This window comes from Mus musculus, chromosome 9, assembly GCF_000001635.26.
Source record: "Mus musculus strain C57BL/6J chromosome 9, GRCm38.p6 C57BL/6J".
Taxonomy (NCBI): domain Eukaryota; kingdom Metazoa; phylum Chordata; class Mammalia; order Rodentia; family Muridae; genus Mus; species Mus musculus.
In genome coordinates, this window is record NC_000075.6 from 26625075 (window position 1) to 26697163 (window position 72089).

A 72089-nucleotide genomic window follows, 5' to 3' on the forward strand; every position below is an offset into this window, starting at 1 on the left:
GGACACTTGCCTTCTCTGAAAGCATAAAGCTTACAGTACAGACACAACACAGGCATCCATCTATCCCAAAAGTAAAGAAGTGCTTGCAAATATTAACTCTATTATTTAGTCTTCTACCGCATCTCCAAAGTTGATCTTTCTCTTAAAAAGAAAAGAGTATTATTTTGTGTATATGAGTATTTGGCTCATCTTTGTGACTGTGCATCATGTGATTGCCTGGTGTCCACAAAGGCCAGAGGAGGGCATCAGATTCCCTGAAACTGGAGTTGCAGATGGTTGTGAGCCACCCATGTGAGTTCTGGGAATGGAGCCCAGGCCCTGTAGGAAAACAACTAAGGCTCTTCCCTGTTGGGCCATCTCTCTCTGGTTCAAGAAAAGAAAAAAAACCCTTAACATACAATTTTTAGCTATGAGTCTATCTCCTCCATTTTATCATACCCCTGTTCCAAGAAAAGGTCACAAAGTAAAGAAGGAGAATCAAGTACAAATGAGGTCAAGAGGACCAAGATAGAAGGGGCTCTACATAGTAAACCCAAGAACACTCTTCTTGAGTGGCAAGTGCTGGCACTAAAGTACACTGTCCAACCAGGGGCTGGCTGGCCAGTGATCCTGGCCAAATCCCCCATGCTGAGTCAGGAATCTGCATCTGCTGCTCAATGTCTGCTGACGCTGAAAATGCTATGCAATAATTACCCACCAAGTGCCAGGTTATTTCTGTCTCCAGCAGGAGGACAGAACAGGAGAGGCAGAGTCCAGAAATAGCAAAAGCAATTAGCTGGCTGGCTTCAGAGGGCATAATTACTGTGTAGAAATTGGACCTGGCCAGGGGAATCTCAGCCTAGTTACTTGGCCCATGAGAAAAGGGCATCAGCAGGCCCTTCCTGACCCTAACACCCAAAGTATAGGCCAGACATTAGCAGTTGAGGTATCTCCTTTATACAGGAACTTTGTAGACCCAGAGCCCAAACAACTGAGGAATATAGAATATATCCCATGACCCCTGTGATGGACTTGGAAGGCCTCAGAGATGTATGTCAAGTTTTCTATTGTCATCACAAAGAACTCATTTAAACCAGAAAAACACAAGTCCATATGGCCACTGCCTTCTTCTTTGTGGTGAGTTCCTGTTTGCAGTCCCTGAATAAATTCAGCTTCCTAGGTGTCAAGCATAAGTGTCAATGAGGTGATAAATTGGCTGCCAGCATTTATGCAGAAGCTCCCGTGGACAGAGGTGTGAATGAGAAGCTGGAGGTAAGAAAGCTCAGCGCTCCCTCGTCTCTACACTGGAGCAATAACTTTCCTGCTGAGGAGAGGCATTATAGAAGGTTCAAGTCAGGCTTACACAGCAGCCATGGACTATGAAGTCTGAAGGGGAGGAGCTTCCTAGGAACATCAGTCTGCAGAGCAAACCTGAAGTTCCCAGTCTATGTGGCTTACTTGCTCTCAGCCTGATTCTACTCGCGCTTCTGCATCTTGGCTGTATATAGAACACCAGTCTGCCCAGCTCTCTAGATCCTTCCATGAGGACTCCAAGGAGAGAGTCAAATAACTAGTCCAGGCTGTCTCATAGCCTCCCTTCTAGCTCCCTCTGCATTGTTGAACATAGTGGTTGGGGAATGGGAGATGACAGTGTAGATATGGAATTAAGCCCAAATTCATCTGTGGACTGCTGTCTGGACTCATGCCTGAGGCTCGGCTTAGTCTCTGGACAGGTGGAATGTTACCAGGATAAAGGCAGACAATTGATTGTCTCAGCAACCTGATGGAGGCTGTCCATCCATTCCATTCAAGGATCCCCTGCTGATGTAGAACCATTGAGGTACCTTCCTCAGTGGAAGTCCAAACGCACCTCACTAGAGACTTGTGTCCATGTAGTCACTGTCTCTAGATACCCAGGAATCTTCAGCCATTCTAGGCCAGAAGACTCCAAATCCCTTCCTGGAGCTCACATGCTTCTCAATTGGATCCCTATTCCAAGGAGTGAACGAGGGTCAATGTACTGGCATCGTAAGGAACCAGAGGCTATATGCTATGAGAGGCAGATTTGGAGAAGGATGAAATTTAGAGTTCTGGAATTCTAGTACTGATTCTGCTAGCTTTGTGAAATCCCAGGTACAACATTTCTCATCTTGGAAGTTAGTATTCTATGTCTTAAATGGGACAGGACAGGTTGCTACAAAGAAAGTGCTCTCTGCCCAGATCCCACCCTAAGCATTATCCCTAAGCCCTTAGCCATAAATAAGACCAGGCACTCATAAAGGTTGTAAGACCAACCTGCCAAAAAACACAAGGAACTGTGGCTTGTGAGACTTTCTGGGCTCTTTCCTTCTTACTGACAAGCTAGTCTCAGAAAGGCTGTGTTCACTCCTTTGCCCCCCAGCTGAGCCCGACTCTCCAGCCTGAAGCAGAACATCCCATATTGTGCCTGCCTGCTGTAGACACTGTGAATAATGGAGTGCCATGTTTGTCTAATGGATTTATCACTACTTACGAATGCAGCTTCATCAACAATAGCAGGTGGAAATCGATGTCAAGGCAGCTAAGTGAGCTGCATACTCCCACTCAGCTTGGCATATATTGATGGTCTTTTGTCCACTTGGTATTTTGAACCCAATGTGGATCTGAAAATAGAAATAAAAATTCCCCTGGTTCTTCTAGTAGACAATCCTTTGGCTCCTTCTCAGGGCAGGGTATGGGAGCTAAGTGCACGTCATCAGCACTTGTCTCTTGCCCTGGAACTCTAAGAAAATTCCTCTTAAGAACAAAGGGAAAAGGATTCTCTGGGGGACCCTGATTGGTTCATACAAACACAATCAAAACCATCCTAAGCAGATTCGGGAGACCACTCACCCTGTACAGAACCAGTGCCTTCCTTAGCATGTTGGAGTGTGTGTGTGTGTGTGTGTGTGTGTGTGTGTGTGTGTGTGTGTGTGTGTGTGTAATTGGGGCTACTAAAGTTTGAGTTGATGTATTATTCATAGTCCCTTAAAGGATCAGAACTGATAGAATGAATCTATATGTTAAATGGAGATTTATTAGATTGACCTACATGATATGGTCTGGGTAGTTGGGCAGTTCAACAATTATTGACTCACATGGAGAGCTTCTCGGTTCATGCCCCTCGGTTCTAGCTATCAGGTCAAATCAGGTGCTGAAGGCCTGGGAGACCCCAGGAGAGCTTCTGTTCTTCAGGAAGCCTGAAGAAGTTAGTTCTAATAGCAGTAACAGGAGAGATGAATTTCACAGCAAAGGTGAAGGAAGCAGGCACAAAGCAGTTTCCTTCTTCCATGTCTTTTCATCTGTGCTGTCACCAGAAGACGCTACCCACATTTGGGATGAGTCTTCCCACTTCCAATAATCTGATCAAGAAAATCTCTCATTGGAGGGCATAGTGGCTAGTACTATGAACGATTACAGATCTACTCAAGTTGGCAATCAAGATTAGCCTTTACAAGTTTACCCCTTTTCAAATAGACACCAATCACATTTCCTTATGGCACATTTAATTTCCAAATGAACATAGTAACAAGGTCAACATTCTTTCAATATGATGCAACTATCCCTTCTTTTTTTAAAGAATATGTGTCAAAGTCCATTGATGAATTATGACCCTTATAGGGTCTCATAATTTAAATATGATAATACAAATTTAGAAAGCTTAACAACTGATACTATCCCAATCAGTGTTATATTACATAGTAAAATGGATGGAAGAGCACACAAATATCTGCCTAACATATGTGTATGTATGCACAAACATGAGACTAACAATAAAAGAGACAAAAACATTTATGTCAATTTCAGTTCTTATTTCCGCAACTAGTCATGTGGACTTATCTGATAAAAATTTATAACTACCCTTTCTCCTGCATATTCTGTATTTCTTCCACCCTCTGAAATTACCACAATGAGCCTTTGTTCTTTCCTACATAGGTGGCATATTATTACCACTGAAGGGTCTGGGCTCTTTTCCACCTTGCCTGGATTAGTTTGTTGTAGATTCCCACTGACGTTACAAGCTATGTGTAGTGGTAAAAATAAGAATGGCCACAGAGGTTCATGTCTTAGAATGCTTAGTCCCCGGGTAATGGCACTGTTTGAAAGGATTAGAAGGGTTAGATGGTGTAGTCTTCTTGGAGTATCACTAGGGGTGGGCTTTGAGGTTTCAAAAACCTATGCCAAACCCAGTCTCTCTCTCCTCTCTCTCTCTCTCTCTCTCTCTCTCTCTCTCTCTCTCTCTCTCTCTCTCTCTCTCTCTCTCTCTCCCTTCCCTCCCTCCCTCCCTCCCTCCTTACTTCCCTCCTTCCCTCCCTCCCTCCTTCCATCTGTGTCTGTGACTATGTGTGTATGTGTCTATGTATGTGTTGCTCTCTTTCTGTCTTCCTGTGGATCAGAGTGTAGCTTTCAGCTACCGTTCCAGTGTCATGCAAGCTATCATACTCCCTGCCATGATGATAATGCTGAAAGCATGACCCCCAAATGGTTTCCTTTATAAGAGTTGCCTTGATTATGATGTCTTTTCAAAGCAATAGAACAGTGATTAAGACAACATAGTAACACCAAGAAAACTCCCTAAAGGATCTCCTGAACTCCAGACATAATCTTCTTACCTCTATTGTAGAGAAGTTTAATGTCCTTATGGCAGTCTGAATCAAAGCAACTCCCCACTCCCTGTGAAACTAGAATATTGAGACCAGCACAACATAAAGTCAGAGAATAGGAAGCAAAAACTTACCAACTGGATCATTAGGGGTGATGGTGATTGCGCATAATTCCTGGATTAGTGTGTATGATTTTAGGAGAAATAATAACATATATTAGACAATGATTCAAAGCACATACTGCCATCTGACGAGCCCTGCCCTAGCCCTCTGTACTGGTATCACCTAATTGGCTCTGTGCATGTGTCTTTACAAAGTCATTCCATCATTTTATCAATCCAGATGCTCAGGACAATGGAGGACATAACAATACCAGTGAATTCCATGAACATAAGCCCATTGCTTTTTGATTGTGAAGTGAATTTCTTGGTCAGAAGCAATGCTGTGTAATATACCATGGTGGTTGATAAGGCATTCTGTAAGCCAATGGGTGTTAGTTTTGCCAGAAACATTATAAGCAAGAAAAGCAAATCCAGAAATAGCAAAAGTATTGATTCTGGAAATAATCAAAGCACTGAGATTCCCATGATGAATGTAATACAATGTAATAAACCTACTACTAGGTCACTAACTAGTAGATGGTGCCACACTGGGGGCTCAATGTTGGTTTCCACTGTTAGCAAAACGTTCACTCAACAGCTATAACCACATCAGCTTCGGTAATACAAGTCCATGTTGTTAATCCCATGCATATTCTCCATTTCAGCCACCATGGCTACTTTGTGAGCCCGCTGAGAAATGACAGAAATGGCCAGAGAAAGAGACCAACTGTCCACTGAATGGATCATCCTATATACTTGATTATTGAACTCCTTCTTCAGTGAAGTCACATTTTGATGAGTATTTACATTGGACATAATTGTATTCTTACCCTATTTCCATTTGGGGAGATTTAGCTACATATATGTTACCCAAATATATCTCCTACCAATTTTCTAGTCATGTTTCCCAAGTGTTTGACCATCTAACCAAACCATTGTACATAGCCCATGAATCAGTATATAATCACATCTGGCAACTTCTCCTTCCAAGAAAACTGTATGACCATGCAAAGTGATTCCCACTGTGAAGTTTCCTTCATCACTGTCCTTCAGGATTGTTACAGAAATTGCCTGTAATGCTGCAGCTATCTACTTCTGAATGGTTCCTGCATATGCACAGAACAAACCATCTGTATGCCTGCTCCTAGTCTTCTTTTCCTCCATTAACTGATCATAGAAAACACACCCTAAGGCCATAGATGAAACCTGGGAGCAGAAAACATTGCAACTGGAGTAGGAACCATAGGCATTTTGGGAAATTCTCAATGTAACTTGTTTGTACCTATTTGACCTGCTTGGGCCTAATCATGTATATATACTTCTGTTTGATGATTGATCACTTCTGTGTCGAATCCACTTTATATCTTGGTAAGTTAGATAACAGCCAGCTGATGGGTGGGCAGCTCAGCTCACATGGTAACTTTTTGACCCATTGTCAAAAATGTAGTATTGTATTAATCAAGGTCATGAAGTAGGTCAAGCAATATCTTTCAAAGGAAGACTTGTCTGAGAGAGCCTTGCTCCAAAATTCTGAGAGTCCCTGCTGTGATGCACCAATAAGGTCTTGCCAGAGAGCATCCTTAACTGGTGTTGAAGGCCTGGAGAATTCCTGGATGGCTGGTGTCTTCTGTCTATGTTAGAAACCTGAAATAAACTGGCTTTAGTAACATCAAGTGAATGCCAGAGCAATGGGATAGATCAACTCACCAGTGACAGTGAAAGCAAGCAAACAAAAAGTAAAATTCCCATCCTTAACGTCTTTTTATCTGAGTTACTACCAGAAACTTCCATCCACATATAGGGTGGGCTTCCCATTTCAAATAATCTGAACAAGAATGTCCCTCCCGGGTGTGCTCAGCAGCTTGAAATGCTATAGATTCTAGATCCAGTCTTATTGACAGTCAAGATTACATGTCTGAGTTGGAAGGTTTTAGTTTAGTTTTAAATACACTATTTTTGTTTATTCTTTGAGAATTTCATGCATGCATACAATGTATCTTGACCATATTCAGGCCTATTGCTCTCCCTAACTCCTACAGATATTAACCACAAACCCCTCCCAACAAACTCTATTTTTTAAGACTTATCCACAAGTCCACAGCTTTAAATGACATATTTGTGGATGTGACTGTGTCTGCTGGAGCACTATGAAATTATCAAGGCCTACAACCTTAAGGAAAACTGACTTTCTTTTCTCTGGAAGTCATGTTATTTCTCACTCTCTCCATCAGGCCAGTTTGTGTGTGTGTGTGTGTGTGTGTGTGTGTGTGTGTGTGTGTGTGTGTTTGTGTGTGTTTCTGTGTATCTGACTATATCTGTGAGATGTGTGTTTGTCTGTCTGCCTATCTGTGTGTGTGTTTCTCTTTCTGTGTCTCTCTGACTCTGTCTCTGTGTGTGTGTTTGTGTGTGTATGTGTGTATCTCTCTGTCTTTCTGTCTCTCTAGTGTGTGTGTGTGTATCTGACTATATTTGTGAGATGTGTGTTTATCTGTCTGCCTGTCTGTGTGTGTGTGTGTCTCTCTCTGTGTCTCTCTGACTCTGTCTCTGTGTGTGTGTGTGTGTGTGTGTGTGTGTGTGTGTGTGTGTGTGTGTGTGTGTGTGTGTATGTGTGTGTTTAAGTGCTTATGCCATGGCATGGTCAGATAACTTTCAGGAGTCAGGAGTCAAGAGTCAGTCTTTTCCTTCTGTGTGATTTCCAGTGAAGTGAAAAGTTCCCAGGCTTGTACAGTAAGTGCCCTTTTTACTCACTGAACCGTCTCACCACCCTGGGTTGGATGTTGCTTAGAAAATATGCATTACTATATAGAAAGGCAAACAGGGGAAGAAAAGCTGTGAAGCCTTACAAGTCATTCATTTCTGATTGTTCAAGTATGTTCTCCACACCCACTGCAGCTCTTCAATGTGCTCAGTGTCTGTTGGGAAACATAAGAAAGACAATGAATGATCCCTTTGGAATCCGCTGCAGATGGCAAGCCCTGAGGATGCTTCAGATAAATTTTATTTATGAAAATCATCTATTATAGGCAAGTTATTATGAGAATTTCTGGAGGGTGGGGTGGGAAAGGAGGTAGGGATGATAGAGGGCTTTCTCGTTTGCTCTCTTGTCTTGTAATAGGAACCTTTATCATAGATGTTACTTCAGACTCTAACAATGACCCCCAGGGTTGGTGTTATTACCTAGATTTAGAAATGAGAAAACACGAAAGCAACTTTCCCTAAACTCTGCAAGCAGCGAAGAGCTAAGTTGGAATTTAAATTTAGGCTTGTCTAGCACCCACGCTCAAGCTCTTTGCACGCTGAGAAGCAGCAAGGCAGATGTTAGTACTGCTCCACCTGACAACTTGGAAGATGTCCACAACCATTTCTTGCAATAATCAAAAGGTTCTCAAACGCCGGTATGCTTGATGACCTCTTGAAATCTATAAGGCACAGAATTCTAACCCCACCTAATGTGTGTCTTCTCCAGGACATCTGTAACAGCTCTCAGAGATACACATTATTTTTATAAGTACCCAGGTGGTGTTGATGTTCTTGGTCCAGGAGCCCTGTTTTGAAAGTCATCACTGCAAATGCCACATCGCCGTACTAAAGAGCTCAAGACACACCACAAAACTTCAGTGAAGTTGCCACAGAAAGTTTCAGGGCATTACCAGAGGGTTGGTCCTATCTCCCTGGAGCCCCCACTGCCATCTGGTGGGAAAACAGGCTCTGTGCCCCAGTGCTCTCAAAATTCATGAGCCCCACAGGCTCCCTCCATGTGGACCTAGCTAAGTTCTCTCTGCCACCCTCCCTTTCTTGTTCTTAATTAAGATTCCTTCCTTCCAGATGGCAATGTGCCTTACTCTTCTGTCTTCTTTGCTTCTCTGATGGAGGCAGAGTGATGATTCTGTCTTATTTTAAAAGGTGTAGGAGGGCAGAGTGTATATCTGTGGGAATATCTTATTGCTGAAATCACATTTCCCCCAAAGTATTCATGTATACTAGATAGATGTACAAGGAAGAAATGGAAGGCACTAGTCCTACTTTACAGATGGGGATTTGAAGTCAATTCAACCCAGGTTTCACACCTATAGTAATACTACTATTGGCAGCTTTTCTGCAAATGAATGCTTATTGCACTATCATAATAAGCACAGGTATGTTTCATGTGGCCCCCATGTAATCCTTCGAGGTATTAGTCATTATTGAGAGTTATCACAAATACATCATAGCTTCATACTTTCCAAGTCCTGTCCCTATCTCATTTAATCCTCCAAACTATCCCATGGTTATCACAATATCAGGTGTAAACTCAAATCCATGACTAGTGCCACACTTGCTGTGAGTTTTGACATCATAGATTTCTAAGATGATGATTTCACCCACTCCAATCTCTGACCACCTAATGGTCCAGCATGCTCATGAGACATGCAAAGCATTCTGTTGTTTCTGCAGTTAAATGCTACAACCTTCGGGGCTTGAATGTTCCCATTTCTGAGGTCCATGTCATGAAAACATAGTCGTCAAATTAATATGTTCATGGAAGCTGGAGCTGTGCCCTTTGGGTGCAATTAGGGCTAGATGAAAATATAACAATAACACTGCCATGAACGTTAAATGGATTTATCTGAAAAGGAAGGGTGATTTGTGCTATCATGCTTTCCCTGTTTCACCATGTGTTGCCCTCCACCATGTTATGATATGACACACAGGATGGTCTTATCTTCATATTAATCATAATATTAATGGGTTTATCAGAAAAGGAAGGTTGACTTGTGCTATCATACTTTCTTGGTCTCAGCATGCAATGTCCTCCACCATGTTATAAAGGAGCAAAAAAAAAAAGCCCTTAAGAGATGTTGACATCTTCATCTTAGATTTTGAGCACCCAATATTGTGAGAAATAAACTCCTTTGTAATTCACCCTGCCTATAGTTTTCTGTTAGTGACTAAAAAACAAAATTAGGTAATCTCCTGCTTTCCCATGAGCTCTCGGGACTGATGACTTTTTTTTCAAGATTGCACAGTCTAATTCGAATTTGAGAAGAATCCAAAACCACAAGTTGTAGTTCTCTGTTAGTCATTGCCTTCAGATGGGCCAAAGTAGGATGCCATAGAACAGATCTCTAGGAGCCCTCTGGGTCTCTGTGGGTCTGTCTCCTAGGCCCTTTGAACACTCTCAGAGGTAAGGGTGCTTCTCAGAGCACCTGCCACAGATGTCTTCTTTTTGCCTTTGAATTGTTTTGCAACAGGAATATGTATCCAGACAGTTCTGGGCTAACATCGTCTTTCTGGAGAACAGGGAGTGATGGTGTAAAGGAACTCAGCAAGGGCATTGGCTAACAGCTAAGAGGAACAGTTAGGGTATGTAGGGAAAAGACAACAAATCCTGGCAGAAGTACATGCTTCCTGCCTATTTTCCCAGGCTCAAGTGAGAAGAGCCACGATGAAAAGGGAAGGTCAGGGAAGATCTGTCCATGATCCTTAGGAATGCCCTTAAGACTCTGGGCTTGTTTCTCAACCTGTGGGCACTGTGACCATTTTAAGACAGAGGTGGGTGAGCTGCAGATGACAAAACTAAGTGCCAATCTCCTTCCAGCCACCCAAAGAGCCTGATGCCAGAAGGAATGGAGGAGGCACCATATGCTTGGTGCAAGCTCTTCAGCTTGCTTCATTCTCCACAAGCTGCTTTCTTGACAATGTGTGTCTGCCTGTCTCTTTAGGAGACTTGAAGAATGAGATACATATTCATTCATCACCCAGATGGGAAAGCAAGCCAAAAACTTCCCTACAGTGGCTCACCAGCTCCAGAGAACCAGTCCTTCTGGCTACTAGAAAACATTGCTTCTCCAGAAGCTGGCTACTTCTGAAGGAAAGAATGAAAAAGGTGCTTGATATGACCCCACTAGTAAATAATGAAAAAGTGACATCCAGGTAGGATGGAGTCACAATAGACAGCAGGTGGAAATGATAGTCATGCCTTGTTGTCATGTTCCATGGATTTCTCACTGGGTGTGTGAAGACTGTATAAGCAGGACTCACAGTTTTCTGCTAGTTTCCAGACCACAAAGCAGCCAACTGATAAAAGATTAAAGAATGTAACTATTGACTCAGTAAAAAAAAAATCACAATTATACTCTGAAGAGGTGAGAAATTTTCCACTCAGAAGTTTAAGCAGCGATGTGGATTGTCAGACAGGAAGTGATGAGTGAAACAGGTGATGAGTGAAGAGGTAGACTGATCAAGATGAGTGTCTCTCCTTGCTGAAACTGAACTTCAGGCTCCAGTCCCTAGGATTTGACTCAGTTGAGCTGGTCCCACTGCTTACCCATTAACTAGCTCAGAAGCTACTGCAGAGAGCCAACATATACCCTGATAATGCCTCATCCAAGCCGCTGGCTGCAAAGAGCACACAATGAAGCCAGGAGATATGACAAACTCATAAATGATTAGAGGCCAACAATTGATCCATCAACATGGCCAATATGTCTGATACAACACACCCAACAAAGGGCATGATACTGGGGTTGTGAACAAATGGAGAGGTGGGCAAGAGGAATCTTCATAACCAACCCAAGAGAAACGTGCATCCTATTTAGATTGTTGACAGTTTTGTAGGGAGGGGTAGGCAGTGTTAAAATACTAAGAGGCTGTGCATGGTGCATGCCTTTAATCCCAGCACTCAGGAGGCAGAAACAGGAGGATCTCTGTGCATTAGGGGCCAGCCTGTCTACATAGGGAGTTCCAGGACAGCCCAGACTACATAAGGAGACCTGACTCAAAAAATATTAAGAAGAGAGAGCCTTAATTTCTGACAGTAAAGGCTGACATCTGTTCATATTTCAGAGCGGTTCCTGCTTCATTTCTTGAGAATTATCTCTTTGTTTCCTTGGCTATTTTCCTTTCAGTGTTTCTTTTATTTATGAGGCTCTTTGGGGAGACTGGGGAAACTTTGACCTTCATCAGCCATCAGAATTCCAAATATCTTCTCCGATTTTGTTGTTTGGATTTGTTTATGGTACGATTTACTTTGCAGGATTTTTGCCGGTTCTTACATAATTAAAATTGCCACGATTAATGATTTCTAGCTTTTATTTGTTTGTTGAATGTCATCCTTAGAAAGTCCTGCCCATCCGGAGACTGCAAATAATTATGCATGTTTTAATTTTTCTTATAATTACATGGTTTCATATTTTAACCTTCAAAATGTTGATCCACTTGGAAAGTGTATTGAGACGTCTATTAATATCCTAGTTGTAGCTTCAACAGCAATTTCCTCAGCCAGTTGCATTATTATGCCAACACCACTTACTCAATAAACCATCCTTTTCTCACTAATTTAAGGGTAGTGGAGAGAGTTCCTTCATGTCGCTCTAAATTTCTCCCATACATCTGGTGCTATTTTGAGACTTTACATCCTGTGCCATTGATCAGACTTCCTATCCAGTCACCCACACCACACCTGCTATTTCTTCCAGCCTTAAACTCTAAGTGCAGTCCTCACCACCTGCCACCACACATCTGTTTTCAGATTTCCTGAGCTATCGATGCTTGTTTATTTTTTCCATGTGAATCTTAGGTAATTTTTCAAATCGAATCTCAAAACATGCCATTTTGTTAATCCATTTGAGATCAAGCAGGTCAACAAGAGACAACCTACAACTTCACATTAAGGCTTACATCTGTAGTAATTAGGAAATGAGCCCTGTGGTGAAGCTTACATGCCCGGGCTTTTCCACCAGCATCTCTGACTAACAGCAGGCTGAGGTAGCTGGCAGCACACTAGAACCAAGTGGTTCTAAGTGGTTTCTGTCTTTCTCCTCTGCCCTTCTTAGGGCTGGCTCCCATCCTCTGGGTCACCCCATCCAAAATATGCAACATGATAGCTGAGCTATACCCCTGATGTCCCTATTCCAGTAAGGAAGACAGTAAAAGGCAAAGTGGCCCTGTGCCAGTCACTTGCCGCCCCTACCCTCCACCCCCTCTTTGAAGGAGATTTCTTGGAAATCCAATTACCAAGTGTCACTAGCATAGCAAAAGTATAGTCTTCCAGAGAGCTGGAAAATGTGGTCATTTCAGCTGGGCACACCAGGCTAAAATCAGATTGTTCTTACTGAGAGGGTGGAAGTGAACTGAGGAGGCCAGGTGCAGACTCTTTTCCCTGCAGTGGAAAATAAGAGCTGTTGCCCGCTCTCCAGGTCTATTCCTTCTTTGGCACTCTCTCACCTGTGTCTCATTGCCACCACATCCCTGAAACTTCTATTGACTACTGCCTTTCCAAATTGGCCAACCAGAGTTGGATGTTGACACACCATTGCAGCACCTCAGTAGCACATGACCAATTGTCAAATTTCCCTTGCAAAGCCCTCTGTGGTGTGGTCGAGGACACTTGTGTTGCCTTCCTTTGACCTGATCAGCTGCTCCAGCCCATTCTCCTTGGCTCTTACATCCTCTAGATGCTCTGTTTAATCAAATCTGCTATAGTGTGGATTTTATATGTCTCCCAAAGGCTCATGCATTAAAATCTTGATATCAGAAATGGCACCATTAAGAGTGGGTAGAAAATTTAGAGGAGGGACCCAATGCCTAGTGGAAGATAGTTAGGGTATCAGAGGTACTCTTTAAGGCAATATCTTCCCTCCCTCCCCTCCTCTCTCTCTCTCATGTGATTGTTTTGCTCCATGAAAACTCATGAGATGATATACTACCATTTGCTTTGTCACCAGGACTGAGCTAATGCAGATGCCAATGACTTCAAACTACCAAACGGTGTTAGGTAATTGTTTTTGCTTTCTTTTTTTTTTTCCTTAGGTATTTTTACTGTAGTAATAAAAAAAAACTAATCCAACTTCCTTTGGTATACAAGCAGTCCAAAGAGAGAGAGAGAGAGAGAGAGAGAGAGAGAGAGAGAGAGAGAGAGAGAGAGAGAGTACTTAACACTCTTCAAATTTAAGTGTTTAGCTCTACGCAGCTCAGAATTGCCTAGTACTTGGAAACCAACACACCAATTGCATGCAAGGCTGCTGAGCAGATGCAGCTCTCACAAGCTGTGACAAGGATGCAAAATGATGCAAACACGATGGAAAACAGCTTGTTGGTTTCATGTAGAATAAAACACACACTTAATCCTAACTCAGCAGAAACATATATGTCCATGTAATATTTGAATATGATTTCTTAAAATAGCTTTATTCAAAACTGACAAAAATCTGTGAGGAGGAAATGCCAAAAGTTCTAAAGGCAAATTGACAAACACACACCAGTATAGCCATACAATGAAATACTACTTGGAAATATAAAGGGACTTCTGCAATATGGAATTCATCTGAGTAAATCATGCTAAACAAACAAAAATGTTGGCCTCCCTGACCAGATCTACTCAGTGGGTTTGTCTGTATAATATGTCTGGAAAATGCAGACCATAGGAGCATAAAGTGGAACAGTAATTTTCTATGGCTGAGGAAAAAGTAGCAGAAATAACCACAATGTCACAGTATGTATATTTGACAGAAATCATAGGTCTGGACACTCTGAAAGGTGTGCAGTTAATACATTAGTAACTGTAGGAGAGAAAAAACCCAGCCTCCATTTGCTTCCTAGAGTATACGCTTACTTATCCTTCCTTCTGGGGCTCAGGACTCAAAATAGGGTCTATTATTTCATTCAGTGACATCTCCATTCATGAAATTCCTATGAGAATAGGGTATGTCATTGACCACACTTCTTGACTGATCTTTTTCTCCTGTCTCCTTCTATTTGTTGCCTTCTGATGACCCATGTATTGAATGCCCTCCCCATCCTGTCCTGGCCTTTGACAATATTGAAGCAAAAGATCTTCTGCATCCTGCACTACTCTTTCACTGGGCAGCATCCTTAGCCATGACCTAGGCATTTAGAACTGGTTTCTGATCTGGCTTGTAGTACCATCAGTATATCATCTCCTATCCCTGCTGCAACCCAAGTACTTTTCCAAAGTGTATGCTTTGGATTGCTATGGTCTGTTCCACCAAGGGCTCATGTTTCACATCCAACGTGGCCCAGATCACTGGAAATTCTCCATATCTGCATCAAGTCCACGCTGTCCTCAGACCTCATGGGAGGCAGGCTTTCTGCACCCAGTGTCCTGCAACTAGCTCTTGTGACTACAGACCTCAAGCTTCTGTGCCTTTCTTGCCATTTGTAGCCCCATCTTATTTTTTTTATCCCTTCACATATGTGTAGCTGTGTGCTCATGCTTTTTTAGTCTTCAACACAACTGTCATTGTCATCTCCACAAGGCCAAGTCATCTCAGCAACTGTTCTTTATTCGAACAAGTCTAAAATGTGTGCTTCTGAGTTGACACTCCACAAGATCCGTTGTTTCCCTCCATCCCTAGGACAACATCCTCAAGAGGTCTCTCACATTACACACACACACCCTTTCTGAGTCACTAATGGTCAATGAGTGAGATGAGCCTGAATCCTTCCCTCATTCCCATACCCTAAACCTACTCAGCACACAGACATAGTTGCCTTGTAGATACCGAGTTCATCTGTGGTCTCTACCTCTGTATGCTCACTCTGGGCTCCTAAAATCCTTCCTACCTGTCTTCACATCTGTTTTCAGTTATCAAGGATGTCTGGAGGGAAAGGGCATAACTATAGAGGAATTTACTGTACAGAGAACCCAGAGTTCAGCTTACAGCTCTAGCACCAGGGCTGTGTTTTCTGAACTACTTTATAGCAGTTCAGTCAAAGCAGCTTTGGTTAACAGGTAGTAGGGCCCATTGCATGGCACTCGAGGACTATGTCTTAAGACCTACCAGAGCTTCATGGTCTTCTAAGGATCACAGAAATGAGACATAACTACTAAGTTCTCCAGGACTGTATCCCAGAATTTGTTGCACCATACCCCAATGCCCTGCAATAAAGTATGCTGAGACTAGTGTGAGTCCTTGAGAGTATACACCGTACTTCAATTGCTCATTGATTTATCCCCCAACCCATTAATTTGCTTGAAAAACACTGATCTACTCTCTATGATGGCCAGTATCATTCATGGCAATGGGAAGAGATCAGTAAGCATCAGGCATCAAAAACACAGCTAACAGGTGCAACCTCCACAGTTCCCCCCATGAGCACTGGGTGCCCTTTACCCCATAAAACCTGCCTGGTCTCCATCTGAAGAAACTGTGCCTTCTCTGTCAGGCTGGCTTACGTGCCCTGACTTCCAGAGTGGTCAAAAGCACCTAGTCACTTCACCCCCCTCTCTGCACCTGGAGGTGGAAATGTCTTGTGTCCCTCTTACAACTGTGAGAGGACTAGACACAGCAGTGAGGGCAAAGCAGTACTGGATAATGAAGCAAAGACCACTAAGGACACTGAACAGAGGTACCACCCCCTCCCCACCCTGGCAGCCATCTTCCCTGCTACCATGTTGGCACCTCCTCTTCACCCTCTCATGCATTCTTCCTAATTTGGCACTGGATGGCAACTTAAGAAGAAGACTCCAGGTTTGGCCCTTGGCTGTCCCTTGGTCTGTGCTGCTTCATCTCTCTCTCCATCCCTGTGCCTGTGCTACCCTGGGGAGATAGATCAGCAGGTGTCCAACCTCGGTGTTCATTTAATGCACTGAATAAAACATTACTCACAGATTAACGGAGCCGTTTTAAGTGAACAACCATTTTCATCTGTTTTAAATTTTCATGGGTACTTTTCCGAAGAACAAGTACATTGTTAATAATTGAGGGGAAAGAGGCCTTGTTAATCTCTCTGTATTTTAATAAGGTCCTACTGTGCTCCCGCCATTTTATTAAAACAGCTTCACTTTCCCCTAAGGAGGTATGCTTTAAGGACACCTGCTCATGGGGCAGGTGGGTGGGGTTGTTGGAGATGGAAGAGCATTTTGACTTTCTGTTGTGCAGAGATCAGGCCCTACAACAGAGCTTCATCACACTGGGCACTTACTGGATCCAGAGCTGTCAGCCACAGAGATGTCAAGAGATGATGCCACTGCAATAGAGAGAAGTAAAAAGGAATAGAAAGTGAGCCATGGATAAGAGGAGAAGAAGGACCAAAGGATTGAGGCAGGAGGAGCTGCAGAAGCAGAGGTTGAACCTCCACTCACAAACTCAGGGCATGGAGTGAATTCCTGTGTGTTTTGAGGGTCAAGCACTTCTCTAAGACACAGTCTCAAAGAGGCAATCAATGCAGTAGCCATCACTGATACTTGTCCCTGTATACCCATCATGTCACATACTCCCTATGACAGCACTGCAACACTAAGGTCACCCATTTACAGCAAGGGAAAAAAAGAAACACCTGGTTAAGAACACATCCATTAACAGCGTAGCCATGCCCGGATGGTTGCCTGTTTAGCTTACCATTGTGAAAACCTGGGAGGAGGAGATGCCCTAACCTGTGCTGGCTCTGCCTGTATTTTTGGGCCAGATTTCAGGTTGAGATCTAAGCTCATCATAGGTTCTGAAGAAACCACAGTTACTCCTCCTGTCATCAGCCCATCCTACCCAGCACAGTCTCTTGCAGTGGCAGAACCCCTCCTTCTCCATCACTACCCTGGAGCCACCCACTTCCTGAATGCTTACAACACTTAGCCACTCAGTCTTTGACTCCGCCAAAAAAAAAAAAAAAAAAAAAATAAGGCCCTGAGTACCTTGCAAGATTGACAGGTGCACAGCAGTGCTGGGCTTGGTGGCAGGAGACACATGTGAAGAAGGAGAGAGCAATAGCAACTGGTTCAGATGGCACAGCTTCAGCCTGCATTGAAAGCCACTCTAGTGAGTGATTTCGTGCAACAAACTGTTAAAACATGCTGAGAGGGGAGCTTAAAACAGCTTGGCATTAAAACCTTACTCTCTGGTGAAACTTTGCTCTCCCTATTTATAAACAGAAAAACAACTGCCCTGTTTGCTGGGAAGATTAGATGAAAGTTTCTTGGGCTAAAAACAAGCAAGAGACAAAAAGGAGCAGAATTTCTTAGTTCATACAAAATACAGTAGTACAGGCCGGGTTGGGGCATTGCATCTTTTACACTCTAGACAGAAAACCACCTCTAGACTGACAGGCAATGTGAGTGGTGGGTCACTTCTGTAAAGTTAGACCCTCAAATACGATAGTTAGAAGATACCAAGAAACTCCTCTCACAATATGCCCCAAGTTTCTCCCCTTAAAGCCGTGCCAAAATCCAGAATTTCATCATTATGGGTTTATGATGAATAAACACCAGTGCCAAAGGAAATCACCACGGCTATATTCTATCCCAACAGCTGCAGCATCCTCTCTGTACTTTCTGTCTCCGCTTCCATCTGCTCATCTAGCAACTAGAAAACAACTGACTCTTTGAAGAACCTCTAAAATGAATGCCAAGTGTAGCCTCATGGAATGCAGGCAAATGTGCAAGCCTGTAGTTCTGAAACTAGCTGAAAACTGTAAGTACACTCAGCCTCACTTAAGGCATCCACACTATCTGATAAAAAGAGTGAAGGCCTTGACCTAGCATGATATCTGCAATGGAACAATACTGATATTTTGATTTGGGGGTAATCAATAACTAATTGGACTTAAGGCCTGCTCAATAGAGGAGAACTTACTCCTGGTACTACAAACCTAGCCACTACTCGTGGCTGGCTGGCTAACATTTTCCTAAACTGATATAATTTCCAACAAGATTCTAAGTACTTGTTCTTATACCCACAGATAAGCATAGCTCTAGCTCCTCATCAGAAAAGCTTCTTGTTTACAGCAGGTGATGACTATGACAGAGACCCACAACTGGTCAAAATGCAGAGAAGAGGTGACCATGAGGATGGAAATCCCAACTGACACTCAGGTACAGGGGGAAAACATCACAGATGTGGGAGCAGAAAGATTAGAAGATCTAGAGACCCAGGACACCTGCTGCATGATAGTATCTTCTAAACATGACAGGCAAGTTGCACCCCAGAAAATCTTAACAAGACCTGCACAATGAGAACTCTAGCTGACAAGCCAACATGAATGGGGAGAATCACATGAGGCCCAACCCCTAAACAGAGAGCTACAGGCAGTCCATGGCTGCTAAGATAAAGAGTCTGTTTTCTCAAGGGATGAGTCCTCTGACAGGTTATCAAATCTCAAGGGTTCAGCCCTAAACACACGTACATGCACTCAATACAAAATGGACCCCGTTGGCTTTATATGTAACAATAACAATTAAAGAAAAAGAGGTCATGAATTTGAGAGGAGAGTAGGGAATGAGCTAGAGAAGGAAGAAGTCATGGTAAAAAATGGTAGAAATATAGTACTTGTGTTTGGAATTCTAATTTAAATTTAAAAATAAATTTAAATTAAAAAGTAGGGGGTTGGAAGGGAAAGAGTATGGACAGATTGGATACAAGCACATTCTATACATGCATTATTCTATACATGTGTATACATTTATGATTCTCAAATAATAAAGATATAATTTTTTTAATTTTAAGTATATTGGTCTCTGTCTCTGTCCAGAGCTGGTTACGCTTTGCATTCAAGTCTTTGTTGTTGTTTTTGTTGTTGTTGTTGTTGTTGTTGTTGTTGTTCTATTTTGTTTTGTGGTACATTTACACAATGGAGTACTACTCAGCTATTAAAAAGAATGAATTTATGAAATTCCTAGCCAAATGGATGGACCTGGAGGGCATCATCCTGAGTGAGGTAACACATTCACAAAGGAACTCACACAATATGTACTCACTGATAAGTGGATATTAGCCCAAAACCTAGGATACCCAAGATATAAGATACAATTTGCTAAACACATGAAACTCAAGAAGAATGAAGACTGAAGTGTGGACACTATGCCCCTCCTTAGAATTGGGAACAAAACACCCATGGAAGGAGTTACAGAGACAAAGTTTGGAGCTGAGACGAAAGGATGGACCATCTAGAGACTGCCATATCCAGGGATCCACCCCATAATCAGCTTCCAAACGTTGACACTATTGCATACACTAGCGAGATTTTGCTGAAAGGACCCAGATATAGCTGTCTCTTGTGAGACTATGCTGGGGCCTAGCAAACACAGAAATGAATGCTCACAGTTAGCTATTGGATGGATCACAGGGCCCCCAATGGAGGAGCTAGAGAAAGTACCCAAGGAGCTAAAGGGATCTGCAACCCTATAGGTGGAACAACATTATGAACTAACCAGTACCCCGGAGCTCTTGACTCTAGCTGCATATGTATCAAAAGATGGCCTAATCGGCCATCACTGGAAAGAGAGGCCCATTGGACACGCAAAACTGTATATGCCCCAGTACAGGGGAATGCCAGGGCCAAAAAAATGGGAATGGGTGGGTAAGGAAGTGGGGAGGGAGGGTATGGGGGACTTTTGGGATAGCATTGGAAATGTAATTGAGGAAAATATGTAATAAAAAATATTTAAAAAATGAATTCCAAAGCCACCAAGTAAAATTCACAGAGATCTTTTTTTTTTTTTTTTTTTGTCAATCAGTTATTTGTGTGGCTTACCCCTCCCTGACATCTTAGCAAACCCTCTCCATTTTATCTGCCCCTTCTCCCATTCCTCTCCAGAGCAGTGTGCAAAGCCCCACTCCTAAAAGTTCAGAGGGACTTAGTGACTCGTCCTTGATTAAGGACTCTGCAAAGCTGGATCACATGTGCCTCCCCTGGTATGTTCTGCATGCCCAAGCATCTTTGTTTCCTGTGACTGGTGTCCTCGCTGTGTCTAATCTTAGTAGAGGAAAATTCTGTGTCCTCTTGTTATGCAGTAAATTGTGTCCCCCAGGGTTTATATACTAAAATCCTCTAACCCGGCGCTTCCAAATGTGACTGCATTCAAAGATAGGATGCAATTAAGGTAACCAGAAGTCACAGGAGTGCTCGCGCCCTTACACAACACAACTGATGTCCTTAGACAGGAGGGGAATAAGACACAGTCACAGGCACACAGAGGGGTGACCCTGTGAAGACAGAGAGAAGATGCAGCCTTCAAGTCACAAAAGGAGACATCAGGGACGTCAACTCTGCTGGGCTCTTTATCTCAGACTTCTAGCCCCAAGAATAATGAAAGGATCCATTTGTTAGGTAAGTTGCCTCTTTCGTTATGACCAACTCACACGCTCCAGACATTGCTGCTCTGTTCAAGGAGCAGGTGCCTCATGTTCAGCTGTTCCCCACCACACCATTGCTGCCTCCTCACCCTCACCTTTGCTATTTCCTTACTTCTTCCCCATTATTAGCCTCTCCAGTTTTTGTTTAGAGCCTCCACAGGGCCTCCTCTGATGGGCGACATATCTGAACTGCCCTGACGCAGCCTTCTGTTAACATGCTTGTACACACATTCACTAAAGTGTGGTTGTATGATCACTGTGTCTTTTATTCTCAGTCATTTGATCTACTACGTAAGGCTAGAGTGCAGGTGGAGACACATTAAATAGCAAGGCTTAATGGGACTTTCAGGTTGACTATCCTGGGATATTCATTATATAAACAAGACAAAGGCCTGAAGTCATACTACTGGTCGGAGACAGTAAGGATGGCTAACCATCTTTGAGTCAGCTTACTAGGTCATATTACTGTCCCTCTTCCAGCCCTCCATCTCTTCACACCCTCATATCCAGTCATCTTTCATGCCCAGCTTTATTCTTTGTCACCCTCTTTAATTACAAACATACTTAAGTACACATAACAGCATTGATATAGGAGTAAGCCCCTTGATGTGCAAATGCTACCTTCAAGTACATATCTACAGATACCCAAAAGCACTCAGCAAGAAAAGAAATTCACTACCACTACTTTGCACACAGTCTGCAGTTACTCATTGTCATTTGCATCTATAGACTGAAAAGACAGTAAGATCAGAAAAATTTGTTGGTTTTCCCCAACAACCTTGCTGAGTCTTCCACATGGAAGCCCATTCCTAATGTTTGCGTTGGGAAAATGTGCTTTATATGCATTGTCGTGGGGGAGCGGGGGGGGGGGGGAGCAGACCTTCTGTAAATGTGACTGCATTGGAAGGATGTGTGGCACACACCAATGTGTGCAGAGACAAGTACCTAGGACAGCACACACTCTGTTCAGGGCACACAGATGCGCACACACCATGCAGAGAGGCAGAGTGAGACAGGTAAGATCCGTCACTGCAGGCAGATTGTACTCTTCTTCATTGAAAAATTAAATGAAGCTCCTATGGAGTCTCATCAAGCTAAACTGTGCCTCTCAGTAGCATCCTACTACAGGGCCTGCTATTTTTCCCATTCACGGTCCTAGTGAGCTATAGATCCTATATGGCCTGGGAGTTAGACATAGAATGCCTCATTTGCCTAGGCCTGGCACCCATCTCCCAGATAACTGAGTTCTCCCCTAGGCAAATGCAGAGGATAAAATGAATCTACCATCTTTGTAACCCCTGAAAAATGAGGCAAGGAGTAGAAAACAACAGAAAAGGTAAACTCTGCCCAACAAAAGTGCATCTTGCAGTCATATACTGCACTCACGCATATCCTTACATACACATATGCACAGATACCTTAAAGTGTAGAGAGGTACAAGAGAATGTATGTAGGTTGATATGAACAAAATACACTATGTATATGGGAAAGGGTCATAATTAAGCCTATTGGTTTTTACAAATAGCATGTTGGCTACAAAGGGAGAAATTGGGAGTGAAGAAATGTCTCGGGGGTTAAGATCATTTGCTACTCTTGCAGAAGCCCTGAGTTCATTTCCAGCACCCACACTCATAATGACAGTTCATAACGCTAATCCAAGTTTCTGTGCTCTCCCTGACCATGTGAGTACCATGCACACACATTGCTCATATGGGATGCAACTATTAATATATATGCATAGAATAAAAACAAATGATTTTTTAAAGGAAGAGAGATCTTAGCCTATGAAACATAATGAGATCAGGGAAAGAGCAGACAAAAGTCCCCCAAAGAGTCTTGTGTAACCCTGAGCCCAGTGTAGGGGAACTAGAAGTGAGGACTTGGAAGTTTTCCAGGTAAAGAGGTAGATAGAACCCATATAATGAGAGCAGGGGACATAGCATCCCTCCTAGGAATGGTGGTGAGAGATGTTTGCAAAGCAGAAAGTGGCTCTTACCGGACACCAAATCTGCCATCACCTGACCTTGGCCTCCCAACCTCCAAGAACGAAAAGAACTTGAGGTTTGTTATTTCAGACATCCAGTCAATTGTGTGCTGCTCCAGCAGCCCAGGCTGAGTAGGATAATGAGTAAGTCAATGTATTGTATTTCAGAGAGCTGTGAGTTTGCTGGAGAATGGCTCAAGAGGGGAAGGGGAGGAAAAGGAGCTAGAAATAGGAGAAGAACATCAGCTGCATAAGCCATAGGGAAGGCTTGCTGTGTGACTTACAGTTTCTAGAAAAGGTGACACTGTACTCCTGGGGTCAACAGGAAGAAGGTCTTTGGGGGAAATGCTGCTAGAATTATCTATGAGGTATCAGGGAAGGAGCTGCTTTGCCCTGTGGGATTGCCATTAGTGGGGTGTGAGGGCTTGTGAAAATAAGAGGTTTTCCTGTCACACAAAGAGGGATTGGTGAACATACAGGTATTATGGGAAGGTTGCTTTGCTTTGAGAGGTTGTCAGGGAGGGTGTTTCTATGCTGCTTGGACTACCAGACAATGTTGAGAAACAGGAAAATCCATCAAGGACTTGAAAGAGTCCCAGTTTGACTAGTAGTGAATAGTGCCCAGGTGAGGTCAGAGCCGGAATGAGATGTGTGAACAGGATGTGCACTGTCACGCACAGGCAGCTTTTACACTAAGTGGCGGCTGCCACCTCTGTGCTGATTGCAGGGTGTGGGTTCCCTTGAGCATCTGGAAATCCACCTTCCTGGCCTGAGAATGTCACATCCTGTACTGGAGGTTGGGTGTTTACTTCAACAGTGTGCTGTCTCAGACACTCCTGACTGGTAAAGAGCTAAAGAAAGTGAGGTCTCAACCACACAGACAGAGGAAGAGTGTTTCAGCCAGAAACAGCAGCAGGTACAAATGCCCTGGAGCACAGGTATGGCAAGCAGGGTCAAGGAGAATAAAGCTGGGTGGTAGACTAGGGTAGGGGAGCAGCAGAGGTCAGGAGGCTGAGGCTGTGAAAGTCACGGTTAAGTTTTGAACTCAAAGTCACAGGGAAACTGCCAGAGAGTTGTGAACACAGACAGCTCATCTGGGATATTTTACAAAGTGTTGTTCATGAGTATCAATTATAGACAATAATGACTTTCCACAATACATTTTCATTGTGCATATCTTTTGATCATATCCATATACCTTTATTACCTTAATTTACCCTTCCCTCTCCAATATTTGATATTTGTCTTTCTGAGTATGGCTTATATCATTTAATACAATGATTTCACTATCATTCATTTTCTTTCAAATGGCAGGCTTTCATTCTTCATAACTGAATACTTCAGTGTATATATACATCATGTTTTCTTTATCCACCCATCTGTCCTATAGCAGGCATCTAGGCTGCTTCCCTATTTAGCTGCTCAAACTAGACCCTCTGTGCCATTCTAACTTCTGTCCCTATGGCTGTATATTTAGAAGAAATGTAACTGAACAGGGATCAAAGAGTAGTTCTGTTTTTAGGTTTGGAGACCATGATGATTTCCTTAGTGACTTAACAGGTTTTTATTCCCATAGGCAGTGTCTGAGTGCTCCTCCACATCCTTGCCAGGATTTGATTTTTGGTTTTGTGGTAAAGTCTGCAGTGTTTTCCAATGGTTCTCTGGTTACAGGAGACATGGTGAAGGACTGATCTCAAGAGAGAACATAGTTGGCAAGCACGTGGGTGAGAAGAAAAGGATGCTAAGACCGGGTGAGCGTAAGGGGAATGAGAATTGGCTCAAGAGGCATGCCAAAGATGCTGCTGCTGAGGTGCTGGGGGAATGAGTCTGGGAGGCGGCATGAGCAGCTCCTCTGGATGTAGTCCCGGAAGCTGCACAGAGTAGTTTTTCCTGTGCAGAGAGCAGTATGTACAGCCTGTGAAGAACAAGATTAGCTAGATCAAGAAAAGGGTTCTCTACACAGGCAGTCGTCCCAGCCTAGAGCAAAGCTGGGACAGGGGAATACAAGGCCACTGTGGGCTTACAATCTGTGGATCACAGCTGACAAAGCATTGTGGACTCCCTAGAGCAGATGCCGTGACAATAGCCAGGAAGCTGGCCATATGGAGGTAGGACAGTCATTCTCCTCTGTGCTCAGGCAAGTTCTCTGAACCCAGGAGCTCCCCCGACTCCAGAAGGAACCTGCTATAAGGAAAAGAAAATACAGCCCTGATACTCCAGTCAGCTGTCTGGGAGACAGAAAAGGCAGGAGAGGCTTTCATGAGGGCCCACTCACTGGCAGCTTTGCTGTAGGGGAATGGGAGCTCTAGCAGACCCTTATCTTCAGCGTTATTCCAGGACAGAGAATCCTGCTAGGAAGTATCCTTGGAGAGGGCCTTGGGATAAACCCCAGAAACCAAGCACCAGCTGGAAATTCACAAGAGTTACTCAGCAAGCATAGAGTGGGTCTTCATTCAGGTGGTCACAGAGGCCAGGAAAAGCAGCAGGTCTGGAGCTTAACAGCTATGCTGATGAGTTAGTCTCTCTAGAATAGTGTAACTCCTCCATCATTAGGGTTGTGATGACTCACAAAGAATAGTTCAGAAAGTTAGCTCAGCATCATCCCCGGTCATAGGAACCTTCATGACATGTTACCAGATGTTATCAAATAATTTTGCACCAACAATTGACTAGAATTCAAGGTCCACCATGTATTAATTGGTGAGCTGAGGAAAGATTCTGGCTTTTCTCCATCTTTCCCTTCTCCTGAGTATAAACAGCAGTGACATGTGACTTAGAAGGAACAATCAGGAGAGACACTTGAGTCCCTCCCAGGGTGTCCAGTAGCACTTGGGCATACTATTTGATCGATAGAAGAATCCATGTCACTATACTGTACAAAATCAGCTGACTGCTGGATTCGGTCTCCAACTCACCTCTCACATACAGTTGGTACTCACAAGTACTTCTTAGGATCCCTTCCATTCCAGATACTACTAACAAGTGCAGTCTCCTCTGTGTCTAGACAGTGCCACCAGCCTTTTGACTGTTCTCTGTACAACATCATCTGGTCCTCTCCAGTCTTATCCTGGAGCTGCTTTTCAAATCCTAACCTTCAGCTCAGAAGTCCTTGTTGAGTCCTCCTGAAGGTAAGGTCCCTCCCAAGACAAGCATTTGAGGTCTCCTAGTCGCACCCTTCTGGAATTATCTTTTAACTCAGTAGCATTGGACTTACTTAGGCCTTTGCCACCTCTAGGAATTTGACCACCTCCATCCACCTCTCTACTGATGTGTATTTAACTCTAGCATACTACTAATGATCATCAAGTGTTGTGATAACAGAAACAATTCTAGAGCAATAAAATACACCAAATTCATCAGATAAAGTGATTTCCACACCCATCTGGACAAGTTTCCTTTCAGTTTAGACTCAACTCAAATATGTCTCTCTTTCCATCTCCTGGTCTGGTTTCTGATGCCTTTCAGTCTGTCCTGAGATGTGCATTGACTCAATGTGGCATAGCATCTAGAAGTTCAGGATGAGCTAAAGCTCAGGAGAGAGAAGGAGGCATTGTGAAGCAGGGTCCCTAGGATTATGTCATGTGAGGATGCCTACACCGCTCAGATTGACCTGGGGAAGGGCTAACATCTCCGGAACACACATTTGTTACCCAGAAGGGAGTAGCCTTCCCAGTAACATCAACAGACGATCCTTCAATCTGGACTACCCTAAAGAGCTCCATAGCAAAATGTTAGCATGCTTCCTACTGGCTCTAAGAAGGAAGCCTTTAATAATTCTACATTTTTGTTTCCAGTCCTTGGTCTGCAGCAGGGAAAGCCTTAAGTATGGAAACCTTGGTGCTTTGGAATCAGGTTTCTCTCCTGTGAATGTGCACTGCTAGACCCACCAGGACCTGCTCCTCTGCTTTGGGGGGAGAAATAGAGAACACTAACCTTGGGCTTTTAGCTGATGCACAAATTCACTAAGCATCTTGTGCCAATATGTGCTGCCTCAGAGACAATTCCTGATGCTTGCCACTGCAGTGTATGATAAATTTAGTGTTTGCTTCCTGGGGTTTGTTTCTCCATCTGTCCATTTCTAGATATTCTTAACTTTTCTGACATAATTTTCAACACAATCAGCCCCCAGTATTGATTCATCAATAATCAACATTTTATACAGATATTAACATGAAAGCACAGTTCTATTTGAGAATGAGGGGTGGGGCATAGCATACCCCATATTAAAAAATCCTTGCTTCACTTCACATACAAGCTTGCCAGGCAGAAACACTGCTTCAGACACTTTGGCCTCACTAGCTCCTCTCAGCCAAATGCTGCTTCTAGACTGTAGAGGAAAAGCCCATATTCTGGGAATTTCTCTCACATTACTGGCCTCCGGAGCATGTTCTAGCACACATTATGTAAAATGAGCATCATTATCCTTATTTCATTGACAAGAAAATGGAGGCTCCAATCAGCTCATTAGTTTGCCCAAGGTCTCACAGCAAGTCCCTTTCAGAGATTGGAACTAGATCTGAGCCATGAACCCCATCTCCCTGTTGCCCCCTGCCACATCCCTGGAGAATCACGCTCCGCTTCCTGAGTCCACTCCTTCAGGAGGTCCTTTTGGTGACTCTCTCCCTCTGTTTCCTTCTCTGCTGTCTCTGACTGCTGTCTGTCTCCTTCTGAGATTTGCCTACCCATTGTTCACCATCCTGCCAGGCAAAGCTGATGTTCAGTCCTGACCTCACACGATACTTTCCCCTGTGTGAGGATTAGCCATTCACGGGAGGGAGTGGCTGCTGCAAAAAGGGCAGAGCACACTGAGCCCCACAGCTTTATCAGAAGCCAGAGTCATCAGTGTGACCTTTGCCCTTGCCTCTTTCATCTTCTCTACTCCTCTACATTAAACTGCACCTAAACAAAGCAGAACTCCAGGTCTCTAGGCTCTATCCCTGCTCTGAGCCTGCAGCATGAAGGATGACATGGAAGGCAGTGTGATGGGAGGTGCCTGTTCTTTCACATCACTCTTTTTAAAAACATCAATAAATAGCTACTGATGACTTTAATGGAGATTAAATTACTAGAATCGAGTTATTCCTCATTATAGAGTGGAGCTATTCTCAACATTTATTGTACAAAGTAACACAGGCCATTAGTGTGCAGTGTTAGAGGTCCAGCAATTGAATCCAAAGTTGTTTCTGACTATCCTACAGAACCCTGAGATTGGAAGGAGGGACAGCATCATGTGATGGCAATTTCTCCTCCAGTGACTGGTGTTGGCACAAAGGAAGGCTGACAAGCTCACAAGGTCTTCTAGGTGGCACCTGACATTTCCTGGAGCTGTCAAGTTCAGGAGAGTGCATAGGCTTCATTAGTCCTTGCAAAGGGCAGCTGAAATAGCTGCAGCCTCTGCTCCATTCTCCACTTTTCCTGTGTCTCTTGACACCCGCTGGAACTTCATTGCCATTAATGGCTCTGCAAATTGCACCTTCAGCAAAATGCCTGGTAGGTAATAAACAGCGCCACAAGCAAATTCCAGAAGGGGCCTCTTCTCTCTGGCTGCTGCTGGGACATGTAACTCCATGACATTTCCATAGCTCCCAGCGGCAAGCTATCCTGATACCCACCTAAGGCCTCAACTACTAGACTCTAGACCAGCTGGGAGCCTATTGCTTAGAAACAGAAGACCTGAGTTCTAACCCAGGACCTCACTAAGTGACCTTGCAAAACTCGAGTAACCCTTCTGATTCTGTTCCCTCACTAGCATCTTCTTCACAGACTGTCCTGAGGAGTACGAGGTCATCTACATAAAATAAGATCTTGTCACAGAACAAAGACTCAAAAAGAAGCTGTCACCACTGTTCTCTTCCATGAGGTTCATGATTATACAGACGAAGCCCATGTCTCCAGGTGTTGGGAGGCTTCAGCTCTCTGAAAGCACACATGCAACTAACTGACCTAGTTATTCTTTTTTTTAAGATATTTTCTTCATTTACATTTCAAATGCTATCCCAAAAGTCCCCCATACCCTCCCCCCACACTTCCCTACCCACCCACTCCCACTTCTTGGCCCTTGAGTTCCCCTGTACTGAGGCATATAAAGTTTGCAAGACCAATGGGCCTCTCTTTCCAATGATGGCTGACTAGGCCATCTTCTGATACATATGCAGCTAGAGACATGAGCTCCAGGGGGTACTGGTTAGTTCATATTGTTGCTCCACCTATAGGGTTGCAGATCCCTTTAGCTCCTTGGGTGCTTTCTCTAGCTCCTCCATTGGAGGCCCTGTGATGCAATTTGCAAAACACATGAAACTCAAGAAGAATGAAGACCAAAGTGTGGACACTTTACCCCTTCTTAGAACTAGGAACAAAACACCCACGGAAGGAGTTACAGAGACAAAGTTTGGAGCTGTGACGAAAGGATGGACCATCTAGAGACTGCCATACCTGGGGATCCATCTCATAATCAGCCTCCAAACGCTGACACCGTTGCCTACACTAGCAAGATTTTGCTGAAAGGACCATGATAGAGCTGTCTCTTGTGAGACTATGCCGGGGCCTAGCAAACACAGAAGTGGATGCTCACATTCAGGTATTGGATGCTCTAGTTATTCTTAAGCAAGAATCTCAAGATCCCTCCTTCTTCCATACCCTCATCATTGTGACCTCTGCTCATGTTCCCAGCTGGCTAGGATCCTTCCCTTCTTGGTTCCACTCTTGACTCCAGAAGTCTCCAGGACTCTCTGGAAGCCCCAACATTCTCTGCATCATGGTCTTCCTGGCTGCAGGGTAAATACACCATGGAAAGAGTGTTTTGACAAAATGGCCTATAAATCATTCATATCATGTCTACTACAGGTCTTGTAGAATCAAGCACTGTAACCACGTGACGCATTCAAGGGAAAACCATGCCCTCTACACTAAAGCCAAGAGAGCAGAATAGTCCTCAGAGAATCTGTGGTCCTCATCTAGGAGGCAGTGAGGAGATCCTTCCTGTTAATCGGAAGCATCTCTGCTTGGGATTGAGTCACTGTGGATTTGGTTTGTAGAGCTGCCTGGCTGCTGATAGAAGCCTGATCAACTGAGAGATATCAGTTGTCATCCTTTGCAATAAAAGATGCTGTCACTGCAGCATCCCTCCAGCTAGACAGAGCAGCAAGGGAGGACAGAGCCTAGCTGGCTGCTGTAATGGGACCAACCATTGTTGGAGCTCATTTTTTTTTGGCTACCTTAGCAGAACATGCTTCTTCCTTGATAACCAACTTTGTGCCCAACATTAGCTTTACTATATGGTATAATGAAACAGATGCAGTGGCTTCAATGGTCTGAGTCCACCTCTGGAACCTACTAGCTCTTTGGCAAGATATGACACTGATTATAAGTACCTTGCTACACAGGGTCACTGACTTACAAAAATCAATATATGGATATGTAGAGATGTAAAATAGTCTCGGTGACAACAGTTTCAGTGAGGCAAGACTATCCAGGAAATAAGCAGCTTTAGGAAAGGGACTCAAGGTTTTTTTAATTAAATGACCCCACAGAGTCAGGAAGAGCTGTCATGTCATGTCTATAATGTCAGCTGTCATGTCTTTATGTTGGCCTGCTCTCAGGCTGAGCTCTCTATGGTCACACTAGGCCTGGCACAGCTCTGAGCTCACACCCACCTGTGCAATACTCAGGAAAAGAGAGGCAAACTCTTTCTTCTGTCCCTTTTAAAGAAAACTCTCAGAGCTTTTTCACTTGGTTTTAATCATCTCATTGTCAAAGACTGTGTCCAGGCTGCTACTCACTTTATATAACACAGACAATGATTGACAATGTCAATATGACCATGATTGATAAGGCTGGCTTCCCTTCAAGCACACTATTGCACAAAGGACAGCATACTCCTGGTCAAATCAGAATTGAACTAACAGAGTTGGTAGGCAAGCAATAGCCTCCAGAATTGGTATTTAACCTTCCTAATTCTCTGATACCCATGATGACCCTCAACCATAAAATTAAATTTGTTGCTACTTTATAACTTCATTTTGCTACTGTTATGAACCACTATATGTGTGTGTGTGTGTGTGTGTGTGTGTGTGTGTGTGTGTGTGTGTGTATGTTTTCTGATGATTTTAGGTAACCCCTGTGAAAAGATCATCCAACCCACACCCCTAACACTATTGCAACCCACAGGCTGAGAATCACTGCTCTACAGGGTGTCAGGCTTTAGGTGGCCATACATGAGTGGGAGACTTTTTATATTTTGTGTTTTCATTGTAACCTCACACTGTAAAGTGTTAGGTTTCTGGTAAATATGGCAATATGATCTAAGAATCCCAGTATGCTCTTGCATTTGAATATGCTTAAAACTAAGCATATTATTTAAAATAATTTGAAAAGGACACAGGCAGAAATGCGTAAATAAGCAGAAGAAACAAGTACAGAGTCTATCACTGGGAGTTATTTCTCTCCAGAGCCAAATCAAAGCAATTAACTAATACAAATAAGGAATCACCATTTATACAAGACACAGAGTGTAGAGATGCACTTGGAAGAGTCAAGCACATAAGTACCTTGAAATGTGACTCTAGATACAAATCATCAGATTTCAACCTCTGCCCTCTGCTTTAAATTAGCTGAGCTTTGTTTACAGGTCTGCACCGGGCCCTCTACTGTAATCCCTCTTGACTATTTATTGGCTCACATCTCCTGTGGCTTGTCTTACTCTGATGCCATCTACTAAGTCAGCCAGATTTTTAACAACTTCCATGGGCTGATTTTCTCTGGTCCTAATTAAAGAGACTTAGAATATAGCCTGCCTCCTACATTTTCTTACACACTCTCAGTTGGCCTGGCCATATCCAGGCATGGAACAACTTCCCTCAAGGCTGAGTTTTCTTCCTTAGACTTCATTCTCTCAGGCTTCTCAACTATTTTAGGAATGAGGTAAGTATACATCTCCATGGGTTCTCTGTCTGTGGACCTAGCCAACTTTGAATTTTAAATATTCAGAAAATAATTTGCACTTGTAGTTAACATATACAGACATTTCTCCTTGTTATTATTCCCTAAGCAATACAGTCTAACAGCTATTTGCATAACATTTACATTGTATTAGGACTTATGAGTAAGCTGAAGATAATTTAAAGTTTCAGGGAGCATGTGCAGAGGTTATAGCAACATTACAGTTTTACATAAAGAACTTAGGTGTGCACAGATTTTGGTACTTGGGGTAGGAAGAGACTAGAACCAATCCCACATAGATACACATAGATACAATGGATTCCTGCCAGTCAACCCAATTTAACTCCTTAAAATGTCAACTGATGTTTTGGTGTTAAACTTCACGTCTAGATACATGGAGAGAAGAAAGAAAATTTGCATCTGTTATAATGTGTGTGTGTGTTCTTACTCTCTGAAACCATCCCTTCAAGGCTCTACCCCTTAATGCAATGTATGAAATTGGGACCTATAGGGAGATAAACTGGGACTTATTGGAGCTCTGGCTCAGCCCTTTCCCAGCCACCAACACAGATTCCAAAATCTCCATCATCCAGAGAGTCAGCAGCCACCTATGGCAGGAGATTCTTAGCTGCAACGAATCTGTTCCTACTGATGTTCCTGTAGGGAAAGAACTTTGGAGGATAGAAAAGGCAAGGAACTACACTTCCCCTCCACTCTCTCCTCTATGACTGTACACTCCATATTGAAACCTCACCAAGGATCTGACCATTTCTAAAAGCAGGTTTGTTAAAGCAGGAGGTTTTATGGACCTGCTTTAATTTAGTCTTTAATTGTAGATTCAAACTAAATCTATTGTTTCTCGTGGGTGTATCCATTCTCTTTCAAGAAGGAAAAAAAAGTCCATTCTACCCCTGGACAGAATGACATTTAATCAGAGATTAAGAATTTCGTAAATCAGTGTTTCAAGGGTCAGTCATGCCTGGCTACCACTACCTTCAATCTGATCTCCACTGAGGTCATTTGGAACCACTTTTCTCAATTTAACAAAAAATCTCCAGTGTCAGGAAATTCTTGGAATCTGGGATTTTCTTGTGGGATATAAACTGAATATCTCACCATGGAAGATAACTATTCCTGAATGTCATCAGGAGCAAGGTGGTTTCAAAGGTTATATGATTCTTCAACATGAAATCAAGCACGAACTGAATAATAGAAAAGGGAGAAGGTAGGCATTCTAGTAGCTATCATTGTTGTAAGGGTCTTTTGCCTTAGCTAGAGAATATCCTTCCCAAAGTCCTATCTTCCACTCACACCACTCCTTCCATTTCTAAATAGAAAGGGACTGAAGGGATCAGGTGTAAAGGAGCATATGTATTCTGCCAGAGGAGTGTTAACAGGATCTCATTACATCCAGATCATGTCCTCTGAAACTAGCAAAAGGTCCACGGAGGTCACTGCCACGGTATGTGGAAAGGCGTGTCACACATCCATTTAAATATGATGAGATGCAACTCAGCACTAAGACCATAGGATGAATAAATATAATAGTTAAGCTGGCACAGCATTAAGACAAAGGCTTCCTGCAACAGATGAGAGCCAAAGGGGAAGAAGAGAGGAGTCTCAGCACTAAAGCAAACAGAAGACCATTTCTTTGGGTTCTAGAATGTGGATACTGTGATGTCTACACTCTGGTCCCCCAAAGAGAAAATGTCAATGGAGACAACTAACACAAACACATTATGTTAGCAGTTCCAGGTAGTCAACTGGACTATATCTGGAATTAACAAAAATCCAGATGACTGGGTACACCATCTTAAAATAAAAAAACGATAGATAGATAGATAGATAGATAGATAGATAGATAGATAGATAGATAGATAGATAGATAGATGATAGAGTCATTCTATTAGTTCTGTTCCTCCAGAGAACTCTGACTAATTCAGCAGCTAAAAAAATAAAAAAAAAAAAAACCTCAAAAATCCTTTTGGACTGCTCTAATCTTTGGCTCTGAGCCTTGAAGGGAGATGTAATGGAGGAAGGGACCACGGGGAAGCTGAGCTCAATCTGAATGACTCTCCTGAAACCAGCCGTGATGTGGAGTTCTTCTGAGAGCAGAAGTCAGGGCCCTAAAGGATATACTGGAGGCCTGAGCCTTAGCCCCTTTCCTTCTTCACCTCATTCAGTTCCTCTGCCTCCCCTTATAGTCAGCCTTTTTCTCCCATACTCAATTCCCAGCCCACAGATGGAGCAGCACCAAAGGTCCATGGCCTCCCATTTGCTTCTCTTCAAAGCTTTTTTCTCCTTTCCTTCTCCTCCCTTCTGCCCCCAGCTCCTCCCCCTTCCATCTGCAACCTTCTCGAAGATTCTTTCCCCTTATCTTTTTAAAGACTAGAAGCCTCTATCGCTCATGCTATTCTTTCTGGTCCTTGAAATATTGCCATGAAACTATACTGTCATACTTAAAGCCCTGCTCGAAGTCCACCTCCTCTCAAGTCTTTCTCAGGGACAACTGAAACCTAAAGGCAGGTACCTAGATTCAAATCTCAGTTCTCCCACTCACAAACTATGTGATTTAGGACAAAGCCCATAACCTCTCTGAGACTAAAATAGGAGCTACTCACAGAATTTGTTAAAAGCATCAGGATTAACTGGCCAATTTCAGACAGTTCACCCTGGCTCCAAGAACCCCTTGACAGGCATTTGTCCTCTGCCTTCAGCTGAGCTGCTCCTGGGCTGTGGTTATTTTGTAACTGGCTCCAGCCTTCTGCAGATCCCTGCAAACTGGCCCCCAAGGAACGTTTTCCATGCCAACTTGCCTGACCCAAGCCAAGGAACAAACTGAGGATGAGTTGTTGGCACTCCAGTACGTTCTTGTGCCAACTGCTCTTACCTAGAGTTGCCTCTTTGGTCTGAAGCTGTGAAAGGGGCATCTAGTCATATCTTGAACATGAGTCCTTAGAGATTTGCTGTTTTGTGTAATGGGAAAAGAAGAGGCTCAAATGCCAACAACTGAGGCCTGGTCAGTCTGTCCATCCTTCTGGTCCCTTCTCCCTTCCTCAGCACCACACCAGAGCTAGAGCAAAAAGCTGAGTGAAACTCTACGGTGACTGACTCCAAGTCCCATTAAAGGAATGAAACAGGCTTGCTGGGCAATCAGGACCCTGCAGGGGGCAAGCATCAAGTTTCATTCTCAACTCCAGCCCACAGCAACCTCACACGTATGCAGATCTGGACCCTGACCAGAAGACTGCACACCTTTCATCTTTAGATTTGTCTCAGGCCTGGACTTTTGTGTCTCTGCCAGGTGGCACCTTTGGTCTCAATGATTTCTCTGTTCCTTGAGATCAATTCTCATGTTTCTGGCTCTTTTGTTCTATCAATGAGAAATGATAGCACCCTCCCTGCAGCACACAAATCTGATTCTGCAAATAGAACCTGCATTGCCTTTGCTTCTTTACATGTCTAAATCCTTTCTGACACTTTGCTTAATACTGGACACGATTGCTGCTGTGTGTAGCATCCTTGTCTCTACCATCACCACCCTCTGCATTTGCCCAGCACAGAGGTGGATTTGGCAAATGGAAAGAACATGGCTGGGCTTATGTGGCCTCTTATGCCACATTTGTTCACTCTTCTACTTGGTAAATGTTTTTTTCTTATTTTTAGGGGTCTTAGGACTACCACCTTGCTATCAGACCCAACTTATTAAATCCAAACGGTGGGTATCCTAGGAACTCAGCCAAAAGAAAGACCCTAACATGTAATGTGTTCTCCAGAGACGTCATCTGAAAAGGATTTCGGGCAGTTCCATTGGCTTTCAAAGGAGCCAGACCTTTCTTGGCACAACTACACCCTGCTACCTCAGCGTCATCCTGATAGACATTGAACTGCTTGGTTTAGGAGTATTTGCCCCTAAGAAAACAAAAGCAATAGAAAATATCCTTCCACAGTCAAGCACATTGAGTTAGAGGTCAGATACCTAACTTCTACCACCCTGTTTGGGGTGAACCAATCCATCTGACTTACTCTGTTTTCTAATGCTATAGCAGAATATATGAGTATTATCAATTGGAAATAAGGAAAATGTAGTTGTTTGCTTTCTGGCTCTAGAGTCTGAGAAAACTAGGAACATGGCCTGGCCCTGATCAGTGTCTGGAAAGGGCCTCATAATGTGGCAAAGAGAAAGTACACTAGTGGATCTTACAAAACCACTGATACTATTACGGGCACCCCAGTCTTATCACCTCACCCAATCTCAGTAACTTACTCAAAACTCTACCTTTGATCATCCATGTCAATGCCACTAACCCAAGACTTTCATGATTAAATTTCCAACAGGGAAACTTCAGGCAAACCACATAAACCATAATGTCCTTTCTCTGTGTTCCAAATCTTTGTTTCTCAAATGAAGAACTGCATGCTGCTTTGAGACCCTTCTTCTACTTATCTCTTTTACTATCTGTACCTTATGGTGGAAAGGATTATTTACAGGACATTTTACTTTTTCAACTCCCATGCTTAAAACAAGCCAAAAGATGTACATCACCACTGAGAGTTGCTGATTAGGTGTGAGGTACCTACAGTGCATGGCCATAACTCAAACCTAGGTGAAACTGGTGTATTAGCCAGGCTCTGCAGCCTGAACTGGCGGGAGGGGGGCACAGCTTGCTCTGAAACACCCTCAGGAGATGCTGGAATTTCTATTGATGTAAAAGATCTCAAGGGACCTGGAACTATGACTAAAGAGCTTCTACCCCTTATTTGAGACATAATCATTTGGGACATTGGATTCTAGTGGCACAGGGAAGAAAGAGGTGGCATGTGGCTCTGAAGTGCTGAGCCCAACTTTCTAAGCATGATCCCCTGGGATCGTGAAGAGACCATGGGGGACAGGAAGAGACCAAAGCTCATTTATGGGGACAGTAAGAAGTCTGTAACTTTGATTAAGAAACTGCCATTGTTTGTGGCTCTTCTTAGAAGTCTGCAGGGATGCCCACATATATGATCACCGCCCCATGGTGAATGAAGTGGAAGAGTCCATCGCTCTGTGCTTCCTTCCTTTCTCCCTTCCCTAAGCCTCTTCTTCTTGTGCAGTTCTCATAACAGGATGGGTTCCCAGCTCAGCATGGCAGAACTGGAAATGTGAAAGGGACATAAGGGCGTCCATGCTCGTTGCAGTCGTGAGGAAGCCAAGGCCAAGAGGAATGCAATGATCTGTCCAGTGTCACACACACCAGCTGAAAGACAAAGCTAGAATCATGCCTGGACTCCAGAGGAGACCTCTGAGCAGTGAAATCACCCTACCCAGAACCCAGCTGAGCTTCAAGGTCACAGACCTGGAATAAACTACCAGGCAGCTAGTGGCAAAGATATGTATACAGTCAAAGTTCCATGCATGGCTACAATTGCCTCCACTCCTGTAGCTCTCTTCCATGAGCATGTGACACAACTTTTAAGGTAAATGTAGTGAAATAAACCTCCTATCACTCACTGATTCCCAGGAGACAGACTAGCTACAGCTCCATAAACTGTGCACTGTAGGCCCGTAGGGTGAAGAGAGCCGTGTCTAGTGTAGGACACAGATCCATGGACTACAGTGAGCAGTTTTACAGGGTAGCTGCAGGCATGAGGCAGAGGTGACTAAAGGGCTTGTTTCCTGGGATGAGGAGGTCTTAAGTGTTGATGGGAAGAGGAATGTTGACAAAAATCTGGAGAGGAAGGCCACAAACAGCCACAATGACCTTGTAAGGGCATTTTGTTTGGTTTTGTTGTGTTGTGCTTTCTTTTCTTTTCTTTTGTTTGTGGGAAAAGAACTTTGTAGACAATAAGGAACTACTAAAGCATATAAGCAGCGACACAGCCTACTCCAAGTCTGAATCCTAGCTAAGTAATGCTTGGCAATAGAAGGGTGGGACACTGTTGATTGACTACTCAAGCAAAAGTGAATAGCAAGATACATGGAAGCAGCAAATGCTAGAGGAGAAAAAAATTCAAAAGCTCATCTGCCAGCCCAAGGCTTTGTCTCCTTTACATGTGAGCAGTATGCTGGGTAAGAGGAGGGCAAGTCCCTCATGCCTACTAAGTGATACAGATTGAGTGGTCTGTTTCATAAGCAGTTGTTCTATGATTTCTTATGGTCTTGGACAGGCAGCTGAGTGAAGCTCTGCATGTTTTGTTTCTCTCCTGAGTGGAGCTAAACCTGTGCTCTCTCCCAAAGAACATGTGCCCACAATTATAGATGAGACTATTTTAAATCCACAGCCCTTGGGGTGCCCACAGTTAGGCACAAGATAGCGCCTTTGAAGAGTTTGTCCAGATAGGCGAAGCCTTTGCTCAATGGTCTAACTGAGACCTCTGGTATTAAATCAGACAGACAACCCTGAAATGCTGAGGAAGAAGGAAACAGTATAAAATGGGAACCACACTATTCTAGCCTGTAAGATTATATCTGTGTCTGCATCCTCAGAGAGCAGTCAGAAGGGCAAAGAGCACAGGAATTGCAGCAGTCAACTCCCAGTGATGGTTTGTAGTTTTGGCACTTTATTTTATAACAATTTGGAAAAATTAAAGATCTTGGTAGCAATTGATGTTATGAAACAGGGAATTTACTAAACAAAGCTTGGGCTTATCTTGGTTTGTCTGTACTTGAGAAATGTTTTCTAGGCATGGTTTGGAGCTTCCTATCATGACAGCCCCATCTCCCTCCTCATAAGAACATAAGACAGCCTGGACTGGCCAGAGTCTTCCTTCTCCTTCTCCTCCTCCTCCTCCTCCTCCTCCTCCTCCTCCTCCTCCTCCTCCTCCTCCTCCTCCTCCTCCTCCTTCTCCTCCTCCTCCTTTTCCTCTTTCTCCTAACTTCCTCGGTGGCTCTGCTCCCAGTTGACAGGGCTTCTGGCTTCCTTCTCTCTTAACAATCTGAATTGTGCCATTCCAAGCCTGCTAATGACTTCCACAAAATGTCCTCCCATATGGCATGTCTGGGCTCTTTTCTGCACAAGCCAAGCTGGCCAGGGTTCTGCCAGAGAGAATGCCTTCCCCCAGTACCCTGTATAGCATACCTGTCACCTCTTAGAGGAGATCTGTGGCATAAGATGCCTCAGGGCTGTGCATCTCTGTTTCTGCCACACTGTACCCCATCTTCTATGTGACAATTCCCATGAGGAAAGATTGATACTCCATTGGAGCATGGGAACTCAAGATTCTTTTCCAACATTCTGGATCCATATGAGGTGACCAAACAATTCCAGTTTGGCTACATGCTTGCTGAGTTTTAAAAGAATTAAAGAAGCATTGGAAGGAGAAATTTATAAAGGAAGACTGAGAAGAGGCTGTAAGTTGTTGCCTGACTTTATCTGAATGACTGTTTCTGTGTGCCTCCTGCAATACCAACTCCACTTTGTTAGCCCTTTGGATCTAGACACAGAACATTCTGCTTAAAATGCAAATGGACGAACCCACTCACAATAACATCAAACATTCATATAGCAATTTATACTGTATCTCACTTCATCTTAAAACAGCCCCAACAGGCAAGAGAAGATCTCTGCCCCTTTTCAGAAAGAGTCAATGAATGGTATGGCTTATGGCTCGGGCTGAAGTTTGTATCTCAGTGCTCACAATGGTATTTGGATACACAGTGAGTACTGGCTATCATCTGAGATGTTATGTATTTCAGGCAACTGATGTTGGATCTCTGTTAGCAGAGAGATGAGATGTCTGACAGCATTTCTTGTTAGGCAGGGAAGCTGCATGGCCAAGTTAGATGTGTAATTAAGGACATCATGCAGCCCTGAGAGAGGGAAATTTCATTTTGGAAAGTCCACAGCTCTCAAGGGCAATAGCAAAGTGGTCAAATTCCATGAAGAGGTTATACATCAGGAATGGTACAGATAAAAAATTATGGTATGGTTCAAATCATTCCTTCCACTCTCCATAAAAATATTTAAAAAGAGAGATGGGCTTCAGATAGAACTATGGGGCATCCAAATGGATGGGAAAAGAAAATATATATTTTCTAGCCTTCGTCTTGTATGAGTTGAAAATTTTTTTAAATCCAAAAAATACCTCACTACAGCTGAGTCCTAACTAAAACATTTATAAATGGTGGCTGTAAGGTGGGAACACCAGCAAAAGATAGAGGTGTTACCACCAGATTTTTTCTGGCACCTCTGTCTTAGGGTTTTCCTGGTGTGAACAGATACCATGCCCAAGGCAAGTCTCATGAGGACAATATTTCACCCAGAGTTGGCTTACAGGTTCAGAGGTTCAGTCCATTATCATCAAGGTGGGGGCTTGGCAACATCCAGGCAGATATAGCTCAGACAGAGCTGGAGAGTTCTGCATTTTCATCTGAAGACTGACTTCCAGGCAGCTAGGATGAAAGTCTTAAGCTCATACCCAAAGTGACACACCTAATTGAACAAGGCCAAACCTCCAAACAGTGCCACTCCCTAGGACAAGCATATACAAAACCATCACAACTTCATATTAATAATTCTCTAGAAACAATGGGAGTCCACATACCAGCAAAGATCAGGTTAAAGATGCTGTCATAGTTACTGTTACATAAAGAGCTGAAAGGTCAGGAGGTTAACTGACAAGAACTGAGGCTTGGATCTACATCTCTCTGCGCACAAAGAAGTCTGGTTATGGTTATTTTCAAATTAAAATTATCATTAAAAAGCAAACAAAAAGCCACTCTGCATTGTGAGAGAACTGCAATTCTAAAGAAACCTTAACTGCAATTCATAATGGGTCAAGAATATAAACATCCTAACAAGCTCTATGTCCCTAGACCTGCAACTTGTATCCAGGGCATCTATACAGGACACTCTGTAGGATAGATTTATTCTCCTATGGCTACAGCAGAAAGGCAAAGGAGGGTGACCAACAGAAAAGATCACCCCAAAGATCAAGTAGGAGCTATCAAGAACACAGCCCAAGAAGCTTAACCCTAGGATCAGCAGAGGAATGTCCACATGGGTCAGCTATGGCCCCCAGTCTGCTGTTGAGACAGAAGATATACATAGTTCCTGAAGAATACAGCTTAGCCAATGTCATTTGTCAGTGACTGCTGGGCTTTTATCTCATCCTTTATTCAAACAATTATTGGGTTTTTAGAACTTTTGCTTAATTCTTTGTGAGTTTTACATCATGCACCCCAACCCACTCTCCGCCCTCATCCTTTCTTAGTCACCCTCCACCTTTGTAACCCCCACAAAAGAAAATCCAATAAGACAGACACACTACAATTTCCACGAGAAGATTTTTTTTATTTATTCATAACCTCAGGACTAGCTTTCCCACCTGCTGCAGGTGGCAAGGGGCAAAGCAGGTAGGGCATCTCTCCCTTACCCACTTCACCTCATGTCAGACAAGCAGCAGGCCAGCTCTCTGTTGCTCATCCCCTCAGGGCTAGCTCACCCACTCACCCGCCACCAGGGTCAGCTCTACTGTGCTGCTCAGGCAAAGTGCAGGGCCAGCTCTCCTGAGTGCTGCAGCCAGTGAGAAATGATTGATTTTTTTAAATTGTGGTTATTTTCTCTTTCCTTCACAATGATAAATTTGGCAGGTTGGGAGCAAAATGCTTGTCCTTTAGTTCTGGGACTGAAGGAAAGGCCTGATCCAGAAAGATAGGATGCCGTAACTGGTTAGAATGGTGTGGGATGAAACAATAGGCTCAGAAATCCAGGATATGTTCTCAGTGTAGAAAAGAATACGAAAGTAAGGGGTCAACATGCCAGATGCACAGACATTATCAGTGACCAGACCAGTGTTCATTCTTATCATAAGTATATATTTCTCTTATGCAAGGTCTTTATATGCACAGCCACAAAACATTCTCCAACCTCGCTTTCAAATAGTTCTGGCCATGTAATAAGATATGAACAAAAGGTTTTAGGTAACCTTTGTAAAGAAATGTCTTTTATTGCAATTTGTGATTCCCACATCTCTCTCTCCAGAAAACGAATGTGATGGGAGAAGTTCAAGCCACTCTTGGGTACATAAGGAGACCTGAAAACTGGAAAGTCATGTGTTGTGACTACAGCTCCTAAGTGACAGGGAATCAGCCATATCGCCCATCACGTCTGCTCATTCCGTCATGGGAAGAGAGAAAGATTTTTATTTCATTTGAGATATTGATTTTGGATCTCTCTCTCTCTCTTTCTCTTTCTCAAATATACTTCTTAACTGTCTCAAGGTCACCACTTATTCTGAGTCTTGGTGTCACCATCTATAAAATTAAGTTTTAAAAGCACTATATGCACAGATGCCTTGTGAGAATCTAAATGAACTAGAGTGATTTTAAAAACCCAGCAGAATCTGTCATATAATCCTTGCTAAGGAAATGAAATTGTTTCTCTATTTACCACCATTACCACTACTGTAATTATTATATAGTCAGGGACTAGTTCAAGCCAAGATGCAAGCATGGGCCCCTGGACAACAGGGCCCGACTTTGCAATCCACTGCCTTACAAACATCAACACCTTGCTGCAACTCTAGACTCAACCCATCAGAGCAGAGAACAGAAATATTTGAGGCCATGCATGCGGAATGTTCTCAGTGAGCAGCAAAAGGAGCTGAGAGCAGGGTCTTCTGACTTGTGATGTAAAAGCCATGTAGCAAATATGTAATGGTTCAGAGTATTTCTGTCCATTACCCTATTACCCTTATAGTACAAAAGCAGCCATAGGTCCTGTGTAGAGGACTGAGAAAAGCTATGTGCCTATGACACTTGATGTAGACAAAGAAACAATAGGTTGTCATTGGCCAAGAAGCTCTGGGGCACTGACTCCTGGCCTGAAGGGACATGTCTAGAGGTGCCAAGTCCTATAGAAATCTGCCTGTAGGCCTCAGGAAATCATGAAGAAACCCTGACTCATCTCTTACTGGGCCCTCAGCATATACTTACTGTGCTCTTCCTGGGGTTCAGGGGCTCTTAGAGCAAGCCATGCTCTGAGAGCTCAGCCTGTGCATCATATATAGAATGCAACCTTCCCCATCCTTACACAACTCAGCACTAACTCCTATACAGCTGCAGTCCCAGCCAGTGCACCCAGCAAACCTTCAGGGACCCTATACAAAAAGAGGACCCAGTGGGTGCCAAGACTATAATCACTGTCAGTCAAATTATGCAAAGAGCTAAGTTTTAAGCCAGAGGTTAGGATGCCAGAAATATGAGGCGATCTTGCATTGAGGGAGGGGTGACCAACCCAGCTATGAATTCCTCCCCTGCTCTTCTCCCTACCCAATCCCAGTTCCCAGTGGGCACTCTGCCAGGAGACCACATCACCAGCAGGCTGTTAACCTTGGCAATGAAAAGCACAGCTTTATGAGCGCAAGAAATTGGCTAAAGTCATTAATTTTGCTCATAATAGAAAATTAATTTTTGAAATGAGGAAGCCAGCAGCAGCATAGACTGCTAGTTTCATCCACAGGGGAATCACAGTGACCCCCTGGCTCCGAGGGATATTTCCCTCTGTTCCATTGCAGCAGAACCATCTTTTAAATGTGGCTTTATTGTGAGGGAATGTAGAAGCATTGTCTTCTTCCTTCATGGTTTCTCTTTTTCTTAAGAAGAAGGCAGGGCCATTGGACTTGCAAACTTTATATGCCCCAGTACAGGGGAAAGCCAGGGCCAAAAAGTGGGAGTGGGTGAGTAGGGGAGTTGGGGGGGGGAGGGTATGGGGGACTGTTGGGATAGCATTGGAAATGTAAATGAGGAAAATACCTAATAAAAAATATTTAAAAAAAAAAGAAAAAGAAGAAGAAGGCAGGGCCAACAGAACCCATAGTGTGCATGCCCACATTCTCTGGCCCCCATAACATTAGACAGGAAGAGATGGGGTGCTACGGTTATGCTTAAGTAACTAAAAGGCTGTTATCCTATCTTCCAAGGCACTTTCCACAAGCCAAGGAGGTGCTCTTTTTCCTGCTGTTTTAGCCCACAAGGCAGCATGTGGTTCATGGGAAGTGGGATGGAGAAAATAGGAATAGAGAATTCAAGAAGGGAGAGGAGAGTGGGAAGACATATGGAATGAGTAACAGGGTTGAGGCCTGGCATAGTGCAGAGGATGGAGGAATTGCCACATTACTCTGTTTCTGTATATCCATAGCAATCATTTGAAGATGGAATAGTTTATCTCTAGTGATGAAGTGAACCAAGTCTCAGGGAAGGGACTAAAGATTCAAGATGCTCTATCAGACCTAGGCTCATGTTGTTTCAAATGCCAAGGTGTCCCCTCTCCCCTCCTTCCCCTACAGCCTTCATTCTCCTTGGCTCTGATACCCAGGCTGAGGCAATACCACACATCCAATGCAGTATATGACTTCATGATTAAGGATTAAGGAGCTAACTGGATAGCCATTATAGACATCAAGATGGAGGGGATTTGTGTTTTGTTTTGTTTTTCTTTGGTTTGGTTTGTCTTGTTGTTTTGTTGTTTTTGTTTTTGAAAATTAAAAACATGACCATCAATGACCCATCCCTGAGCAAATACCCAAAGGACTCCTGAATATTACTGCTACACAATAAACAAGAGCAAGGAGATAGAATCAGCCTAGAGTATCTTATCTGCCCCTCAACAGATAAGCAGGCATTGGAAATATATGTGAATTTTATTCAGTTGTAAAGAAAAAAATGAAGAAATTGGTGGATCTGAAAAACTGTTTATATTAAGCAATGTAACTTAGCCTCAGTCAGATAAATATTATATGGCTAGGAAAATGGTTAACTGGATAAAATGCATGTTCTGTTAGTGTGAAGACCAGAGTTCAGATCCCTGGAACCCACGTGAAAGCCAGGAAGGCATGGCAGCTACCTGTAGTCCTAGCACTCAAGAGGCAGAGACAGGGTATCCTGGGGTAAGCTGATGGCTAAACTGGCCAGAGTCAGTAAACTCGAGGTTCAAGAGTAGGAAATAGAGTCCTCCTACTTCCTACTTATGAAGTAGGAAGACCCTACCTCACAAAACAAAATGGATAGTCATCAATGAAGAAAACTGAAGTCAATCAACTTCGAACCTCCACAGACATGCTCATACCCAAGAACATACACCTGTGTGTGTGCCCAAGCATGTGCATGCATGTATGCACACATACATGTACATGAGCACAAATGCATGCATATATGTGCATATACATACACATGCAAAAACACAAATATTGTTTTATCTCATCTATTGACCCAAGCTTTTTATGTTTTATATGTGCTTGAGTGTGGGCACAGGCTTTAAAACTTTGAAAGGGGGCCTACTAAAGGGAAAGACAAGTGTGGATGGTTTGGGAGAACAATGGCACCATAGCCATCATGTCACATAAAAAGATGCTACTAAGTATGAAAGGGTACAAGTGGGGCAGGGATGGGGAATGGGAGAGAGTATTCAGATGCCAAAAAAGTCTAGTGGGTGTGCTATGAAGGGTCTTTGAGCCTTTCCCATAAACCTACTGGCCTTCCCTAAAGGATCAGAAGCCACCAGACCTCCTGTGACAAAACTATCCCACCTTCATTTAAGATAAAACATCTTGGTTTACAGATAGTGTTTTAGACTCCACATAAATTTACTGGCCTCAGAAGTCAATAGTTTCCTCAAAAGAGCTGAAGTTGTTAATTCCAAGATCTCATAAGTCTCCAGCAGGAGAGCATGAGGTAACCCGTCATCATGTCCCAGAGGAGAAGGAAATATGTTTTAAGCTGAATTGCTTTCAGAAGCCTTGACCACTGGTCACCTTTGGAAATAAGCATGCGGAGAATCTGGTCAGCTATGGGCATGGCTGTGACCATGGAGGGTGAGCTAATCACATAGGCTCCCATTCTAGAGAGACTGGCTCCACACACACTTTGTCCTTCACTGTCTTTGCTCAAGACACAGTCTTCAAACCTCTGAACCACATCTGTGAGAGAAAGTAGTACTCAAGAGTCAGTGTGAAGACTGAAGAGGGAATGGGAAAGTAGAAGGAACACAGTTCTTTGTAAGCGCCACCCCACATAAGCAAATGTTATAGTGCAGAGAAATCAGAATCCAGCTTTAGGGAGGACCCAGGGCTGCAGGTGTGCTTGGACCTGCATTATTCAATCTTTCCCTACAACCATTCTATTTCATCTTACTCAAGACATCACTGAATACAGCTCTGTATTGCTAGATTGAGAAAGTCTGGATCCATAGAGAATCTACGGCTAGGCACAGGCATATAAAGAGTCATAGACTACAACTTCTCTCCTGTTCTTCACCAAACCTGTGTCTGCAGCAAGTCTTACAAGTAATGACTGACATCAGCATTTGAAAACAGAAGCCTTCAGAAATAACAATAGTCTGGACCAAACTCCTGTACCGAGGGCCCGTAGGATCCCATCCCAGACACAGGAGTGTTTCAAACTGCTCACTTGATAGGAAGTTCAAGTGCTTGACTCTTAATCACATATAACATTTCCCTTTTGCACATGAGTTGATATTGTGAATGCAAAGAAATAGATCTGGATGCCCAGTTGAGAGCTCCTTGGAGCCTGAGCAATCAGTTGACAACTTCCTGTTGTCAAGTTATTCTAGCAGCAGGGATGTAAGAGCTCAGACCTCCTGGTGTGGAATGACTAGAAGCCTTTGAATGAAAAATGGCTAACCCTTCTGTGAAAGTCAGAGAGTGGCCAGTTATTCACAATGCAGCTTCCAGATGTGTACTTACTGGGATGACCTTGAACAGATCCCAGAAAGCATTGCTTCGGTGGTCCACACATGTCAGACAGAATTTACTTCCATCATGAACGTTCCTCCCAAGCCTCTTGATGCAGACCTTATGAGTTGGTTCTCTAACATTAGGTCAGCCAAACCATTCTCTGTACTTCCTTCTAATAAATTTTAAATGCCATTCACTCTTCCACAGGACTCCTCTAGCCATAGAGTAAGTTCTGTGTGCTCATAATTAGCAAAGTGAGCATGTAAATTCATAATAACTTGACCCTATTCATATTTCTGACCAATATAGGAAATCTCATCTGTTTTGTTTTGTAGTTCTGATAATGAAATCCTGAGAATGGCAGCCATGACCTTCAACTTGGATAGCAAGTGCTGGGCCACTGAACTGAATTCATTCTGAGAATCTTGATGACCTGCACTGAATAGAGTAGATTGAATGGTTAAATGTACCTAGGATTTGTTTCAGTTGGTGCAGCTAGGCCAAAACTCAAGAGGCAATCACTATTAAAATGTAGTTTGTTGTTCATGGTTCCCTGAGAGGAGGATACAGAACACTACCAGGAGCCACAGAAAGAAGCACTAGATTGGTTAAGGAGTGAGAGGAAAGATGGGCAAATCCACAGCCTTCAGTGTGGTTGTCCTGGAATGAGCGATCCAGGCAGGATGCAGCTAAAGATGCTTAGGATTCCACAGTTTAGAAGTCTCATCCAATACCTAGTCAAAGGTTGGCATGGGTATACTAATGAGCCTGATTATAGGAGACTGTGGATAAATGGTCTCAGGACCTGCTGATCTGTATACTAAAGACGTTATCAGGAATGTTGTTTGATTTCTCCAAAAAGTAGCTAACCCTCGGAGCGGAGAGATGGTTCCATAGTTATGAGCATTAGCTGTTCTTCCAAAGAACCCAGTTTTGATTTCTAACACTCACATGACAGCTTACAACCTCCTGTAACTCCAGTTCCAGTAAATTAGATGTCCCCTTATGACACCTGTGGGCAAAAGGTGCATACTTAGTATATAGACATACATGTAGCCAAAACATCCATTTAAAAATTTAATAAAAATAATAGCTAATTCCAAGTGGACAATTCTTCTGTTTCCACAGGCCCCAAAGTACCAAAGCACTGTAAAATATGGAAAAATTTTAAAAAGGATTAGTGTAACTCTTGCACTGGCTACTTTGCATTTGAGTTATAAAATATCTTATGAGTCTCGTTATTACTCTTTTTGTCTACAACTTTCTTGTGAGTCATTACTGAGATAATGTTTGATTCACAGAAGAGGAAGCACCAACTCATTCTCCATGTTAGCTTTGTCAGGCAGCCTTTCATCTTCTCCTCCAAGGATGCTCAGTGCAAACAGCCTGGTCCTCTGTCTGGACCACTCAGGATAAACATATAGTATAGCTTATCAAGTGCCTTGGATAAAAGAAGAGGAACTAGAGAGCAGAGACATGAGTATGAGTGTTATAATACATACTTCAACATCACAAAGCATGATGAGCCAATTTCCCCCTCTACGGGCTCTTCATTTTCTTAGCTTCAGATGAGTAGGGGCAGGATTGGTACCCATGGAGGCCAGAGGCATCGGATCCCCCGGAGCTATAGAGTTACAGACAATTGTGAGTAGCCTCAGATGAATGCTGGGAACTAAAGCCCCCTGCATTACAGCTTAACCACTAACCCATCTCTTCAGCATCCAAGACCAAATCTTTAGCACACTCCAATGCAAGTCCTTTGAACTTGAATAGACATTTTATTCATGAGATAGAAGTGGCATACAGTCCTTCTGTAGCCACAGCTTCTGCTTCTGCTGAGTCAAGTCATGATGAGATAAATGTGTTGTCAAAAACAGCATCTAATTGAAATGTGTACAGATTTCACTTGCCATTCTTTCCCCAAACTCTACAATATAAAACATATTGCATTTACATTGTATCTGCTTGCTATAATGTTGTGGGATAACTCTCTCAGAGAACATATGGACTCTCAAAGCCAAATAGAAAGTCTTTAGAGCTGGCTGACAACTGCAAGGGGGCTCCCACAAATCATGCAGCCCTGAACCTCACTCCTCTTGACTTTTTTTTGTTTTTTGTTTTTCCGAGACAGGGTTTCTCTATGTAGCCCTGGCTGTCCTGGAACTCCCTCTTTTAGACCAGGCTGGCCTCGAACTCAGAAATCTGCCTGCCTCTGCCTCTCAAGTGCTGGGATTAAAGGCGTGTGCAACCACTGCCCAGCTCCTCTTGGCTTTTTAAGCGCAAAATCACATCCTTTGTTGACACACTTCAGTTAACAAGAATAGTCAGCAAGAAGCCAAACAACAGAAGCCAAAACTCAAGGTCAGTGTTTTTCTGGACTTCCCCAGCAGCATCCTGGGACTGTCAGGTTAGCCTGTGTTCCTCTTCTGGCAGGCAGACTAGGTCTTTGTTACTGTTTTGGCAGAAGTTGTTGCCCCTGTGCTGGGTTTCAAGGCCTGAATGGGCTTTTTATCATGGTGTCAGTTGTATTAAGTTCTGGGAGATCTACTGAGTTCTGGGGCGGGGACTGTTACAATGCTATACAGGTAAACTATACAGAAGGATGGAGGACATGTTTTACCAAACTGATGTCATAATTAGAGGCAGATATTAATCTGTAGTTTTCAGGCCCCTTCTCTGAAGCCTTCTACAAGACTCAAAAAGAAGCCGCACCCAAAATCCTATTGTGTAATTTTAGACTAAGTATCTTTACTCTTTTTATGAAAATCACACTTCTCAGTGTCACGATTCAAACCATATGGCTTTTTATACAAAACAGTGACAGAATCCCCTAAACCCCAGAATATCCACCACTTGCTTTCTGATCTCCCCCTCTCTGAATGTCTTACATATACACACATCCATATGTATCTGTTGTAGTTTGGGTTACTATGGCTGTGACAAAACACCACAAGCAACTTAGGGGTGGGATTTATTTCACTCCCACCTCCATATCACAGTTCATCACTGAAGTAAGTCAAGGCAGGATCTCAAACAGGGCAGGAACCTGGAGTCAGGAGCTGGTGCAGAGGTCATGTACCAGTGCTGCTTACTGGCTTGCTTCTCCTAGCCTGCTCTGTTTTTCTCACCCACACCCCAGGAGTGGCACTACAGGCTATGCCCTCCCACATTAATCATTAATCAAGAAAGTGCCCTACAGACTGTCTACCAGTCAATCCTATGAAAGAAGTTTCTCAATTAAAATTCCTTCTTCATTTGAATGCAGGGGAATATCTTGCCCTGAATTTGTGGCACTAGATTCCTGGACTAAATAAAAGGAGAAAATAACCTTAATTCTACCATTCAGCTCTGTCTGTATCCTTATAGAATATGTAATGGTACCAGCTGGAACTGTGCAACAAAACAAATTCTTAATCCTTAAACTGTAAACTTCTTTTGTCAGGTGTTTTGATACAGTAATGGGAAAGTATGTAATCCAGGAGTACACATTGAAAATATATAATATACTAAATTCTCCAGAAATTAAATTGACCAAAAGACCTGGGTAAGCATATAAATATTTGGAAAGGTTTATTTAGGCTTATTGTTCCAGAGGGCTATGGTTAATAATGAAGGAGACAGCTTAGCATCAGGCAGAGGGCATGGAAGCTGAAACTGGACCTGGAAGCTGAAAGCTGAGAGCTCACATCTTGAACCTTAAACAAAAAGCATGGAAAATGAACATGAAATAATAGAGGATGCTCACAGTCATCTATTGGATGGAACACAGGGCCCCCAATGGAGGAGCTAGAGAAAGTACCCAAGGAGCTAAAGGGGTCTGCAACCCTATAGGTGGAACAACAATATGAACTAACCAGGACCCCCAGAGCTTGTGTCTCTAGCTACATATGTAGCAAAAGATGGCCTAGTCAGCCATCACTGGGAAGAGAGGCCCATTGGACACGCAAACTTTATATGCCCCAGTACAGGGGAACACCAGGGCCAAAAAGTGGGAGTGGGTGGGTAGGGGTTTGGGGGGGTATGGGGGACTTTTGGGATAGCATTTGAAATGTAAATGAAGAAAATACCTAATTAAAAAATGAAAAAAAAAGAAAATAAAATTCCTTCTTCCCTATGATCCTACCTTGGGTCGAGCTGGCATAAAACTTAGTCAACACAGTAACACATGTATAGTCTTAGAATACAATACCAACCACTTTATGACCTTGTCTCACAGCAAATGTAATCCAAACCTATACACTTTAGGTGTCTTTTAAAAAGTCTTACAGCCAGGTTATGATGATGCATGCCTTCAATCCCAGCATCCAGGAGCTAGAGACAGGTAGATCTCTAAATATATATGATATTTTCTTTATTTACATTTCAAATGTCATCCCCTTTCCTGGTTTCCCCTCCGAAAACCCCCTATCCCCTCCCCCGCCACACACACACCACCAACACACCCACTCCCACTTCCTGGCCCTAGCATTCCCCTATACTGGGGCATAGAACCTTCACAGGACCTGGATCTCTAAGTTTAAGGCTAGCTTGGTCTACAGAGTGAGTTCTAGGTCATCCAGGGCTACGTAGAAAAAAAACCTGTCTCAAAAAGGAAAAGAAAAAAAAAAAACCAAGCTTATACTATTTTGTTTTAGATTTCTGCCATGTTTTGTATACTAGTTCACTACTTAGGGAAATCTGGTCATTCCCAATGTTTTGTGACTATAAGCCATTACTGTGGACATCCTTGATTGCATACTCTCTACGAAGTAGTAATCTACTCACAGTAAACCTGCAAGCAGGCTAGCTGATTCAAGGGATAAACATACTTATAATTAAAGAGTTTGCCTGCCTTTTAAGTATTTTTCCAATATTATTATAACAAGAACTTCATTATTGCCATTTGAAGCTCTTTAATTGTTAAATAAAATGAAAGTCTTTGCATAGCTTTATCATCATCAGTTTTATATCTTGATCAAAGTTTCCTTTCCCTGTTCTCCTTCTGCCCTACTTTTACCCTCTGCTCCCCCATTTATATTCAGAAAAGGACAAGCCTACCCTGGAGATCAACCAAACATGGTGCATCAATACAACTGGAGAGAAAACTGGAATTGTAATGGAAACTCCCAGGAATCTATAAGTGTGACTCCTAGTAATGGGACATAGAGCCTGAACTGGCCATCTCCTGTAACCAGACAAGATTTTCAGTGGAGGGACTGGGACACCAACCCAGCCACAAAACCTTCAACCTACATTTGGTCCTGCCTACAAGATGTGCTGGAGTAAAGACAGTGTAGAAATTATGGGGGTGGACAGCCAATGACTGATCCAGTTTGAGATCCATGCCATGAGAGGTAGCATCCCTTCCCTAACTCTGCCTGAAGGCCACAACCCAAGGCCTAGATAGTCCAGAGACCATAAATATATTGTGGAACCATATATCCTATAAATATATGCAGCATACATGCATATATGCAGGGATAGTCTCATGTGTAAGCAAATTACTTGTGCAAACTCTACAGCCATTTTTTTCTGTTGGACCCTCTTTTATCTCTTCATGTTGATTAACAAGGTACACTGATGTTAATTGCTTATTACCAGCTGGCAAGGTTCACTCTGCTCATGATAGTGGTTGGCACACAAAAACATCCAGAAAAATCTTGTTGAAGGTCAAGTTAAATACAAACGTTTTGACAGTTGTTTGACAGGGGCCTCAATCAATTAAGATGAAATTGCCTGTACCATTGGAGCAGTATTCTAAAAGCAGCATTCAAATCAATCTGCCAATCCCTGCAGTGAGCTGGGCTGGTCTAGAAGAGTCCATTCCTGCAGTGTGGTGGGGTAGTCAGTCTAGAGAAGTCCATTCCTGCAGTGCAGTGGGGGTAGTGTAGAGGACTCCATTCCTTCTGTGTGCTGAGCTGATGCAGAGTAATTAGTGGGAGAGTTGAGGCTGAACAAAACCTGGGAGAAGCCACTCTTTACCTGCTAACACAGCACTGGGGCAGCACTGGCATGTAGGCTGGCTGCATTGACAGTAAATAATGTGTAAAACTAAGGCCTCCCAGGTTCTAGGGTCTCTCCTCTTTGTTCACCATTTTCCAAAGCATTGAAATTTTATGTGATTACCTTTTTCTTCATCCTTTTAGAAAGGTCTGTCCACTCAAAGATTATACAAACATCCACTCATGTCTCCTGGACCCATTTAGGACTTTGTCTTCAAAAGTAAGTTTACATTTTTCTGTTCAAAACCCACTTTTTAAAAACAACAAATCCAATTTCTTTGCCAGAAATTAATCCTATTGGTAATAATTCAGTGTATAAACAAATGTGGGTGTGCATGTGCACACATGTGCTCACACACACATACACGAATAATAAAGAATGAAGGTCTTTTTTTGTCCTACAGTTTCTGTGACACAGGTATAGCCCAGAGCTGTCTGCCTACTCAGATGACCCCATGTCACTAAAAAGACAATTCCACACTAATTACTTGAGTACTTATTTGATTGGTGATTGTCTCTCTCATATACATCAATTCTGATGAAAACAAAGGTAGGATCTGCACTCAACTCAGCACTCTGCCCTCAATGACAAACACTGGGCCTGAAGCAAATAAGAGAAGCACAGAAACATATGGAAGGAGTAAATATAAAGGAGCAATAGCAAACATGCAACATCATACACACTAAACAGGTGTGTGTATGTGTGTGTGTGTGTGTGTGTGTGTCTGCACATATATCAACAATTTTAAAAGTGGGCTATAAATTTGAAAGAGAGCAAGAAGGTACGTGGAAGCGTTTGAAGGAGAGATAGAGATGGAAGAAATCTCAAAAAGACATTTTTAAAAGGAAAGAAAAGAGAAACAGCCAAGACAGATGAAGAAAGAGATGAAAAGACAGGGGAGAGCAGGGGAGGGGAAAGGCGAGGGAAAAAGGGCAAGGGGGAGGGAAGGAAAGATGGTGGAAGCAAGAAGGGGAGGGCACGAGGGAGGAAAGAATGAAAGGCCAGCCTGTGTTAATCTTTGCAGGCTTTGCGACTTTGCACCCTGCCCCCAGCTCTCCACAATGCTTTCTCAGCACAGATGGTGGAACCGAAATGAAGACAGCTGAGTGGAAGGTGCTGCCTGCCTCGTGGTCTCAGAGCACAGAGCACTCTGTGACTGACCTATACTGTTTTGCAGTCGAATTACTTGTGCTTATGTCTCTTTTGCTCTCTAGACTCAAAACTCCTCAGAACAAAGACCACCCTACCATTCTTTGTTGTCTCCCCAAGCCCCTTATTCTGAATTTGAGAGCAAAGTGTTTGGGGAGGTAGAGCTATCTTTGAGTTCTTATGTTATGCCTAGCACAGCAAATAACAGGAACCCCAGTATCCAGGGATGCTAGCGATAGGTTGAAGGAAGATGGCTCTTTCTGTAGGTGGGCATCCACAGCTCCTGCTACCTGTGCCAGCATCCCACACTAGCTATAACTACTTGATGTATAAATTACCATCAACAAGATGACAATGTCTCAATCAGAGAAGAGGATTTAAGTCAAAGCTCTTGCCACAAAGAAAGGAGAGATGACAAAGAGACCTCACTGCAATCTCCTGCATGGCAAGCACTGCAGAGCTCAGCAGGTAGGGTGCCTTCCTTTAGCCACAGACACCCTTGGACCTGGATAGTCACCAGCATGCTAGCATCGAGGGAAGGCTAAGACTAAACAGAAAGAACACTTTGTTTCAGCTACCTCTCCAAGTCCTTCAGGAAAGTAAATTCTGAGGGAGGCCCAGAGAACAGGCTAGTTGAGGGACAGGGGGAAGGTAGGCTCATTTCTCTAGGGCTCTGGACAGAAGACTGGGCAAGATGGTTACCAGCAACTAGCTGGCTGTATCTCCTAAATGCTGATTCAATTTCTGTGTGCTTCTGGTCCCCTTATAAAATGGAGCATTCCCTGAGAACTGAGCAACTTGTGTGTTTTTCTTTTTTTATTATTAATTTGAAATATTCTTTCCATTCCATTCGTTTACATCTCAAATGATATCCCACTTCCCGATTACCCTCTCCACCAAACCCCACATCCCATGATATCTCACTTCGCAGTTACCCCTCTGCCACCCCTACCATATCAGCCCTCCCTGCTCCCTTTGGTCTGTATGAGAGTGCTTCCCCACCCACCCACACTCTCCAGCTCCACAGTTCCAGCATCCCCCTACTCTAGGGCATCAAATCTCCCTAGGACCAAGGGCCTCCCCCTTCCCATGGCTGTCGGGCAAGGCCATCCTCTGCTACATATGTATCTGGAGCCAAAGATCCCTTTAGGTACACTCCTTGGTCGGTGGTCTAGTCTCTGGGAGAAATGAGTGGTCAGGCCAGCCTACATTGTTCTTCCAATGGAGTTGCATTCCCTCTCTGCTCCTCTAGTCCTTCTATCACCTCCCCACCAGGTTCCCTGAGTTCAGCATGATGGTTGGCTCTAAGCATCAGCCTCTGCTTTGGTCAGTTGCTGGCCAGAACTCCCCAGGAACTGCCACAAGTGGTTCCTGTCTGTAATCACCTCTTGACCACGGCAACAGTGTTGGATTTGGTGTCTGCAGACATGATGTACTCCCAGGTGAGGCCATTTCCCCGTTGGCCCTTCCTTCAGTCTCTGTTCCATTTTTTGTCCCTGTTCTTCCTGTGGACAGGAACATTACTGGGTTAAAAAAAAAAAAAAAAACTTTGAGAATGGTGAGTGGCTCCATCCCTTGACCAGGGACCGTGCCTATCTACTGGAGGTGGTCTCCACAGGTTCTTATCTCCCCTTCCTCTGGACAATACTGCTAAAGTCATTCCCATTAGGTCCTGGGAGCCTCACGTTTCTCTGGTGTCTGGGACCCTCCAGTGGCTATCCCTAGTTCCTCATCCCCCCACCACCTATTTTTATTCAATTTCCTGACCCTCTGTACCTCTCTCCTCTCTCCTCCAGATTTTGATACTGCCACCCTTATTTCCTTCTTCTCCTTTCTCCCTCCCTTGTTCTCCTCTCCTTCCATCTCCCACAATCATCCTGTTCTCCTGTCAATGCAAGACTGAAGCATCCACCCCATGATCTCCCTTCCTTCTACACTCCATATGGTCTGTATGTTGTAGCATAGGTATTCTGAGCTTTGGGGCTAATATTCACTTATTAGTGACTACATACCATGTATTTTTTGTGTGTCTGAGTTACCTCACTCAGGATGATATTTTCTAGTTCCATCCATTTGCCTGCGAATTTCACCAAGCCATTGTTTTTTTTATCAATACATAGTTCTTCATTGTGTATATGTACCACATTTTCTGTATCCATTCTAGGAAGCATTTCTTATTATTGATTTCATGATATGTATATATTAGATACTTGGTGAGAGTTTTGGAGTGGATGACTGAATGCATATATAAGAAACTTATCCATATCTGTAAATAGGGAATTATAGTGCCTATCTCTGAGAATTGATGTGAATATATTTTTACACAAGTACTACTAAATTTGATAATGGTTTTTCAAATGTGGGTAGAGGTTATCCTATAGGTTTACATGTGAGATCAGGTGCAGAGGCCCTCAGGGAAGATGATATCAGGCCTCAGGTCCTGAGACCTCAGCTAAGGATATTGGAACAGCATGTCTCTGAAGGCCTTATGGAAAGGGTAGCTGTGTTTTGTCAACTTAACACACTCTAGAATTACCTGAGAAGGAAGACTCAACAAACAATTGTCTGTATTAAGTTGGTCTATGGGCATACCTACAGGAGTTATCTTGATTGTCTTAATTTAAGTAAAAAGCCATGCCCACTCTGAGTGGAGCCACCTAAGTGGAGGATTTTGGACTCTGTGAATGGAGAAGCGAGTTAAGCACTAGTTCACATACATTCATTCATTGCTTTCTGCTAGTGATTGTGGGTGTGATATGACCAATTGCTTAAAGTTCCTGTACCTCTACTTCCCTGCAATGATGGTCTACGACCTAGCATTGTTAGCCAAATAATCTTTTTCTCCTTTAAGCTGCCTTTTGGCGGTTCATTTTGTCTTAGCACTAGGAAAGGAAAATTAAGACTCCATCTGAAGTCCAAGTGAGAACCCTCTGAAGTGATGTTAGGATTTGTTTTGGTGGTTTTGTGTTGTTTTGTTTTGTTTCTAATTTTTCCAGAAGATTTTGCATGATTTTTCTTTCCCTGCAGCCAGAGATTCTGTAGATTCCTTCATTCTTCTCTTGTCCAGGGAGCTCTGGAAAGTAGGTCAACTAGAAATCTGCAGATGAGTAACAGGAGGATGAATTAACAGATCAATGCCCAGGCTGCAGCTACACTTGGCACTCCTCCAGGGAAGTGGCTTGTGGTAGATGATTATAGGAAACTCACCCATCATGAGGAAGGCTGGCCCGCCACAAGCACTAATTTAAGGCTTTGAATGCCCACCCCTTCTTTTTGCCAATATTGTCTTTGAAGGTCTCCTCTACACTATACAAATAAGTACTAGAAAATGGGGGAACATGTATTCAAATGGAGACAAGTGACCATACAGTGTACTATAGTTAGGATCTTAAAATGTTCCCTACAAAATGCCCCAGTTACTAAGTGCTTTGTCTCCAAATTGATGGTATGGGAAGGTGGTGGAATCTTTATAAGGTGGAGCCCAATTAGAGTTCTAGCTGTTAGTATTAAGCTCTTAAAGAAGACCCAAAACTCTAGACTCCTCCTCTCTTCTGTTTTTCATCCCTGAAGAGGTTTTATCATGGCTACCCACCACAATTCCCTGCCTTGCCTCAGGCCCAAAAGCAAAATGCCAACTGGTCCTGGACTGAAACCAACACTGGTCTGACCCAAGAAACACCTTTTCTCCTTATAAGTTTATTGTCTCAGGACTAGAATTTGAGCCCTATAGACACTCAAGACTCTTGATAAAAAGTAAAGAAAATTAGAAAAACGAGACCATTCATTCACCCTTAGTTGCATCGGCTTTAAAGCTATCTATTATCAAAATATCTACCTTCTGGGAAAACACAGTAGAGTCCTTTCCAAAGCCTGTGGTGGAACATTCATTTTTTTTCTTCCCAAACACTTCAAACACTGCAGGACAGAAGCTAGAATATAAGAATAATGTTTGCCACTCTATGGAGCTTTTAATTCCCATGGGAACATAGGAATATCATGTCTATCAAAACTGGAAGGGTACACTCACAGATATAACTGTAGCACCTCTGAATATCAGAAAAGAACCCTTCCACCTGTTTGTCATGTCTTTTCTCTCTGACATCACATTAAATTGAGTCTCAGGATAAATGTTCATAGAAACAAATTGAGGCCCAAAGGAACTTCCAGAAGGCAATGCCTGAACAAGTTTGTCTTTGCTTGAATTCATAGGAAAGGTGCTCTATTGGTGCTTTGATAGCATCACACAAGTGGACTTTGCCTTTCATTTGAATCCAGGTTTTTTTTCCCTTAGTTTTCTTTAAAAAGAAAATCAGCTATCCCCCAGGATAGCTTTTAACTATAAAAGCAACCTTGCAAAATAGAGTTAGCCATTCATCCAACAGCCACACAATAAACAGGACTGGAAACTGGGAGCCCCTGGCATACACTAAGATTTTCAACATTGGAAAGAAAGGTCAAAGTAGTATCCATCTGGAGAGATTGTGGAGCCTCACAAGCCATTTATGAAGTGGGTTGCTGATCAATACTATGGCTAGGAGCTAGCAATACTACTAACCTCCGGGGCAGGTGGAGGGTCATATAGTCAACAAGGGAACCTACTTCCCAAAAGAACCTTAAATAGTGAGGTAAAGGGCTTGGGGACTTGCAGGCTGAGAAGTGATGATGCAACTGTCCAACACCAAAAGAGATCGTGGTACTCTGCAGGAGATGCATGGAGCTCAGGGTTGTCTGCCAGCCTGGGGGATGGGAGAGAGGAGAATGGTGTTGGAGTTTCCAGTTGCAACCATGCAGAGCCTAGGAATTTGCCTGGGCTTCATCTTGCAGGCAGCAGGAGGTTGAGAAGGGATCTAAGATAGATTGCAGGGTCTTTCATATGTATATTTTTATATATAAATATATTTAATAACATTAACTATAACATTATTTTTTCTTTATTATTTACATGTCTGTGTATATACCTATGCAATCCAGAAGAGCATCAGATCCCCTGGAGCTGAAGTTACAAGTTGTTGTGAGTCATCAGACACAGAAGCTGGGAAACAAATACCAAATGTCTGCAAGAGCAGGAAACATTCACTATAAACCATGGAGTCATGTCTCAAGACCCATGTTGCACAGTTTAAAGGAACCAAAAATTAAATTCAGAGAAACTACAGCAAGAATGATGGGGTGAGATAGAAACCTGCCTCAATCAACAGGAAAAGAATAAGGTGTCTCAAACCAAAGCAGTAAGGTAAGGTGGAAAAATACTTAATGGACTGTAGAACATTTGGGACATAGAAACAATGTGTGTCAGAGGGAGAATGACAAAACAATGCCAGTGTTAAGCATGAAAACAAGGAGGAAAAGTGGAAAATCCATTTAGGATTGGCCTATGGGATTTAGAGCGAGGTAGAAAATAAGACAGCTCAAATGTGGTTCCTCCAACTATGTGCTCATACCACAACTTAGATTTTGTACCCCAAAATGTGTAGGGATTGTTTCTTACTAGATACAAGGGAAGCTAGCTTGGGATCTTTTAATTTAATTAGCTGACAAGAAGAGATCTCAGTTCCCCTAAGTTAGGACCCATGATTGCCCTTTGCCATTTCGATGTTCAATCTCAAGCCCCAGAGAGTGACATGAACTCTCTGACTAACTAGCTATCAGGATGCTCAGTCTCCTTAGGTTTGAGTGAATCAGAGATAATGGAAAGTGTGTCCTAGGCTTCTTGGTTTGCTATGAAGGACTACAAAGGGTTCCGATAAAACCATTGTTTTGTGGTATTATCCCTGGGAGATGACAGCAAATGTCTACTCACCCAGGATAGGGAACCAATGACAAACCAAAATAAGGATGCCACCAAACTCCAACTTGGTGAACTAATGACTTTTGTTGTAGTTACTTTAAAGAAGCAGAAGTGTCTCAAAGACAGCTGCTTCACCATAATCTACTACAACCTGGGACATGGCACATTATCCACTACACCTAGAATCTCTGGAGTTCACTGCTCAGCTTGCAGACACATCAGCAGGTTAAGGAGTGTCTTTTCCAGGCATCTTGGCTGGTCTTCGCTTCTTTAGTCCTTGGCAGGTCTCTGCTTCATTCCTGCAAACTGCCTGATATGGGCCTCTTCTAGGCAGTTCTGTTTGTCTAATAGTCTCTCTCAGGAATCCTGACTACCTATGCTTGGAGAGGTGTTTGGTAAGTCTGGTCGGTTTCAGCAACTTCCTAGTCTTTTTATTTCCTAGTCTGATTATTTCCTGGGCCAAAGAGATTCCCTGCAGGATGGAGTGTTTCACCTTCCTTTGTAACATTCTATGTCTTAAGCTTCACTCCCAGATGGTATGATGGTTAACATCACATTTAATGTTTAGACTTACTATGCTTGAGAAAACAAACAGCAAAAATGCCTCTAACATGCAAGCCCCTAGCTTGTATAGGCTGTACCCTGTCAGCCCATTTCCCTTTTTTGCCCCCAGGCATTGAAGATTATTCTTACATTGTCTGATCTTGTAAAAATCTGCTGTTCCAGCAAGATGGTTGGCCATAAGACTAACTGCTATTTCTGCTCTTGTAATCAAAACTTGATTACTCTGCTCAGTGACTAGGACAACTGCAAGACATCCATGTTAAAATCAGACCTTGCCTACAGGTAAACAGAACAGATGTAATCGTGTTGTTTGTTTTGTTTTGTTTTGTTTTGTTTTTTTACTTTATAAGTCTTGGGCTGATATAGCCTAGAGGTGTTGCATCTTGGGAGTGTTCTCAGTTGTCCCAAGCACCTTCCTCACTGCCCCCAGATCCAGCAACTCCAGGCTCAGAACTTCCAGTCTTCCTCACATAGCCTGGTCTTTCTCCAAGTGACTAATCCTACACTGATAGTGGGTCCTGCAGATGATAGTTGAAAAGAAAGGAATCTCTATGGCTCCATAATAATACACCCAACATGTCCCCAAGACCCTCCCTTCAACAGAACTCCCACACGAGGGACAGTGGGCATCCTCCATCAACACAGCTTGACTTTGGTCTCCTTATCTCTCTGGGCAAGCAATAAGAATCACACCCAGATGTGCACATATATACTCATGTGGCAGGTTTGGCTTCTTCTCTGAGATTCACAGGCACTTCTATTGTGATTCCCTATATATTCTCCACTTAGTTTCCTGCTCCCTCTCTTAGAATCTCCAGTCTATGCCCAAGCATCAGGAACAGAGAGTTCAGCATAGAATGATGCTGTCTAACCTAAGCAGCCTTTCTTCCCTTCTGAATGGGTGTGCCCATGCTCAAGAAGACCCTCCCAGCCAGGATGTCCTCCCACCCTAGAGACCACAGTCATATTTTGCTCTCATTCTGATCCCTTAAGGTGAAAAGATGTTTCGGGGAGCTCCCTAGTAATAATGTTGAGTCACGGGGCCCTCCTCACTCCTGGCCAGCCAAGAGCTGGCTAGAGAACGCCCATGCAGATGAGCTTTCAAGTCCTCAAATGAATTGCTGCAGGGAAATCAGATTAATCATGGTGCTTGGCTGCCGGCTACTACAGCAGAGCCCACAGGAGCCAGCTGGCCAATTTGACTGGACTAGGCCACTGGTTGTCCTCTCAGCAACCTGTACCTTAAATTGATGCCTTTCTTTCTGCATCTTTCTCAACTCAAGGCTAAAACCTCTGCTGAGTAGAGAGAGGTCTTATGCCCTTCTCCCTCAGGCACAGATGTGATTCATGAACCTGCAGGACAAGCTTCCAAACATGCCTGGGATCCCCAGCAAAAGCCGTCTTTATGTAACCAGCCACAGAAAGCTTCCTGACAGGAGTTGGCTATCAGGCTTCACTATGTAGACCCAGATGGGGATGTGCTTCAATAAGTTGCACTGTGGGTTTCTTTTCCAATAGTTAGGAGAATGGAAAAGGTCTCTAAAAGGCAAAGCAAAAATGGCCTCTGTAGAGCAACCTAAAGACAAAGCAATAGAGATTGCTTGTGTTCACATACAACCTACATGGGCAAATCTGAGCTTATTCCTCAGCACATGCTGCAATTTTCAACAGAATCTGCACAGCAAAGCTCGAGCTACAGAGTAATTCTGCATCATGATGTCTTTACACAACACAATTTGGAAATGGTCTGAAATGAGATTAAGCGGCTGTTTGGTTACACTTTAATCACTGCAGGCAGATCAAAATGCCGCCGTGATTATGACAAAGGAATCTGTATTTATTGTCTTGTGGAGATTTGCTTTGGAGATACAGTGATCTTTCCACAGTCACCCAATTTATTCATAAAGATGTAACAAGGCATTGCGACTGTTAGGGAGTCATTTAGTGTGACTTTCTTCAGCCTGGCAGAGCCAAGGGAGGGACAAGCTTGCCCATTCAGCATGGCTGCTTGACACCCAACTCTAGCCTGTAGAACCAAGAAGGTACTGTTGGGTAGAAGCAGGGTAGGACAACCAGAGCCCCTTCAAACCTCTCCTTGCAAGTACCAGGCTGCCTCTCACAGGGACTTAGAACCCACAAACAGTGAGGAAGAAAAACCTATACCACCCATCCAAAACTCAGGCAAAGGGGAGATTCAAAGGGCCTTAAACTTTCCTACCCAGGGCCCACATATGACTGATGATTAAAAACCTCCACAGTGAAAAGTCATTCAGAAAATGCCTACACCATGTTAGGCTGTGGATGAAGAAAGGGTGCAGGATGGAGAATGCAGTTGCAAGGGGTTAAAATGCCACCCAGCAGGGCACACTGTGACAACCAAGATTATCAGGTGCTTACACACTCTGAGACTGATGTATCATGGGCCATCAAGGCAGCCAGATCCAGTGCTGACTCCAGACCAGGTATGGGATACAACTGAGAAAAGGACCTTGCTCAACTCCACCATGCTTTAACAAATGGGAGCAGTCCCTGTGACATGACTGTGCAGAGACATCCAACCAGCCAGGCAACCTAGAACTTGTGTCTTTGCCTTCCTTGGCTATACAACAGACTCAAGCCTGCAAGGAGAGCTGACTGCACCACTCTGCCAAATTCCTGATCTAAGAATCAGCCATGAAAAGAATATTTATTCCACCCAAACTAGCAAATGTTATTACTATCCTTTAAAAAGGTCCCTTCCAAAGCCTATGTAGAAATTTAATTGCTACTGTTAAGGTAGTAAGATGAGATATAAGAGAAAGGTGACTAGGTTCTAAAATCTTCCATCAAGGGACAGGTGCCCTCGTTTTGAGAGAAAGGGGCTCTGTTTGTGGTTCTCAAATGTTCTCTTGCCCTCCTGCCACATTGTAATACAACATGAAGACCCTCTCTCACCAGATAGAGCCCCTCAGTCTCATAATTTTACTCTCTTTAGATTCTTGAGCCCTATTCACCTCTATAGTTTACAGATAGCCAAACCTGTGCTCCTCTTTTAAGGCAGCAGAAAACAGGTATAACATCAACAACCAAGGCCTTTGCTTCCTTGCCATCTGATAAGCTTTACCAGCATAACACAATCCCCCAGACCTGAATGGTCAGAATAAGTGGAGTCTGGGTGTCCTTCACCTATGCTTTAACCCATTCTAGTGCACCTTGACTTCACAGAATCAGAGTTTGATGAAAGAACAGATTTAGATCTTATCCTACCTATCTTCTGAGATAGCCACCTATCTGTGCTGGGGGATCTGAGACTAACAAATGATAAGGATCACATAAGGTAAGCCCGCTTCCCTCTCCTCTCCTCTCCCCTCCCCTCCTCCTCCTCCTCCTCCTCATCATCATCATCATCCTTCTTCTCTCTCTCTCTCTCTCTCTCTCTCTCTCTCTCTCTCTCTCTCTCTCTCTCACACACACACACACACACACAGGTGAAGAAAGAGTGGGGAGAGAATCCATACTGACTGAGAACTTTCTCTGTTTAAAACAGGAGGTTCTTTCATGATTGATGTAGAACATTCATTATTATACTATTTTTCTACCAATGTGAGAAACACATGGATCCTTTCCCATTTTATAGACAAGGAGACTAAGACTAAGCATGCCAGGGCTATGGAACTTGGAGATTCCATGGAAATTGTCTTGTGGAAACAGCAAAAAACTAAAAGCATGCTACCAACAGAAATACTATTGTGCCTCTGTCCATTTTATATTAAATCCATTTATATTATAAAACAGAACAATGCAGCCTGGATAACTTATCCTAAGCAGAAAGTTATTTTGGCTCATGGTTTGTGAAACTGGGCCACCCACAATTGCAACTAGAGACACTCTACTGGCTGCATTGTGGTGGTTTGGAGATGGGTAACATAAAGAGAGAATAGAACAAACACACTTCGTTAGCCTACTCCCATGATAACTAGTCAGGAAGAGTCCCTGTGACCTGGGGTAAACATCCCAATCCTGCTTCCAACTTTGGGGAACACATTCACACAATAGAAGCATGCTTCTTTTTAGAGACATGGGTACCAGGAAGCTTGGCAACCCTGCTGTTCTCAGAGCTAGAGTCCCAGAAACTCCTCCCGTACAGGTATGTTCCCCTCAGTCCCTGGAGTGGAAAAAAAAACACTCACATAATGACAACAGAAGAGTGAAAACCAAAGTCCACTCTATCAAAGTCAAGGGCACTTGTCACAGGTTGCTGCTTCCATCCACAGTTCAGTCATGGGGCTAGAACCCAGCTTTAGGGACAACCAGACTGAGAGATTTTGAATTTGCAAATCATCTACTGTCTAGAAGGACCAAGAAACTAGAAATCTCTCTGAAGCCAGCAAATGACTCTCTGAGAGCAGCTGCGCCTCTAAGAGAGCTGCCTATGCCTGATTGATGCAATGTCCCAGAACACAAGGAAGCACAGCATGCTGGGAGGGGGAGTTAGTGCCACCATCCACATAAACAGTAGGGAGTAGGGAGAGGAGACTTCTGTCTCTGAGGCCCATGTTAACTCAAACTTTGTGAGTGCTCCTCCCTCTGACACACCCACAGAAGAACTTAGAGTTTGATTCCCAAGGCAGAGAACACCTCTTGTTGCTTTGGTCAGTAGTGGCTTCCCTTCTCAAAATGCTGAGTTCTGCTCTCTCCTCTTTTAAAGATGTACTTTAATATTTATATATGTGTATGTGTGAATGTGTGTCTGTGCATGTGTGTATGCACATACAGAAAGAGGCTAGAGGAGAGTGGCAGATCCCCCTTTCCCCCAGAACTGAAGTTACAGGCAGTTGTGAGCCATATAACATGAACCCTGAAAATCTAAGTTCAGTCCTCCAGAAGAAAAGCAAGTGCGCCTAACTGCTAATCCATCTCTAGCTCCAACTCTGTCCTCTTCTATCTCCCACCCATGCACAGATAGAGAGATTCCACCACACCGATGTTATTAAGCCATCTGAAACCATTCGGCAGTATTACTGGCTAAAGAGTACTAAATGGGATTCAGAAACCAGACACTTAAGACATCCAGGGTGATGGGAGAGAATGAGCTGTCTGGTCTGTTGTTTAGCAATAGATTGTAATTCTAAACACGATGTTCGTTATTCCACTGTGTGGATTCTAATTAACTGCCAGAAACGCATTGTTGAGGGGATGATGGATTATGCCAAGGAAACTATTAATACAATTCATTCACTTCTGCCCACGTGCAGCTCAAGCCCTAAGCAATTGAATCTGGAGAGGCTGAGCTGTGAAGAGAACTGGAGACGACTGTTTCATGCCTACAATGAGGGCATAATTGGTGTCACCACACTGGCACCTGCAAGGGCAACGCCTCCATCCATCCAAGTTCCATAATTGCAGCTGAAAGGTCCTTCTCTGATGGTGGGGTATCAGAAGACACCCCATTGAGTGCTAAATAACACACAAAAATCGGCCAAATTTAGTGGAGTGGTAATTACTTGAGACAAATATAAATTCCTGTATGAGTCAGCCATAATTAATCACATGAGACTACAGAAAATGTGAGACTCACAGATAGGCATATGTTAAGTGTCTGCCATCCTTGGGAGGTCTCCTCCTCTCCTCTGGTACCTTACTAGCTACCTAACCTCTGCAGTTATTCAAGCTGAAATACACATATCTAAAGGTTAAAGGCTCACATACACATAGAAGAGAAGCCATGCAATATTTGTGTTTTGAGTCTGGGTTCCTTCACTCAGGATAATTGTTTCTAGCCCCCCTGACAATTTTATGATTTCATTTTTCTTAATAATATTCCATTGTGCATTTTCATTACCCATTTCTCAGTTGGTAGACATCTTGGCTGTTTCAAATCTCTGGCTATTATGAAGAGAGCAGCAGTTAACATGGATGAGCAAAAGAGAGAAAGATTCTAAATTTGGTAGTTAGGTGGGTAGGGAAGATCTGGAAGGAGATGGGGGAGGGGAGGGAGTATAATCAAAATATGTGTATTTTTTCATAAATATTTGTATGAAAAAAATTAATAAACGATTTTTGGAAAAAAAAATGTTCATCAACCACAAACAAGCCAGGGCAGGCATAGAGTATGTTACAAAGTGTGTTACCTCAGCATGGCACTTTGAAAGGCTAGTACTGTTGGTCTTCGTCTTTCAATGCTCCTTTGGTGAAATAAACATCCAGTAAATTTTCAATGCTTTTATTAGGGTCCTCCAGAGACACAGATTGCATACAGAACTGACTCAAGTGATTACAGAAGCTGAAAACGCCAAACACTTTGGGGCAGGTAATTCAGGTAAAGTTGACTTCCTTCCTCACTGGGAAATTTCAGTTTTAATGTCAAGGTCCTCAATTAATTGGATGGATTTACAGCATGGAAGATAATCTATTCTGCTGTGTCTAGTCATCTGACTACCAGTGTTAATTACATCTACAAAATACCACCATGGTTAACATCTAGGCTAGCATTTACCAAACAACAGCTCCACACTTCACCAAGTTGACAAAAAAAAAAAAAAAAAAAAAAAAAAAAAAATAGCCTGAAATCATTGGGATGGGAGAAAACACAGCCAGAAGGCTATGTCACATGAGGTATACTTACAGGAACCAAAGGTGCTTGAGTTTTACCTACTGTGTCTCACATGCTGTGACTCACTAAAGCTCAGACACTTAGAAAACTATTGAATTTATTGTTATGCATACTACCGTATTAAGAAAAAAAGACTGCCAATTAAACTGAAGTACAGTGCATTCTTAGGACATGGTTTTTATTTGATATTCATTCAAAGAGCTGTTGAGGCTTATTTTTGCCACTGTTTTTTATTATTATAGATTATGCTTTTACATATGTAAAAGGAGAAAAATCAGTGAAGTAAATTAAGATATTCTTAAAACCTCTTCACATTCAAATCCAACTCCTCTGTATCACTTCTTAATTCACAGCTTGTGATGCTCAATTTTTTCCCACATAATATTACCTCCATGAATCAAAAGGAAGCTGATGCAACCCTTTTGTAGGGAGCTATACAATATCTGAAAGCCTGTGGGAGCCCTTAAGTCAGCTTTGCAATTATACTCAGTGAGCCTACTTTTGTCTCTTGGTCCAGGAATGCCACTAAGAATGCCCAGCCCACTGATTGGGAAGTCTTATTTCTGCGGGCCTAGAAAAGCCATCTATGTTGCCTTGTTGGTGTGTTTCTGGGCCACCAACTCCCAGTCTGCAGGTTCCGAAGCTGGAGTTTTCGAAGTCAGTATATCCACTGGTCATGAGCACCATGCCGCAGTCAACACTCCACTGAAGCCCTGGTGGGAAATCTAGGCAAATTCCAATTTGTGTTTCTTTTGCAAACAGAGTGGGATACAAGAAGGAAATGTATGTTTCAAGTCCACAGAATATATTTATATTAAGAAATCATCAGGCTCTGGCAGTATGGTGGTCTCCATCTCAGGAGCCCCACACATTTTACTTCACTTAGTGGGCATGCCAGTTGTGCTAAGGGGCACTGTCATGCTCCCTGTCTCACTGAGAGGTAAGAATCATGGAAGTCTAGCATCTGGCCCTGCATTATAGTGAGTCCCTGTTTTGGAGACTTGGAAGCTGTGTCCAAGCCATGTCTACCCAAGCAAAGGTGTATGTGCTCACTCACTCCACCACCTCTCAGAGGTGGCAAAAGAGACTTGTAAACCCTTCAGTGTCTCTTGAGGGAAGAGTTCTGATAATTCTCCAAAATTTGATGGGAAAGCTGTAGGCTCCTCAGAAGAAGGGACATTTTAGAAGGACCAGTCTGAGCATAGAGAGCATCCCAACGCTGTTTCAACTTGTGCCATGGCAGGGCCAGGCTTCCAAATCTTATTGCCAGTGGCAGCTGTTAGACGGTGAGACAATGGGCATTTGTGGAAGAGCATCATTGACACAGCTCTGAAACAGGCCACAGTGACGTCACAGGCAGAGAAGTCTGGAACAGCTGCTGCTGATCCCTCTCTAGGCAGAGGACGCTTTGATAAGGAAACTGATACATGTGTGTACACACACATCTCACACTTAATAAGGCAGGGCACCAAGTCAATAGTAGCAAAAGAAAGTCAAAATCTCAACTCACAAAAAGATTATTAACATTTTATTCCCCTGGATAAACACTATGAAACCCTTCCTGATCTCAAACATATTACTGGACATCTTTCAATAGGCTTTAAGCGGCCTTTTACAATGTTGCTAACTGCACAGAGTTTATCTCCCTGTTACCCGTTGAATAGCAGTATGTCTCCACTCTCCAGCCTAAAGGTTGCAAGGCCTTCTCTCCCCAGCTGGTCATTAAGGTGTACTCTGAAAGTTCTTGGAATGAATTCTGTAGAAGCCAGAGGCCTGTGATGTTTCCCTGTACAGAATCTAGGGGGATCCATCACTCTGACTGGTAAGCATGATTTTAGTTCTTTCTTCAAGCATGGTCCTTAAAAGTGACAGGGATTGGGTTAGGAATTCTGAATATCGGGCTGAGGATGTAGCTCAGTGGTAGAGTAATTGTCTACCATGTGAGAAGCCCTAAATTCCATTTGCAGCATAACAACAGCAACAACAACAACTACTACTACTCTGAATTGTTCAGAAGTTTTCTTTTCTAGCTGAAATCACTTCTGATACCCTGTGCACACAAAGGGGTCTCTGATACCCCCTAAACCTTTCTGGAGTCCCAGGCTAGCTACACTGTACTACGTGACTACTTCTTCCTATCTTCTCCATGTGTAGGATCGCATTCCAACTGACAGGCACCACCAAGGCTTAGCAGCCCATGTCTGCCCAAGGCCTGGTAATGCCCCCCCCCAATGTCTTCAATGTTGTGGTTTTGTGCATCTGGACTGAGCACATTGATAGTAGTCTTATGGAATCTGCAAGTCTGATGATCTAAACAAGTGCCCCTCTACTATCACTAGCATTATTTGCTAATTCTCCATCTAGTTGATGGAGAGAGTTCCAGAAACAAGGATAAGAGGCTTTAACTATTGGCAGTGGGATCTTGGACATAAAGAAAAAAGTCAGTTTTTCTTCTCTCTGCCCTCTCATTTCTGTGACCTGATGTGAAAAGAGTCCCTGTACACAACAAGCTGTGCTGCATCTGATCCTGCTCGAATGTCTAATAATTTATTCCTCACACTATCTACCTGGACTTGGTATCTCATCACACACACGAGGGTCCAGTTCCTATGACTTCCCCCCTCAATGCACACGCCCATGACAAGCCCCATGCTGTTGCTTACACTTATGGTCCCAGACTATAACAGTCCCCATACCTTGCAGGTGACACTTTACTGGCTGTGTTCCTGGGACTCATAACACTTATGTTATGTTTCCCACTTTGCTCTGCAGGCCTCATATTTGCAGCCATGTGAAGGGGGAATTCAGGGAAGTCAGGAGCGTGTCTCTGGTTGCCTTCTTCTCCCATGTCCTCAACCACAGGATGCTCATGAGTCCTTACTGTTGAAGAGGGCTTCTGGCATCAATCCCTAGTCTTCTACTCTTTGAAGAGGTCTCAGAGCAGGGTTCATTAATGCTCCTGGGGGCATTCTCCACTTTCCTGTCCCATCTTTCAGGGATCCTTTGGGGAGATTTAGCAGAGGTTCCCAGAGCCCCAAGAGGTAGTCCATCCATGGAGAAGCAGCATTGGATGCTTGTACCAGCTTGGTTACTCAGTATTATTGTCCACTAAACAAATGGTACCCAGGCCCTGATTTAGGGTAAGTGTGAGACAAGAATTAGTCTGCTCTCATTTTTGGAGTTCATGTGCTGAGTAGTAAAGGCACTAACCATTGATAGAGAGAGCAGCAAGCAAGCAGAAGACAGCTTGTCTGCTTAGTCCTGCAGTGACCCTCAGCTAGCTGTAGAGAGGGAGGATGCCAGCACATACACCTTCCGCAGAGGACATCACCGGCCTGGGTGCCAGACAAATTAGTTCAGCTTCTCTGCCTGGGAGGCTGATGGGCAGCAGGGTTGTGAGCTGTTTCTGGAGATTTGCATTTGATCCAAGTTACTGATCCAGAAAGCAGGCTCTGGTCACTAACCTGTTTCCCTGCTGCTTCTCAAACAGACACGATGTATATTTCTACCAGTTGTGGAGGCTCACCACCCTCAAATGGCAAGGAATAAAATCCAAACAGGAGCTCAAAGCGTTAGGAATAATTCCATATGTGTTCCCTATCCAGGGGCAGGGAAGAATAGGTCCCATGCCTCTTCCTCTGGGCCTCACTGTCCCTACTGCTGCAAAGGTCTTTGTTTCCATGTCTCTCCTTCTAGCAGAGGTAAAGGGAGCCCCCATGACTAAGGAAGAAGCCAAAGGGAATATACTGCTGAGACAGGGCGGAGAATCAAGACATGAAAGGCAATCGTCAACGTCTGATCACGCAGAGAGGAGACCAAGGAAATGCCATCAGGCTGGTGATTATGTCTCTGGTGACCTTTGAGAAAGCTGTTTCTGCTGTGAGATGATGCAGGATCCAGATGGTATGAAGCTGAAGGCTGAGTGGGCAGAGAGGAATAGGAGAATCCCAGCAACTCATGTTCAGCTAAACCAGGCAGTAAAGAAAACATCAGGAAGAGGGTAGGAAAAAAAGGGAAACAGAGGTCTCATAGTGGAAAGAGTCTCAGGCACAACATCGGGGTAGCAATGGAGAGGAGAGAAGAGTGGGAGATAACCTACCCAAGGAGAGTAAAAATCCACCAAAAATAGACTGTCCTGTTCTTCACCCACACCAACCACACCATGGGCAGTATATGTACTTGTAAATAGAAATAGAAGGGAGATGGGAGATGGACCAAAGGCAAAGTAGTAAAATCCAGATGAAAGGATAATGAAAAGATGCACTCTTTTTTTTTTTGTAAAGTGATCATAACAATTTTTATTAGATATTTTCTTCATTTACATTTCAAATGCTATCCTGAAAGTCCCCTATACACCCCCCCCCTGCCCTGCTTTCCAACCCACCCACTCCCTCTTCTTGGCCCTGGCATTCCCCTGTACTGGGGCATATAAAGTTTGCAAGACCAAGGAGCCTCTCTTTCCAATGATGGCCAATTAGGCCATCTTCTGCTACATATGCAGCTAGAGACAAGAGCTCCAGGATACTGATTAGTTCATATTGTTGTTCCACCTATAGGGTTGCAGACCCCTTCAACTCCTTGGGTACTTTCTATAGCTCCTCCATTGGGGGCCCTCTGTTCCATCCAATAGCTGACTGTGAGCATCCACTTCTGTGTTTGCTAGGCACTGGCATAGCCTCACAAGAAAGAGCTATATCAGGGACCTGTCAGCAAACTCTTGCTGGCATATGCAATAGTGTCTGTGTTTGGAGGCTGATTATGGGAGGATCCCCAGGTAGTGCAGTCTCTGGATAGTCCATCCTTCCATTTCAGCTCTGAACTTTGTCTCTGTAACTCCTTTCATGGGTATTTTGTTCCCTATTCTAAGGAGGAATGAAGTATCCACACTTTGGTCTTCCTTTTTCTTGAGTTTCATGTATTTTGCATAGTGTATCTTGGGTATTGTAAGATTCTGGGATAGTATCCACTTATCAGTGAGGAGCATATTATGTGAGTGAAAAGATGCAGTCTTAGGACAGAAAGCTTCAAGCATAGCAAGGAAGTAAGAGGGAAGGGAAATGAGGAAGCAGAGGAAGGCATAATAAAAACGAAGGGTGTGTGAAAAGGGTAGGCAAAAGCCTCTGACCTTGCAGCCAAAGAAAATGTACTATTATAAGGGGATGCTGGAACACATACCACATAAGAGAATAAAGGGGGACGTTGTGAGTTAAAGGTTTAAGCAGGTGGGATTAAGGGGACTAAGGGAGAAGGAAGTAGAGGGATAATGGGGTAGGATAACAAAACTAAGGGATATAAAGAAGCCTTATGGAAACCCACATTTTGGAAAGGTCATTTAAAATATAATTCAGAAAAGGGGCTTGAACTGAGAAGCCTTGCATGGATAGACAATGCTGCTCCAAGAAGACATGCATTTTTAAATGAAAATATCAGTTCCAGGCATGGGATACTTAGCTATGAGTTACTGGGCAGGGAGACCCTGCAAGCACTCAAAACAACACAGGCTACGGCTACTGCCCTTGATTGGCCACCATAACTAGATGGCAGGGACCTATTGCTGAGGACATGACACACCTTGGCAGATATGGAGAAGTTCACCTTGAACTGACTAGGAAACTCTCTACCTGATCACTTCATATAATTAGAAGGTAATA